The sequence below is a fragment of the Salvia miltiorrhiza genome, chromosome 5, assembly GCF_028751815.1.
Source record: "Salvia miltiorrhiza cultivar Shanhuang (shh) chromosome 5, IMPLAD_Smil_shh, whole genome shotgun sequence".
NCBI lineage: Eukaryota > Viridiplantae > Streptophyta > Magnoliopsida > Lamiales > Lamiaceae > Salvia > Salvia miltiorrhiza.
The window spans coordinates 7,017,931-7,080,072 of record NC_080391.1 but is presented as its reverse complement, the minus strand read 5'-3'; the positions used below and the strand labels follow the sequence as shown (position 1 = coordinate 7,080,072).

Genomic DNA, 62,142 nt, shown 5'->3' with positions numbered 1-62,142 from the left:
AAGAACTTTCTATACGAAATAACATCCCAATTATGCAGCGGGTTGGGCACATCCAATGCAAGGTCTATCCATACAATTATTGACAACTCAAGAGGCTTCATCATTGCAAAAATAAGTGAATTAGAAAATAAGTGGTGATATGAATAGAAGGAAATTGAATTAGTTATGTGGTTGAAATGAAAAGCAGTTTCAAATTGAACGTCTCGTGGAATAAATTCTTTATTTACATGCCACAAAATTGGGCTTTTTTTTCATATGCATTTACAATTAATACAAAGGAACGCATCTGATCCCCGTTTCTAACCCACCCCCAATGTCCGTACCAATATCAACTTTTGGGCTCACCAGTCATCACCTATTTTTTTATTTTATTTTATTGATATCTGTAAAACATTGTTTAATGTCATAAAAATGGGTATGCATATTAGGAGAAATGTTTTTTTTTTCTTCTTTTTCTCAAGAGAGGAACGATCATTCCCCATTTCCCTCCTTGGTGAATATATTGGGAGAAATATTATGCGAACATACTCTATTTGAGCATTTTATATGAGCAACACTCATATTAGTGTTATCTTTTTATACATTTATTTTAACTTTAATACTTCATAAATTATTATTGAAATTATTACATAAAAATCAAAGCTCAATTTGTTCTTTTTGTTATTATTTGAAGTTAAAAGGAAAAACAACTAATTAAATCGAACTTTGATTTTTATTTAATTTAAATAATTAATAATCTCAATAATAACTTATGATGTATTAAAATTAAAATAAATATATAAAATAAAAAATAACGCAAAAGTGGATTAAATTAATTTAAGTGATACCTATATAAAATTTGTAGCATAATATTTCTCAAATATGTGTGCAATGGTAAAATGAATATATGATAGGTGATAAAGTTGCCCGAAATTTCGGGTTAAAGGATGAATAACTATAGAATGGCAATTAATATTTATTGCATACACTGGATGCAGTCATAATTTATCGCATAAAGCAAAGGAATGTGTCTTTATCTTTTGCTAAAACTTATCTAAAATATTTTGAGAATGGAAGGCTAGAAGAATGTGGATTATTCATCTTCCATAAGGAAAAGATTTTGGGTCATTAATTAGTATATATCACCTTTCAAATTTGTGAAAAGAAGAGTAACAAGTCATTATTGCCAGTTAATTCAGCAATACCACTTATCAAATTCTAACCAAGTAAAATAAATCACGCATATTTATAAGTAGATAATGATACGGTGTATCATGAGATTCTTGCTTCTTCCATTTTCCCGTGACCTTCGCTTCTCATTTCTTGCTACAGATTACAGCGCGCCTCTCAAAACCAAACAATTGTTGTTTTTCAACATATAGTTTATGAAAAATGTAATGTAAAAGTTTTGCTTTGTTAATCCATATATCGGTGGCCAATCTTTCAACTTTTGTCACTGTTCAATATTTGAGTATAGTTATTAATTTATATAATTCCATTCACGTACAAGCACACTTCTCTACTACTGAGTTAGCGCACTTAATTTTAATCTGCCACCATACATGACCAGAAGCAGTTTTCACCATCTCAAAAAAAGGAGAAGAAGAAGAAGAAGAAATGTGTGTAGACCAAATGACAGCTAACTGAAATATTTCACATATCCTTAATAAGTATCTCACATTAAATGGTAGTATATATTTTGACTTAATTACGTAAATGGATATTGTAAAAACATGAGGCAAATTTACAATAAAGATATCGGGACCATAAAATCTTTCAGGTATAATATCAATAATATTATATACCGAATCATCACAATATGGACATTGAAACCATGCAATCTTTCTTTCTCGTAAACATAATCAAAAGGAAAGGGGAAAATCTAGCAATAGAACCATCACAATAAGTTTGAAATATCACAAATATTTTGGTTATCCATAAAAGTAAATATTCGGAATCACGCTTTTTGGTGGTTAATTTCAAGCGATCCATTAGGAAAATCATCCTCAGTCACGAATCTGGACCAGAACCAATGCTTCTTCCAGACGAGCGCCATCTCCTCGATAGGAACATTCTTGGTCTCCGGCAGGAAAAAGTATATGAAGAGGGTCATGACCACCACGAAAAAGGCGAAGAACAAGAACAAGCCGAACTTCAAGTGGCAGAGCATAGTCAAGAACACCTGAGCCACAATAAAAGTGAAGATCATGTTGACGGCAACGTTCAAGCTCTGCGCCGCCGACCGAATCTCCAGCGGGAAAATCTCACTGGGCACCAGCCACCCCAGCGGGCCCCACGACCAAGCGAACCCAGCCACATAGATGCATATAAACGTCACCACCACGCTCGCGTACCACTTGGGCAGCTGCCCGGGATTTCCGTCTACCCCGAATTTCAAACCAATGCAAATCGATACAACAATCTGCCATTCACACACACACAAACATCAATTACCTGCATCAATGAATTGAATCAAACTCGAATATATATACAGCGACGTACTTGACAAATAAGCATTTGGATTCCGCCTTCGAGGAAAAGGAAGCGTCTCCCCCACCTATCAACGCCGTAGATGGAGACCATGGTGGCGCCGACATTGACAGCGCCGGTGACGACAGCGGACATCAAGGAGGCGGAGGCGCCGAAGCCGATGGTCTTAAACAAGACGGGGGCGTAGAACATGATGACGTTGATGCCGGTGAACTGCTGGAAGAAAGGAATGAGGACGGCCATGGTGAGGTGCGGCCTGTACTTCCTCCTGAGGAGGTTCCTCCAAGGGTGCTCCACTTTCTGGGAGGCGTCGCTCGCCGCAACCAAGTCCTGGAACTCCTCCTCCACGTCCGACACGCCGCGGATCTTCTTCAACTCGGCGCGCGCTTTGTCCTGCTGCCCGCGCTCGATCAGGGAGTTGGGCGTCTCCGGGAGGATTAGGGAGCCCACGGTGATGATGAGAGCGGGGACCATTGCGCCGCCCAAGCTCAGCCGCCAGCCCCACCCGCCTTTGATCTGCGCGAACCCGTAGTTAAGCACGTTGGCCGCCAGGATGCCGATCGTGATTGATAGCTGGAATCCGATGTTTAGTGCGCCTCTGTATTTGTAGGGAGCCATCTCCGAGAGGTACAGAGGTACGGACTGCATCAACAAACCAACGCAATTACTGTTATGATTTTTTTGACATTTTTACTGTGCATGTTAATTACTACTCCTTTTTTTGGAGAAATAAACATATATGGTGCTCATACACCCACGAAGAAAAACTGAACGTGGCTGGTTCAGATTCCGCGTTTGGGAAAATAAAGTCAAATCTTATTATTATTTCAACTTTCTTTCTTTCTACTACCTAATAAGTGATATACACTATTCAAAGAAATTGTGATTAATATTGATCAAATATGGAATCCAATTAATTATCCAGAAAGGTATTTCGTACACTATTTAAAAACGAATTTGCTTCAGATATCAAAATTTGAAATATATATATTCTTTTAGAAAATAAAATAACAAAAAAAAGTAAATCATAATAGTCGCCGACAGATGGAACAAAGAAGCCAATGGTTTTTTGGGGTTGAGAACCCAATAATTTAAAAATCACAAGAGGAATTTTGAAAGATCTCAAAGCAATAAAACAAATCCCACAAAATGGCATGCTGGAAACACATTTTTGTTGTGTAGCAACAACTTGCAAACGAAACCAAAGAATGTGAATATTGTGGTTGGTGGTGAAAAAAAAAAAAAAAAAGAGTACCTGATTGGCAAAGCCGATTCCAGCTCCGAGAAGAAGACGGCCGAGAATGAGCATCCAAACAGCGTAAGCGAAGCCGTTAATGAGAGCCCCGGCGCAGAATAGGACGCCGCCGAGCAGCATTGACAGTTTCCGCCCCAGTTTCCTGGTGACCGTCCCCGCGAGAATGGAGGAGGCCAGCGCCGCCAAATACAAGGACGACGTGAACAGAGTCAGCGGCACGCTGTCAAATTTGCAGTATTGATTCGTCGATGTATCCGCTTTCTCCTTCCTGAACACGGAGGGGAAGAACTTCTCCAAGAATGAATCCATCGACGTCACTCCACCTATAATATACCAAACACAAATTTTCCATAATCTATCTATATATATTTTCTGAAGAACAAGGGGTACAAAAAATTAATAACATGAGAAAGGAAAAAACAAGTACCGGAAATTCCAATATCGTAACCGAAAATAAGACCGCCCATGGCTGCGACAACGCACGTGACAATCACATGCGCCGTGAGATTGCCGGGATATTCCTTCCCCTTGCCGTTGCCGGGGCCGGGGCCAAAACCACCACCCGCCATTTCTTCCTCTGTAAACTCGGAACAAGAGAAGAATGCGAAATAGCTATATAACTGTAGAGAGAGAAACTGACAACAAGTCCTATATACTCAGAAAATGCGACGCAGAGATGTAGAGACTTGAAAAGAGAATGGGAGGAGAGGACTATATATAGAGGAATCACGACTTTATTTTGAAAAAGATCTCTCTAGCTGTCAAAACAGTTGTAAAATTACTACACGGTAAAATGGATTATTACATTCTCAGATAATGTTACGCTGGATGACCGAAAAATACTAATTGAGCAGGAGAATCATTTATAAAAATTGTCTTAAAATGGAGGTATAAAATTGAACGCAATTTTTACGGATAAAAGATTGGATAAAGATGGGTGGTAGACCAAACGATCGATTTAGCGCATGAAATTAATGCAATTCGGATAATATTATTGACAGTTGGGATGGGAGTCAACGAGTCAAAGTTGGGATCTGCCTCCGTCATGCTGAGACGAAACGTCATCCACTCCTTGTCATTATTCTTTTTAGTCATTATCCAAATTTTAGTAGTATGTAATAACTCGAATTGCTTCCACTCAGTAAATGAGATTAGGTCAGCTTTTAGGTCAATGTAATTTAGGATTTCTTCCCATTAATGCCATTGGGATTAACTTGCTTATGTAAATGTAGACGAGATATGATGCAGAAGTAAATAAATGCATCCAATAACAATTTAGTAAAATCTCAATATTTTCTTAAAATATTCTATTTCTCTTTTGTGATTCGGATCCGAATCAGTCCATAACGAAGTTTGTTGATATATAACCTTCACATGGGTAACTGAAAATAAGAAAGATAGGGCAGATCCGGAGGGCGTCAGGAAGGATCAGATGAAGCATCTTCCAATTAATATTTTATTTTATACTACTCCTTTAGTTCATTAAAAAAAAACTTTTTGTTATTTTTGTTCATATTTAGAAATACAAGATAAGTAATAAAATGAATGGTTACTATATTTAAGATTAATTTATCTCATGAGTGAGGTGAAATTGTCTTTCAAAAGTGAAATAACAGAGGCCCTTGATTTTAATCGGGCCATCTTAAATTAATAATCTGAGATACCAAACACATAAATTTTTTTTTTTTTTTGATCGGACAAAGTAATGTTAGAAGTTAGCAGTTAGTACCCCAAACACTCCAAGAAATCACCAAACCCACCTTATCTCTCCAAACACCAAATTCGCTCCCAATGGGGATCGAACCCGAGTCTTATCACTTAAGTGATACCAAACACATAGATAACTCCATATTATTTGGTTATTTAGGCTTATAAAGCCTACCAAACATGAGTGTGATGTTTTCATTTTGATACACATACTCTTATATTTTTAATCATATTTACACTCAATAATTACGGAAAAAAAAAACTCATCTAATAAACTATTTTAAAAACTATTTAATTCACTTATACACATCTTTCAATCATTTATTAATTATCGTGTCACAATTGTTGATACAAATTAACTTATAAATGACGTCGAAAAATATCTTAGCTAGATTGTTAAAACGTTTTCACTTCAATCATTATATTGGAGATTGGGTAGAAAAAAAAATTACAAAATTCATAAACTAATTGCATTTAGTGAGTTTTATTTTACGCTCACCAATATCTTTTGTAAGATTTTCCAAAATACTTGTAATCTACTACTAGGATAGTTAATGCATTTACCATCCATATATCTCACTGTAAATCTCATGATATTGATTATGGTACGTGCAAAATTAGGAGTTGGATTACATCAACTTGGATAATTGGATCTTGATGAAACGCCAGTTCGACTGCCATGGTGTGGAACACGGCCGAATTGTAGTGGCAACATAGAATTAGGAGTTAGGTCTAACAGAAATTAATGTTATCTATTTTCATTTATTATAATGTCATTTATTGATTATAATGTTTGCTCCAAAAAACTAAATTGATGTTGAGAGGCATTCTTCTTCAAATTAAAGTAACTTGATTATTACGATAGAAGGTTTAAGAAGTGTAAAACATACAATTTTGTCTTTGAAGCCAGCAAAAGAGACACTTTAGTTTGCATTACAGAAGAAAGTTTAGCATATACATGTGAGAAATTTTAGGTTGGTGCACTTTATCATGTATCGTTTATCTTTAATCAGCCGAAATTAATGGAGATCAGAAAATGCGTTTCCACAGAGAATTAATAGGTAACTTCTACTCTCTTTTTTTTTTATTAGGGAGTAACTTCTACTCTTATGCAATAGCAAACATGGTGATTTGACCTATAAAACTATTAGTGGAACTCGAATTCGCAATTTTTGATCTTAGGCATGCTCATTTTACTAATGTCATATTCAACTTTTTTTTCTTTTTTTTTTAAGTAAAAAAAGTGAGAAGAATTTAAGTTGTTTTGTTCTTGAATGGCCACTTCTTCGCCATCCAATTCTTTGAATCAACCTAACTTTCGAGGTTATATGTGCAACGTAAGGAACAAAAAAAAATGACGTCCTTTTGACATTACAAAAAAACGCACGATTACCGACGGCATTTTGCCGTCGGTAATAAGACACGGCCGCCGGTGATAAAGGCTACCGGCGGCAACTCGCCGTCGCTAACCGGCTCGTCGGTAACGCCATTACCGACGGCGATCGACCGCCGCCGGCAATTAACGGCGGCGAAGCCGCCGGCATTTCCGCCGTTAAATACCGCCGTTGAACGCCGTCGTTAAATACCTTACTAAGAATCTTGAATTCTTAGTAATAATCTTGGATTAGTGATGATTGATGAGTGAATCACTAATCAAATTAACATTCTTAAGTTATAATTATAAGATTCTTATTCTTACTACGAATCTTGAATTCTTAGTAATAATCTTAGATTAGTAATAATCAATGTTTAAATTTTCACTTGTATTTCAATATATATTTGATTTTAATGTTTTTGTATTTTTATCTTTGATCAATTTATTAGATGATAAATGAAAAAAAAAATGAAAAAATAAAAATAAATAAAAAAATATAAAAAAAAATAAAATTAATTACCGACGGCAAATGCCGTCGGTAATTAGCGGCGGAAAAATGCCGTCGGTAATTTTGGCCGGACGGCGGTGGTGCTATCGCCGGATGTCACCGGCGGTGGTGATTAGCGGCGGCCGGTTGCCGCCGGTAAATACCGACGGCAATTGCCGTCGGTAATAAATAATATATATTTATATTAATATATATTTAAATTAGCGACGGCGTAACCGCCGCTAATTAGCGGCGGCCCGTTTGCCGTCGGTAATGCGCCGGTAATAGTCAAAAGGCGGGTAGCCTTTTTTGCCGCCGCCGTGCCGTCGGTAATTGCCGGCGGCGGCGCCGCCGTCGATAATGTTCGTCGCTATTTACGCGTTTTTTTGTAGTGTGATAAGTACAAATAATTATCACACATTACTCATTTGACTAATCATATCAGGAGTAAATTAGGTCAAAATCTTAATATCAATATCAAAATCAGATTAAATCAATAATTCAATAATTATCACAATAAATTTTGAGTTGATATGCAAAATTATAATTTATCTAGAATGTTCGTTCCGACCCTAGCTACTCCCAAGACTTCCGAAACAAATATCTCAAGACTTCTGTCTAACTTAGTCGTCAAGCAATTCTTTTTATAGGGTTGAAACTTGAATTGACGAACTTTCGTATCTTTCATATTTAATGCATAAAATTTGGTATATTTATTTAAAAAATAAATACCTTGATGAAATAAAATCTTTGAATAAAGAAAACTTAAAAAGTAAACTTAAAATTTTTAAAATGAATAAATAACTTCCTAATTTAAAATCTGATAATGAAGATCCCTAGAATAATAATCCATCCATTCCATTTGACTTGACATGTATTTTCTTTTGGATTATCCCATTCAATTTGACATGTTTTTTTTTTGTAATTAATTTTCATTATAGTTTTAAGAGGAGTGTTACGAGTTTTAATAAAAGTGATGAAGTATATTACTCCCTCCGTCCCGCGAGTCTTGACATGTTTTTTTTTTTGGGCCGTCCCACGAATCTTGACACGTTTCCTTTTTGGGCAATAATTATTACTTTCTCTCTCCTACTTTATCACCTTTATTATATTCTCTCTCCTACTTTATCACTTTTATTACTTTCTGTCTCCTACTTTATCAATTTTATACTTTATTAATTACACACTTAAAACACTAATCTACAACTCCTTAATTCCCGTGTCGAACCCAAACGTGTCAAGACTCGCGGGACGGAGGGAGTATGAGTTTGAGAAAGAGTTCCACCTTAAAGATGGTGATAAAGATAATTAATTATATTATGAGTGAAAAATGAGACCACCATATATATTGTAAAATAAATTAATATATTGAGGCTAATATGTTGTGGGATAGTGTCCATAAATAGAATATGAGTATTTTTTATGGACACCTCAAAAAATAAAATTAAGGCTATTATTTGAGGGCATAGGGGATAATAAACATAGGCTCACGCATCTTTAGGGGGGTGCATTCATTCAGGATTTTAATAGATTTTTAAAATCTACAGATTTTAAAAATCTACAGATTTTACATAGATTCTTCATGTATTTTGGAATTCTAAACAGATTTTGAACGAATTTTGATTTTTACGGATTTGAAATCAACTATCCTAGCGCTCGTTGGAGTTAACTGAGCGCTGGGACAACTCACAGTGATCACTGGGTTCCAGCGACTGCTGGCTAAGTGAAATATAAATACCCAGCGATCGCTGGGTTCCACATAATAAAGCTTAGAAGCTAGCTAGCTAAAGTCCACTCCAACAACTCATTCAAATCACGTTCCATCAAAAAAAATTAAGTGTTCGCTGGGTATTGAATGAGTACACCTACTCATAGTTGCATTGTAGATCCTGGACGTGAGAAAGTTGTCGCTCCAATTGTTAGATTTAAGAATTTAAAGGAGTTGACTGGACCAGCAGCAGTCCTGGTCTCTGTAGATGAATTTGAAAGCGTGCTGTCAAGGCATGTAATTGTTTCCTTCTTTTCCTAATCGCTAATGAGCGACACCCGCACAGCGCGGCTCTCCTCCTCCTGCCGCCGTAGGTGGTGGTGGCTCTGCAGCGTGGAAAACGCCACAACATGGGGGATTTTAGTCGCTTTATGGTTCGCGGCGGTGGGAATTAGCCTCGGAGGAATGGGCTTCATTTTTGGGGATTAGGAAAAGAATTCGGTGAAAAGGTTTTAACGGGCCCAGCTACCGCTGAGTGCTAACGATCGCTAGCTTCTTGGAGCCGCGATCGCTGGAATCCAGCCGGCGCTGGAATTTGAAGAATTCTGAAATCTCGTGGTCTGAGGTCGGATTTGTTCATGTGTATTTTTTTGAATGAAATCAATGAAAATCAGTCAAATTTTAAAATCCATAGATTTTTAAATACCTCTAGATTTTCATAGATTTTTAAAAGTCTGAAACGAATACCTCTTGATTTTTATAGAATTTTAAAAGTCTTGAACGTATACCTCTAGATTTTCATAGACTTTTAAAAGTATTGAATGAATACACTCAAATTTTAAAAGTCTGCATAAATTTATTAAAATGTTGAACGAATACATCCCCTTAATTTACGCTACGTCGAACTCTCCTAAATAATGCTAAGAAGAATTAGGTGACTATTTGAAAATAAATGTGAAAACAATTTTCTATTTAATAAGTAAATTTTATAATATTTATCGACAAACGTTAGATGAAAGCTCATACGCTACGTCGAACTCTCCTAAATAATGCTAAGAAGAATTAGGTGACTATTTGAAAATAAATGTGAAAACAATTTTCTATTTAATAAGTAAATTTTATAAATATTTATCGACAAACGTTAGATGAAAGCTTAAATAATTTGGAATGTAGTCAATGAAACCTTGCTTTAGTGGCAAAGTTGAGGGATTCAAAGATTCTCATTTGTGAAAGGTCTTGGGTTCAATCACGCTTGCGTGCAGTGATGTTGTATTTCCGCCTGTATGCGGTATTGTATTGTTTGGTGTTGAGGTCCCACATGCAAAGTGTTTCTCGCCTGCGTGCGGTGATGTTTTTCCACTGTTTGGGTGGTGATGAAGTCCCGCCTGCGTGTGGATTGCATAATTGATTATATTCAGAGATGTCTTGTAATTTCAAAAAAAAAAAATGGAACGTAAATTTTAGTTAAAATTTTTTCCCTAAACCATTCTCTCTTTATCTCGTCTCTGGCTTCTCCTTTTTAGTCTCAGACACATACAAGCAGAAATTCTCCTCCTCTCTTTAGAATCCTAACTCATCTTCCTCTTTATCCCTCTAAATTTTGTCGACAACTCCCCTAAACTACCGCTGGCGCTGCCACCGAAACTTCTTTCGACCAACAACAGCCACGATCCAGTAGACAGTAACTAAATAAAGGGAATGTGATAACGAAGCGCAGTTTAATTGGAAAGACGCTTTTTTTCTAACCAATAAGTCGGAGTTTGAGTCACCAAGGAGAAAATGTTGATTCTTTTTTTTTTTTCTAAAAAAATCTATATTTATATATTATACGATATCTTTTTGAAACATATTTATATACTATTATATTTGAAAATACAGTTTTTGCCAATTTAGTGAGAATTTCTATAATTATAAGTATTATTTACGACAATTTATAAGAGAGAGAAGAGTAACACTCTGTGAAAAAAAAATGTGAGGATAGAGGAGAGTAAATCCACTAAATCGAAATAAATGAGAGGGGAGAGGAAATAAGATAGAGAGAAAAAATATTTATTCTGAAAATGTTAGATTATTATATTTATTTATTAAAATATACTCCCTCCGTCCACGAAAGAACTTCCTATCTTTCCTTTTTGGGACGTTCACAAAAGAATTTCCTACCTATTTTTGGACTATACCCCACCACTTATAATCCTCTTACTTTTCACTTTTCACAATTCCCAATATTAATTATAACATTTTTTTACCACTCCCAATACACTCAACTACCATTTATCCACTCTCAATATACTCAACAATATTTTTTCTTAAAACCCGTGCCACTCCCTCCTAAGAAGTTCTTTCATGGACGGAGGGAGTATATTTTACTATTTTCATATTAAATTAAAGAATTTTTTCATGATTTTGAACATTTGATGTATATAGAATGTATTTTTTTATAAATAAAAATATGTGCGACATAAATATTTTTTATACAATACAAATATTGTACATAAGAAAATATTTCTAAATACATAATATATGTCTTTATTTAAAAAAAAACAATAATTTGATTTTTTTTACTTATAAATTATATTTAATATTATATTTATCTTTTAAAAATATTTTTTTCATTTTTATAATTATTATGCATCGCGTGTAAGAGTGTACTAAAATCAGGTTCGATGGGCCACACCAAAGCCCAACTAGCTCGAAGGCCTAGCTGACTGGATCGAAAATCCCAAATACTATACGGGCTGAAAAAAGTCAGCCTTAACCCTTTGCTTTCTAATATCCGAAAGATCCATCTATTTCGAATGTCAGCCTTATATTACATTTTTAGTGGATATCTAAAATCACAAGAATAAATATAGTAATTTTTTTTAGGGATTTTGACAAATAAAATTATAAATTATTTTTTAAAAGTCAAGTTAAAATTGCAATTTCGAAATAATTTATGATTTTATTTGCCAAAACCCCTTTTTTTTATATACTCCGTTTGTTTACAAAAAATAGCTAATTTTTGCCATTTTGGAACGTTCACAAAAATTAGTCTTTTCATTTTTAGAAACTTTATGTTATATGGTGATTCCCTTTCTCTACTCACAATACCATTAATTATCATTATTAACACTATTTTTTGAAAGAGACTCATTTTCTACTCACAATACACTCAATTATTTTTATTAAAATTCGTGTCATCTCCTTGTAGGACTATTTTTTATACACGGATGGAATATATAATTCGGTTACATGTATTTATTACCACAAAAATGATTTGGCTATTTTGCATATCCTAAAAATCATGAGTTTTTTTATCAATAAATCTGTATAGCCACATTGTGACCACCCACAAATTTGTTTAATGGATTTTTTTATTTATTTAATTTATTTTTTTAAATAAAAATTAGATTTAATTATTTTAATATCTTGTCTATATTGTACTTATTTTTTATTTTTTTCATTTTTTATTTTTTATCTTTTACAAATACAATAAAAAATAATTAATCTTATTTTTATTTTAAAAATAAGTTAAATAAATTGTTTTTTTTTTATTTACTTAGGGAAGCACTAGTGAGATCTTAGCACTATCTCATGCGTTTATTTTATCACTCTTATAGCTAATATTGTACCTAGAGGGCGAATTTTTTTCTCAGGGTTCGAATCGTGGAGAGAGCGAAATATTTTAAATTTAATTATTTATCGGTATATACTGCATTGTTCATCAGTATATATATACCTTATTCATTATCAATTTTTTAAATTTTGTTATTCATCAGTATATATTGTTTTGTTCATCAGTATATATGTCTTATTCATTGAAAAATAAGAATCTCAGTGTCTCACGGAAAAATAAGGGTCTCATTGGAGCGCACCCCTATACATATAAGAGTTTGAACCTTAGAAATTGATACATATAAGAGTTCGCACATGTATATATCGTTGGGACTAAAAGTCGTGAGCTGTCCGTGGGTACCAGTTAAATCTGTACCATACTACGTGGTTATTGTTTATTACTCCCTTCGTTCCACCGAAAGTGGTGCATTTCTTTTGGCACGGGATTTAAGGAGAATAAGATTGTAGTGTAAAGGTGTGTAAATGTGTGTGGGGCCACATTGTTTGTAGTGTAAAATTATTACCAAAAAAGGAAATGCACAATTTTCGGTGGGACGGGGGAGTACTACTTTCGTTCCAATTTTTAGTACTTCCTCCGTCCCACTGTATCTGAGACTCTTTCTATTTAAGGCGTCCCACTGTAAGTGAGACTCTTTCATTTTTTGATAAAGATTTTACCCTTTAAACATATTTTCACTTTTTCACCTACAAACAAAATACACTTTTTTTTATTTTTCGTGTTAAAAAAAAAAGGTCTCACATACAGTGGGACGAAGAGAATATTCAATTTTCTTTTTTGAGCATCCATTTCTATTTTTAACAAAAGTAGGTGGAACTCTTGTTTCACTTTAATTATTCTAACACTCATACAAAAGATGAAACTCAGATTCCACTCACAATACACTCAATTATTTTATTAAAATCTGTATTATTTTTAAATAGATACTAAAAGGTGGAACGGAGAAAGTATATGCCCAAATTTGTAGTTTCATATCGCTTTTTATTTAAAATTGGAAAAACAAAGCGAAATGAAAAGAAGAAGAAATTAAAGGGTGCATATTCCCCTATCTGTCAAAATTCAATTTGAAGAAAACAATGGAGAATTGAAAAGATGTGGCGATCCATTTGTAAGAATAAATTGAGTCCACCAAAATATGGCACATCTTCCGCCAACTACTACCTTTTTAGCTATTTATTGCAAATTTATTCTTCTCAGCAATTTATATCATATTCATATCACATATGCATATGGTGGAGTTCCATTTAGGGATGGCAACGGGCCGGATCTGGACCGGGTCTGGCCAATACCAGATCCAGATCCGTTTTCATATACCAGATCCAGATCCGGATCCAGATCCGCGGATCTGAAAATTTTGGATCCAGATCCAGATCCATCAGATTCGCGGATCCACGGGTCCAGATCCATGGATCTACTATTTTCAAATTAAATTCAAAAATAAATTCACAAAATGGAGATATGAATCCACTCAAAACAAACCTAACATCATGAACAAATGTAAAGCAGCAGTAGACTTAAAAGTTAAAACTCAAAGCACACATAAATCATACTTTATAAGATTAGATTTGACTTATACTCAAAGCACACATAAATCATTTCCCCATTCACAGAGATTCGAAAACAGTATGGAACAGAGAGAAATTTGCAGGATACAAGTAGAAGAAAAATAAAATAAAATAAAATAAAATAAAATAAAATAAAAAGGATTCTGCCGAACTGGAGAAGGCGGTGGAGTCTGGCGGCGACCGGACGCAGGCGGCGGCCGGAGATGGAGATGGGCAGCACGTAGAGTCGACCGGCGAACTGGAGAAGGTCTGAAGGTGGCGGATGAACCGGAGAAGGTCCCCGCCTTCGCCGGCTGCGGGCGGGCGAACTGGTGAGGCGATGGGCGGCGAACTGGTAAAGCAGCGGGCGAACTGGTGAGGCGGTGGGCGGCGGGCGTCGGCCGGGCGAGGGATTGAGGGAGAGTGACTGAAGCGGCGGGTGAGGGAGATTGGGAGAGGAACCGAGAGAGGTTAGAGTGAGAATTAGAATTGGAAATTGGAAACTAGGGTTTTAATTTTTAAAGTTATTCTAATTTCTCTATTATTTTTAATTTTTAATATATATAATATTATTAATAAAATAAATATAAAAAATAAATAATATATTTTAAATATAATCGGGTCCACGGGTCGGATCTGGGTCGGATCCGGATCTCAAATTTCAAGATCCAGATCCAGATCCGTTTTATAAAATGAGATCCAGATCCGGATCCAGATCCACGGATCCAAAAAATTGAGATCCAGATCCGTAAAATCGGATCTGGATCCACGGATCTGGACCGGGTCCAGGATCCACTGCCATCCCTAGTTCCATTTATAACTTCGGCGCCTTCCTCAGGAGTCAGGATCTTCTCCCTCTCTCTCTCTCTCTTGATTGCCGGTAGTGAGAGAAAGCGAGGGGATGACTTCGTATCTGCGGCAGAAGTTTCAGTCTCTGACATTCTCCTCGGAGTCCGAAGATGCAAAACAAGGGGAGCTCAACTCTGAGAATAGAGAAGAAATTGAGCGTAGTAGAATTCAAAGTATGAAAGCGCTTGTCCTAAAACAAGATCCCTCTGCTAAGGTCACCTCAATCACTTGATCTTCCACTTATTCAACGCTTTATTTCAGTATTTGAATTTCATCAATCTCCATCTTCGATTAGTTTCGTGGTTTACTTAGTTGCGGTTGTTGATCAATGATATTTTGTAGAAAAAAAAATGAGTTGATTTGAGTAGTGGAACCCTGTAATTTGGTAGATTAGTTTACAGCGGTTGTCGGTGATCGTGGAAACTGGTTAAGTTCTCTGTCGTAATAGACAAGACTCAAAGTGTTCCAAGGATGTAAAAAATTGGTTGCAGTCAGCGAAGATCAAAACTGTCTATTTGCCTCGATGAGCTTTCACAGCTCTAGAAAAGTTACATAGAGTAGTGCAAGTCGGTTGCAGCAATCACTTAGATCTTATGCCTTTCTAAGTGGGTGTTTATTTAAACTCCCATAGCTAATAAGATGTTTTAAGAATAAGATATAATGCCTCGAGAGCTTATACATTGTAATGTCTCAAGAGCTTATAAGTTGTCAAAATGTTTGGATAAGCAAAAACCCCAAATTTCAAAAGCATTTTTTTGAGCTTTTAAGTTAGAGAGAAAATTAAGGAGAGAGAGAAATTGGAAGGATATATGGTGAGGTTATTTTAAATTGATTGTTGCTTATAAGATTATAAAAAATAAGTTGGAATTGATGAACTTAACATTTTTGGTGTTTATAAGCTGTTAAAGCTTATTATTCATAGCTTATAAATTGTTTTAAGAGCTTATTTGCCATTTTTGAAAGATACGCTATTTTAAAGAGCTTATAAGCTCAACCAAACACCCTCTAAGTGCATTAGTGTCTCACACTTGGTAGTTTAGACTTCTATCTTTTCTGTTAAGAGATCCTTAAGAAGGAGGAATGCATCTAAATGGTGATTAATATAGAATATACTGAATTTGAGCTCTGAGGTTATTGAATTTCCAAAATCAGAGTATAACCCCCTTTTGTTGGTTCGAACTTCAATTAGTCCCGGTAGTGGTGTTGATGAGATCAAGCACCCCATCCCTATTATTCTTATCTGGTTTTAATCTAGACTCCAATGTCCCGATTAACTATGCATGTCGCCTGTGTGCAAAATGTTGAAATTATGCTTTTGGGGTTTGCAGGATGTGGATGAGTTGATGTTCCGTAGATTTCTTCGGGCTCGCGATCTTGATGTTGAGAAGGCATCAGCTATGTTTCTGAAGTATTTGAAATGGAGGAGAGAATTTGTTCCAAATGGCTTCATATCTCCATCAGAAATTCCTAATGATCTGGCCCAAAATAAGTTATTTATGCAAGGATATGATAAGGCTGGACGCCCAATTGTCCTCGTTTTCGCTGCCCGGCATAAGCCTGCATCCACTAATGTGGAAGAGTTTAAGCGTAAGCAATACCACACAGTAATCTCTAATCTGAATAAATTCTCTTAGTTGGAATTTTTTAATATAGTTTTCGTCATTTTAACTAAAATATTCTCTAAGGTATGAGATATTCTTAACTCATCTATTTTGACTTTGGATATAATCACAGAGAAATGCAAGGAAAAAGTATAGGCATGTCATGGGTTTGTAGTATAAGTGGTCTTGACAAATTCAAATGTGACATTAGTGTATTTGATGACAATTGACAAGTTGTTACCTCTTGTATCATGTTCTGACTTCTGCATAATGACCCAGTCTTGCGCTAACTACTATTTCCTCATTTATGGCAGGATATGTTACTTTCAGTCTTGACAAAATTTGTGCGAGGTAATCTTGTCGATTTTATATACTACTCAAGTCTTCGTTCTATATCTAGAAGCTGCATATCTTAGGAGCGACCTATGTCTTTGGCCTCTGTGCTATTTTCAATTTTTTTTAATTCATGTATATGTTTGTTTCCCCTCTTTATTCTGTTGTGCCTACCAACAAAAGTAGTAAGATTTTAGTAACCAAATCAATTGTATCAACTCTCGACCTTGTGTTTTTTTAATCATTCTTACACACTGTTATTTCAGAATGCCAAGTGGACATGAGAAGTTCACTTCCATTGCTGATCTAGAGGGATGGGGTTACTCTAACAGTGACATTCGAGGATATCTTGCTGCTCTATCTATTCTGCAAGTAGGACCTCTCTCTCTCTCTCTATGCGCGCATGCACACACACACACATTATTTAATTGAAAAGTAAGAGGATTTTTGTGTGAAAAACTAGCAGTGACACCAGCATATGCTAGTAGGAAACGAATGCCTATGATCGTTCCGTTGTTGAATTTATGACAGGATTGCTACCCCGAGAGGCTGGGCAAGTTGTTGATCATCAACGCGCCCTACATATTTATGACTGCATGGAAGATGGTTTATCCGTTTATTGACAAAAACACAAAGAAAAAGGTCTGTTTGCAAATTGAAGTTACATTGGACTTCCAAATTGTTTTCGCAGACCACACACACAAACTTGGTCATATTTTTTTCAATTGCATTTGTCTATTGTAATGCAGATTGTTTTCGTAGAGGACAAAAAACTGCGAGCTACTCTGCTCCAAGATATCGATGAGAGTCAGCTTCCCAATTGCGTTGGAGGGCCATTGAAGTTGGTACCCATTCAGGAGTGCTGATACGGATCGAGTAGAGAGGCTATTCATATTTGAACATTATTAATTTGTTACAATATAATCTTGTAATTCTATATCAATTATCACACATTGCCTCCCATATAAACACAATCCTGGCACTTGACATACAAAAACTGACAGGATCTATTCATAATGATCCCTTATTACATTTGAGTTAAATAACACGTTTCAGAAACCAAAATCACTACACTTCCACCAGTAAGCAATTGGCAACTTATAAAGAACATCAAGAATCAACAAAGAGCTTCTAATGGATAAACAGTTTACAGCACTATTTATTTCTGGTCATAATCTTAGAAACCAACTATTTAGGTGGAAGAAAGAGAAAGTTGCCAGCATTATTCAAAAAACCTGAGCCCCTGTTCAAGTCAAATGAAGCATGACGGGACAGCCTTAAAGACGAAATTACAACTTACAAACAAGCTTAAAAATATAAACTCCCCCAGGTTTCTGGCTCTTGCTGCAGGAAATCCAGAAAGAAAGTTAATTCTCACCCAATCATTAACTTGTTCTCTTCCATGAAGGAGTATGTGGGAACCTCCAGGTTGTACGGTGCGGGTCCTTTACGGATCCTACCAGATATGTCATAATGAGAGCCATGGCATGGGCAGAACCAACCTCCATAATCACCAGCATTTGGCAAGGGAATGCAGCCCAGATGGGTGCACACCCCAATAACAATAAGCCATTCAGGATTCTTAACCCTAACAGCATCCTCCTGTGGATCACGAAGGGAGCTGATGTCAACACTGTTGGCCAAATTGATATCATCTTCAGTACGGCGCCTTATGAAAACTGGCTTTCCTCTCCACTTCACAGTAACAGTTGTCCCAGGTTCAATGCTGGACAGATCAACTTCCAGAGAAGCGAGAGCAAGGACATCTTTACTGGCAGACATGCTCAAAACAAATTTGAGTACCAGGAGACGGGCCAGTGATGCATACACAAACCTCCCCCCTGTCAAAACAAAATATGCAAATGCACGTTTGCTAGGATCACCTGGTGGGTATCTCTCATGGTTGTGCTCATCGTAGACAATCTTTGAGCTAGGGTTTTTAATAGCTGCCACCGTAGGCAACTCCGAAATCAGACCAATATCATGTCCTGGAGCAATGGCATTAGAAGAAAAGCCTGCAAAGTTTAACAAAAGGTTGATGGATTGAGACCATATGTAACAGACCACAATCGATTTAAGAGGACCTGCTAAAAAATCATGGGGAAACAGCTCTTGACACACAACAAGGAGAAAAGGAGACAGGCTAAAAGTGCATTTAATATAACTGAACATAAATAACTGACTGACTTATAAAGCATATTCACAAATTACCAACCATATGGAACCAAAACATACTCACATCTGACCAGACAATGCAGCTAATGCATTTAGTTGTGCATTCCCTATAAGTATAACTAAGCTACCCATGGAGTTGCAATTACAAGGAGTTCTCTTTGATGGAAAATGGTGGAAAACATATATTTTCACCATTTCTCCACTCTTTTCACATGTTCCATAGGGTGGATAATTTTTCCCCGGGCAGCATGAAAATAATTTTCCACTCCAATTTATGATAATATTATCATGGGGTATTGGTGTCATAATATTTCCCCATGTTTTCCACCCTAGAGAACATGAGAAAAAAAATGGTGTGATCAAATTTTCCATCTTTTCTAGTTCCTCATTTTATCATGATAAATTTGCAACCAAGGAGAACACACCCAAAATAAGTAAACTGGGATATTCAGTATCTAATTAGAAGAGGACATATCCAAATAACATAAAGAGGAATGAATAAATGATTAGCAAAATGACAAATAAATAGCAGTGAAAACAATGAAGTGAATGAAGATAAATGGCAGCTCAGCTTCTCCTAAGATTTCACATAATACTTTTGATCGAAAAATCAATTAGATCGATTTTGTACCTTCGTTCAATGCTCAAATTCTACAAGATCAAACCTATGGGACTTAAGGAATGATAAATGGTACAAAGAAAGAGGGGGGAAACCTCGCCTGTTTTTACCGCCATATGAAATAAGGTGATAAAGCATAAACCGCCTTTGTAAAACTAGAATAGATACCAAAGGGTAAATGCCCGATGTGCAACCCACCCGAGTTTTAGTCCCAAGTCCAATAAGGGGTCATTTCTAACAAGGTTTTGTGTTGTTGATTCCTAGGTCTAGTGCTTATTTCCTTATGTTGTCTATTGGTACTAGTGGAGTAGAATTGCCCCATAATACAGAACCTCTAGGTGTAACCTTTCGCTCAATGCTAGAATCAAAAATTGAAAATTAGCATCTGAGTTCGCATTAATTGTTGATATACGACATAAGGAATTGTTCTATTTCCAAACTTCACCTTCAACAAGTGTAGATTTAAAAAAAAAAATTAACACGTGTCTTTCTCGTAAGACCAAGAGAATTCAATAAAAAATTAAAATCAAATCACATCATTTATATCAGAATACATAACAAGCATAAAGAAATAGAAATGCTTTAATTCAGTAAAATGCATGTTGATTAATGTTCAAAAATGCCATCCATGTACAGAGTGTCCCAACAGGATAATAATGGAAAACTTACAAAAACTTACATTCAATAGAAACCTGAAAGTTTAGTTCATGCCTAAAGTCATTGTGGAATTCCATAGTGCTAAATCAATAGCTTATACATTAATATCTTCTGTGGATGTTACTCCCCGACTGGGTCGTTATTCGACCTCTAACCAGAGCAGTAAAAGGGAAGGTCAAAAAGAAAAAGACCCAATAAACAATTCCTAAGAAAAGACCAGGTGACAGCTGATTGCAGACATCAAGATACAGAATCTCAAAGTAAGCAAAGACCAGGTGACAGCTGATTGCATACATCTACAGAATCTCAAAGAACAGAGTTCAAAGTGCGGATATTTAATACCATACATGATACATCAAGCTGCTATACAGCTATTATTCAATAAGTCAAACAAATATTAACCTTCATCAGTCAAACTAACTAAATAAGTATATTCTCCATGGATGCAACTCGTGCTTGCCATACAACTATCATTGAATAATCTATACGATTATAACAGTTATAATACACATTTCACTTGGAAATGGCTCAGAGTCATATTTATTTTAAAGGAGTTTTCATGAAAGTTGGCTAATTACACCACTCACCAGTCCCACAAAGACCCTAAAAAAGATTGATCAATTCATCCCAGTGAAAATTAATGGCACAAATTTGAAATGGACAGCACATTCACCATAACTAGTCTCAAACGAAATATGAAGTCAAAACTAATATGCTGCTACAAATAACGAATACCGCCTAAATAAGACAGAGTCCCAATCTTAAATTGAATGTCTTGAAACAGATAAAAAAAAATGAGCAATTCAATTAATAATACAACTGAAAAAGGTATCCAAACAAGGTTGTTTTAGATTCCTGATTGAAAAACAGCTAATGTCATCAAGAGCACATAAACCACATCCAATATAACCTCTTCCACTCGAAGGGAGGAACAGCAACAAAAGAATCCAGAAGTTTCAATAATCTAATCTCGCTAAAAGTCTGATCTCCCAAAAAATGTAAGCGAAAATGGGGTGATCAAAGAATTAAGTGCAAAACAATTTAAAAATGAGAAAAACGCCGAACCTCGGATGAGACTGGGAAAGGAGTTGATGCAGGCAAACGAATCCGCAGGTGAAGAAACAGATGCGGTGCGGCCGCTGGAGGATGAATCAGCGAGCGTGAACGGATTCCTGGACGCTAGCGCGGCGGACGAAGGCTGAGCAGACAGCCATGAGAGAGAAGACAGCCTCCTCCCTGCTACTCTCAGCATCTCCAATCAATCGAAAATCTTCAACTTCTTTGCAGGGATACCGATTCGGAAATTGTAATGGATTTGGGAGGGGAGCTTGCACCTAGGGTTGTCTCTGGCAGAAGAGTAGCCTAATTAAGAGAAGAGGAAAAGAAGAGAGGGGCAAATGTAAGAGTCGGTCGTTGAAATAAATTTATAAAATTGTTTTTAAGGCAAATAAGAAAACAAAGCCGTCTTAGCTCAGCTGGTAGAGCGCATGGCTTTTAACCATGTGGTCGTGGGTTCGATTCCCACAGACGGCGAGAAATTATATTTTTATTATTTCTAAAGTTTAAGGATATTTTTAATAAAAGGGGTATAGTTGAGAGGGTTCGATTCCCTTTATTTTTTGTCTAATCCTCAAATTATAGTAGGCACATTTACGGTTTGGGGCGGCATTGATACCAATCTTCTTAAATTGTGATCCTTCAAGCTAGAGTTTTAATTCAAAGATTTTCTTATTCATTTTTAATTTCATTGCTTAGTTGCGAAGGCGATGGCTTCTCCTCAGTCCTCACCACTATCGTGGCAGCCAAAATGACCAGCCTTTGGTTACGCAAGAGAAGTATGTCTGTGTCTTATCAAGTTAGTTAACATCTGCTTCAATTCGTTATTTGTATCTAATCGAAATGACTTACAGTTGGCATTACGTTGTACAGAAATAGCAAACCCTATTAAGTAAAAATGAGAAATCAAACTGGAAATGCAGAGACCCACAAAATACAAAATACTTGAATGTAGAACTTACTTTTATCATATAACATAAGGGGCTTGGGGAGTGTGGCAAAACAGAGAGATTTGGGAGAGATAATCAGAAAACAAAAGTGTGATCTTTGTTTTATTCAGGAAACAAAAATGGAATTGTTTCTCGACAGAATCGGGGATTCTTGGTGGGGGCAGAACAATATGGAGTTCGCCGTGAGAAACTCCGATGGCAGATCAGGAGGACTTTTATGCGCATGGAATAAAGAAAAGTTCTTGGCTTCCAGCAGTTGGGATCTACCGGGAGCAGTGGTGGTACAGGGAACGTGGATTTCAGGTAATATTTCCTGTTGTTTTATCAATGTTTATGCCCCAAATGATTCAAACGGCAAGGACATTTTATGGGATACTCTTACTTTAATCGTGGAGCAGAATAGAGATTTGTGTCTGTGTATGTTGGGAGATTTTAATGCAGTTAGAGAAGCAGGAGAAAGGGTTGGAATTGGAGGAGGATACGGAATTTCGGACTCAAGAAAATTCGATTTTTTCATCCGGGAAAGTGATCTAACGGAGGTTAACATTCAAGGTCGGAAATTCACATGGTACCAACCAAACGGGAAAAGCAAGAGCAAATTAGATCGATTCTTGGTTAATGATTGTTGGTTGGAGAAGTGGCCGACTTCGACAGCCAGAGGATTACCGAGAGCAATGTCCGATCATTGCCCGATTATCCTTGATACAAAGAAGATGGACTGGGGACCAAAGCCATTCCGATTCATTAATGCCTGGATTAAACATCCGGAATTTAAGCAGGTCATTCAGAAAGCGTGGAATAAGGCGAACATCCAGGGATGGAGTTATTTTGTCTTCAAGGAAAAATTAAAGCTTGTGAAGGCGGAGTTGAAAGTGTGGAATAAGAATTCCTTTGGACATATTGAACAGAAGATAAACTCATTGAAGGAAGAACTACAGGAATGGGACATGGTCGATGACGTCTTCGGTTTAGAAGAGAGCGAGGTGATTCGGAGAAACGAGATCAGAGCAAATATCATCCTCCAATCAAAGGCCAAAATCAGTTTACTACAACAGAAATCGAATGTCAGGTGGCTAAGGGAGGGTGACATCAATTCAAGCTTCTATCATAAAGCAATCACGGGTAGAAGAAAAAAGAATGAACTGACTGGACTTCATTTCAACCAGCAGTGGATTGATGAGCCGACAGCCCTTAAGGAGAAAGTGAAGAAGTTCTTCGAGAGTTTTTACAAGAGAAGAAACAGAGTGATGCCGATCATACCCCAAGATTTTGTTGCAAGAAAAATCAACGATGAGGATAAGAGGTGGTTGGTCAGACATTTCACCGAAGAGGAGATTAAGGAAGCAGTTTGGAGCTGCGATGGGAACAAAAGTCCAGGCCCAGATGGATTCAACATCAACTTCTGGAAAACATCTTGGGAGACCATCAAACAAGATATCCTTCAGGTGATGAGGGAATTCCATTCAAATGGGAAGATCCCCAGAGGAGGCAACTCCTCATTCATTGTCCTAATTCCCAAGAAAGAAGAAGCAGGTACCTTGGATGAATTTCGCCCAATTTCACTCATCAATAGCTTATACAAGATCATTGCAAAGATACTCGCAAACAGAATGAGAGCTGTCATGGACGGAATCATTTCAGAAAATCAAAGTGCATTCATCTGCGGACGGAACATTCTTGATGGCGTGGTGGTTCTTAACGAGGCAGTGATTGAAGCAAAGAGAAGAAGGAAGGGGAGATTGTTTTTCAAAATTGATTTTGCAAAAGCATACGACTCGGTCGAATGGGACTATTTGGATACGATGTTGGATCGCTTCAACTTTGATCCCTTATGGAGGAGATGGATGCCTAACCTCTGCCTCGGCCAACGTTTTGATCAATGGCGCACCTTCAGGCGAATTCCAGCTTAAACGGGGCCTCAGACAAGGAGATCCGTTGTCACCTTTTCTTTTCCTCGTGGCAGCCGAAGGTCTTGAATCTTTGATGAACAGAGCAGTTGACAAACAGTTTGTCAAACCAGCAGAAATGGGGAACGACAGAATAAAGGTCTCACATCTCCAATATACCGACGACACAATCTTTATTCTGGAGGATCAAGAAAGCAACGCGGAATCAATGAAGTACATTCTGAAACTTTTCCAATTGCTGTCGGGGCTGCAAGTGAATTTTGATAAAAGTAGCCTTTTTGGAGTTCAGATGGAGGCCCAGAAACTTGAGAGAATGGCGGACGTGATATCTTGTAAGGTTGGATCCTTCCCTTTTACTTATCTTGGGCTCAAAATTGGGGGTAGTTGTAAAAGTGTTGTAGAATGGAATTCGATTGTGGAAAAGGTAAAAAGAAGGGTGGCTGGATGGAAGAAAAAAAAACTCTCTTTAGCTGGACGGATCACTTTAGTGAAGGCAGTTTTGCAGGCAATCCCGGTATTTCAACTATCTTTTTCCATCATACCAAAGGCCACTATCAAATCCCTTAATTCAGTTTTTTGTAGTTTCCTTTGGGGGGGAGTGCGAGTCATGGATCAATTGCTTGGGTGAAGTGGATGGACCTGTGTTGTGACAAGAATGAAGGGGGGTTGGGGTTCAGAAACATTGAGTGGTTCAATCGAGCTCTGGTGCTTAAATGGGTTTGGTGTTATCTGACCGGGAAAGGTAAACTGTGGGTTAGAATTATGAGGTCGATCTATGGGGAGATTGAGTGGGAGGAAGAAGGGTCGTCACTGGCAGGAGAAGGTAGACATAGGTCAGGATGGTGGCCAAGAGTTATTTCCTTGAGTAGGGGAACTCAGAACAGGTGGTTTTGGAACAATATTAAGCGCAAGATTGGAGACGGGAGTGACACAAAATTCTGGGAGCATAGGTGGATGGGCACACGACCTCTTAAACACGAATTCCCAAGGCTTTTTCACTTAAGTGCAAATACGGATGCAACAATTAGTGAGGCTGGCAAGTAGGTCAATGGAGCTTGGGTGTGGGAGTTGAAGTGGAGGCGAGATCTCTTCCAGCGTGAGATCGAGGCTACTAACGAGCTGCTATCTCTTATCTCTTCTGTCAATCTTATTGCAGGAATTGAAGATGGGTGGTGTTGGAGTGCAGCCAAGAACGAAAACTTCACAACAAAATCGGCATACGAACTTATCAAGGCCACGAGGATCCAAAATATGACACCGCATCCAAACAAGAATTTAATTGCCAAAGTGTGGGATACACCTGCACCACAGAAAGCGAGAGTCATGGCATGGAGGGCGCTCAGGAACAGATTGCCGACCTGTGACAATCTTATGAAGAGGAGAATACAACTGGAAGCCGAGGAGGTTATGTGTAATGCGTGTTTCCACCAAGTTGAATCTGCAAACCACTGCTTCTTGACATGTCCAAAAGCGGAGACAATTTGGAACAGAATTTCACAATGGTTGGGCATCAATGAAGTTAGACAGCAATGTCTCACGGCACACCTGGAATCGTTCATTCAGTTGGGCAAGAGTAGAAGGAGTCGGAAGTTCCTTACGGCACTGTGGATTTGCAACATTTGGCTGATGTGGAAGTGGCGCAATTTGAGCAGATTTGATGGCAAGACAGGAGACATTAACAGCTTCATTGGAGAACTCAAAGTAAGAATGTGGAGTTGGATTAAATCGTTTGGTTTGATTGATATTGATTTTAGTTTCTCCTCTTGGTTTATAGGAGAAATTCATAATGTCATTTGTTAAACTTTTGGTACCTCTGGTACCTTGATTTATATATTCAAGCTTTTTCTGACCAAAAAAAAAAGTTGTATTTAAAAAATTCCACATAGACAGCTGAAAAGTATTAATTTCTAACTCCAAACGGGTGTGTAGTTGCGGGAAGGGAGTGTTTGTGGGACCTGTCGCGAAAAGAGTAGTAAATTAAGCTATGAGCACAAATATATCTTATTTTATTATTACTATATTTCCTTTGTTCGTATAAAAAAAAATTCGAATGGTGAAACCGTGAAAATATAAAAAAGTGTTGTAAATGGAGTATTATTAATGATGAGGTATAATTTAAAAATAAAAAAGAAAATTTAATTTTTGTGAACATTCAGAAAAAAAAATAAAAAAATCATGAAGTTTTATTATGGATGGAGAGGGAGTGGTAATATTTACGAGGTGTGAGTGGTGATAGCTTGTGATAATATCTTCCAATTATGCGGAATTAAAGTGAAGCACATGCAGTCTGTTAGAAACCACAAAAGATAAGCATCTTCCAAAATTAAAATGGGTGAAGAAAACAGCGAAGCTATTCTGGTGATTTCTTCACTGATTTCTGCGTCCCATTCCATCAAAGTGTTCTCCGCCAAATGGCAATCCATCCGACACAAACTGGAGGAGCTCTTCTCCAACCTCGCCGCCATCCACAACTGGGAATCCGCACTCCCCGCAGTTTCACACTCCATCTTAGCCACTCTCAACCACTGCCACCAGCTCGCCAAGCAGTGCTTGGACCTCTCATACAGCGGGAAGCTGCTTATGCAGAGCGATCTTGATATCGTTTCCGCCAAAATCGACGCTCATATCAACAACATTTTCGATGTCTATGCCGCGGGATTGCTCACGCGCACCGACGCCATCGTCGTGTCGCGCCCCACCGCCGCCGCGTCCAGGGACGACGTCCGATTCTACGTCGTCGATTTGCTCTCAAGATTCAAGATTGGGAGCACCGATATGAAGAAACAAGCGCTCCTCGCTTTCAATCAAGTGATTCAAGAAGATGAGAGATACATAACGGTCGCTCTGCGCCTCGACAATTTCGTTGGCTTTCTCGTGAACTTTCTTGATTTTAAAGACGGTGAAATCCAACAAGAAGCTGCGAAATGTGTGTGTCTGATTGCGGGGTCTGAGTCTTGGAAGAGCGCATTGATCGGTGCAGGGGCGATTGCTCCTTTGATTAGGGTTGTTGAATCCGGGAACGAAGCGAGTAAAGAGTTGGCGGCGACATGTTTGCTTTTACTGACGGAGAATTCAGACAATGCTTGGTTGGTCTCTGCTCACGGCGGGGTCACCGCCCTCCTGAAGATCTGCGGCGGCGGCGACGGCGGCGAATTGGTGGCGTTGGCCTGTGCGGTGTTGAAGAATCTAGTCGGAGTGGAAGAAATCAAAAGGTTCGTGGTGGAGGAAGGCGGGATTCCTCAATTTGTTAATCTTGCGAAGTCGAAAGACGAAATGATCAAAATTAGGTCAGTTGATTTGCTACAGACAATGGCTTGCAACGATGAATCGATAAAAGAGATGATAATCGAAGAAGGTGGGGTTCGAGCATTAGTGCGAGCGTTGAGCCCAAAATGGAGCTTGGCAACGAAAACAAGAGAGATGGCATTGAGAGGGATCGTGAACATATGCTGTTCATCGGAAACTTCGCTGCATTTGCTGGTAAATTATGGTTTCATGGATCACATACTCTACTTCCTCCGACACGGCGAGGCGTCTGTGCAAGAATTGTCGTTGAAGACAGCGTTTTGGCTATCCGGGACGTCGGAGGAAGGGAGGAAGGCGATGGGGGAAGCAGGGTTCATGCCTGTCCTAGTCAGATTTCTCGATTCCAAATCAATAGAAACTCGAGAGATGGCGGCGGAGACCATCTCCAGCATGATCGTGCTTCCCAAGAATCGGAAGAAGTTCGTGCACAGTGATCAGAATCTGGGATTGCTGCTGCGGATGCTCGAGGTAAACAACTCAGGTAACAAGAAGCTCCTGCTTTCGATATTGATGTCGTTGACCGCCACCAGCGCTACTGCCAGGAAGAAGATAGCCACTTCGGCCTACCTTAAACACATCGAGAAGCTTGCAGAGGCTCAGGTTTCGGATGCTAAGAAAATTCTCAGAAAGATATCTTCCAATAGATTAGGCAGCTTTCTCAATGGAATCTGGCATTCTTGAATCTCTAGACTTTTTTTTTTTTTTGTTTTGTTATATCTAGAAACAGTTTCTTTCCATCAATGTAGTTTGGTAGACCGTAGTACGTACAAACTGTGTGCAGCAGGAGAAGGTGATGATGATAAGTGTTTCTATGTTTTCTCTGCATTTTGAATCTTGCACATGGTGTGGAATCAAGTGGAGATTGAGCATGTTGACATCAGTGTTGTTTGGCAGCATTCCTTCTTTTGATGAACAAAGATTGTGATAGACTATCTACCTCCTCTGATTTGCCTATGTTTTTCATATAAGCATCAATCCAGTTCTTTTTTATTGGATTAACATGAATTTTAGAGGCCACGATGGACTCGAACATGAGACCTTTAGTCTAAAACATGAACCATTCTATCACTACTCACTAGGCCAAGACACGCACGCCTGAATTCAATTTTCACTGCTGCACAAACATAGTCTACAATTTATTGGTAAGACCTTCTCCTCTAACCATTAAATGTGGGGTTTGAGTCACCTAAAGTAAAATGTGTGTGTGTGTGTGTGTTTTATTTTTTATTTTTATGGTAATAACAATTTTTTAAAAAAAAAATATTGTAAAAGACAATTCCTACTTATTTTTATTAACCCAAAGTACATTACATGTGTATCATACAGATTACATTGATAAAGGGTAACAAATGAAATTTGGAAGTGAAGTACTGGAGTGTTACTTAATGCATATGCCAGTTAAGGGTGGGGGACTGGTGGCCTTACATGAAAATATGTGATCCAATTCTTGGATCAATAAAATCGATATGTGCATTGAATGATTATGGACAATGGTTTTTCATCTTTTAGATCAACAGTTGCTGGCCCCCATGCCTTTATCAACCTAAATTTCTTGCATACTATAGATATAGTGTTTTCATTTCATGTATACAGTAATTTAGGTTCAGTTATAGTGTCCTTTACTTATAAACTGTAACAACTTTTCTCTCTCCTCGAACGACCCATTAATAATCTTGAAGAATTCAACAATATTTTATTGAGTTAATGGCATATAAATTACTAAATTTTTAATAAATTCTTATTTTATATATGAACTTTAAAATCTTTATTAAAATTACTCAACTATTAATTTATTCTCATTTTACATATTTGTCCATATACTTTAGGTCTGAAATAACGTCGTTTCCATCCAACTACTACATTACAACGTCAGTTCTATTTTTTCACGCGGTCATATTTATACTACACAAGCATATTCAAGCCAAGAGAGTAAATTTATGTCGTGTCACCACAATAAAAAATGGGTAAATATATAAAATGAGAAAAAAAAAATAGTTGAATAATTTTAATAAAGATTTTAAAGTTCATATGCAAAATGAGAATTTGTTGAAAGTTCAGTAATTTATATGCAATTAACCCTATTTTATTTTGCATGAAATAAAAGTATGAATAGACTCCTCCTTTAAAAAACTTAAATAAAAATTGTACTCCCTCCGTCCGGACCGTCCTATTACAAATGTCTCATAACTTTTGGCCACACAGATTAAGAAATGTGTAGAAAGTAGATAAAATGGATTGGTGAAAATTATTTAAATATTAGGTATAGAGAGACATTTGTAATGAGACATCCCATTATGGAAAGTGGGACATTTATCTAAGGGACTCTCTATTGAACCACTCTGTATAGAGCCACTCCTACAGCAGGGGCTTTATAAGGTGACTCTATAAATTTTTTATCTAATTTAAAAAAATAAAATTTTAAATAAAATTTAAAATCAAATTTTTTATTAAATTTAGAAATTATAATAATCCTAAAATAATTATATTAAAAAGAAATTTAAAATTACATTAATTTAAAGAATATCCTAAAAATTGAGGGTCGGATCGGCCCATTGGGTACAAATGAGTTCGGTTTTCGAAGTGATGTAGCTGGCACGCCTCATCGTCTTTGGGGCTCAAAAGTTTTGGCGACTTCATCATCTCTGTTGAATTGTGTTTCGTTCAAGTTTATACCCTCAAGCCCTTGAAAATTAAACGAGTTGACGAAGAAAACGGCAAAAAATCGAGAAGTGAAGAATTTGGGGTTGGTGATGATTGCCCCGCTTGGTTTGGCATACCAATTTTGGAAATCACGATCTATTTTGTTAGGGGTTTTGGCAAATAAAATCACGAACTATTTTGAGTTTGCAATTTTAACATGACTTTTGAAGCGTGACGAATTAAATCACCGTCTTTTGAATTTTTGCAATTTCGTACCCTTAATTTTTTTCGGTCACCGAAGTGTTGAATTGGAGCTTACGTGGATTAGTAAAGACGATGCCGTTTTTGTGAGACCTAAATGACATCGTTTCGTACAATTTCAATTAAAATTTCTCCAAATTATAAAGAGATTGTATCATGTGTTTTGCACCATAATTTCAATATTCAGCAATTTTATGGAAAAAAACGTCGTAACATGAATATTATGTGACGAACTAATCCACGTAAACTCCAACTTAACAATCCGACAATTGAAAAAAATTGGAGGACGAAATTACAAAAATTGAAAAGGTGGTGATTTAATTTACCACAATTCAAAAGTCTCATAAAAATTACAAATTCAAAATAGTTACTGATTTTATTTGCTAAAACCCCCTTTTTTTTTAAAAGCAAAAACAAGAATTTAATTAAAATTAGAGAAGTAGAGGAAAGATATATAAATTTTATGTAAAAAATGAATGAAAGTGAGATGCATCTATAACATAAATTGGGTAAAAGATATAAAAAAAATAATCAAAAATTATCCATTAACAATGGCTAGTTTATTACTCCCTCCGTCCCAACTTTTAGTATCTATCTTTTATTTTTTTGGTCATCTCACATTTTGATATTTATTTCTATTTTTAGTAAAAGTAAGTGGAGTCATTGCTCTATTTTAATTATTTTAACACTCACATAAAAGATATGACCTTTAATCCACTGTTGACACACTCAACTATATTATTAAAACTCTTGCAGACCATTTTACTTGTTAGACTGCTAATACTAAAATGGATGGTTGAACATGATAGGGTAGAAGAATGTGTACAAGTGTTGATCTTTTTATTAGTATTATTATTATTATTGAAAATAGTTCTTGAATTAATGGAGGAGAGTACTAAAACAGTGTCTTGTTTGGTGGTTGTCCCATATTAGGTACAGAAACAAAAGTTGCGCTCATTATAATTCCGATTTGTCTACAATAATTGAACACCTTTTGAGTGCAGAACAAGGTTAGCCTAAAATCAGGACCAGCCTAAATTAATTAATATTTCGCCAATTTTATGATAGTTTTTTGCCGGGCATTATGTTCTCTTCTCTCCCAAATTCCATTTTCTCACTACCTAATTTCATAGTTTATGTGATTAACACAATTCGATAAATTTCAAAGCCTGAAACTGGCATTCCTCACAAAATTCATGCATGTACAGAAGAAAAGATGTTGATGATGAGAGTCAAAGGAGAAACATCACAGTAACAATTACCTAAAACAACATGTACCTCATTATCCATCCTTAATCCCAGATTAGTGAACATCCCATGCACTTACACAAATGATGTTAAAACTAACACCATAAATAACTACCATTCAACTTCCAATCAGCTCCACCTTTCTGATATATGATCTTTCAGATACAGCTGACACTCGCCACGAACGCGTAGCGCCACCTCATCACCGTTAATCGTTCGTTGGCTACCAATTCTAACAGCCTTAAGCCATTGACAACAATACAACAAGAAACATAGGAAAAAAAATCAACTAAGGGGGCAGAGATCTTCTCGTGGAATTTGATTCTCTACTAATTTTTCAAGAATTGACAAAGAAAATGCCCCCCCTACAAATTCACATACTGGAGGCCTCATATCCATGTAAACTTCACTACTTACCTCCTCTCTTATTTATATTTTCTTTGAAAAACTTCAATTTTCCAATACAAGTATCTCTGCACAAAACCACTTCACTTTTCATTACTTCTGACCCCCAAGCATATAGAAGTGTTGTTCTGCAAGCATGACAGTTAGTTATTGGAGAAGGATCTAGAAACTTCTTTAGGAAAGGGAAGAGCTAAATGGCAGAGCAGAGAACAAACACTGACCAAGAATGGTTTTGGTTTTCCCTTCACTGTCAAACTGTGAGAACAAATGGCGGGGCATCCCGTCTTGGCCCTGCTACAGAACGATAGACGTACACTTTGTGAGCTTGATCTTCATCACCTCCCTCCTCTCTAATCACTTCTACATTGAGTCTTGGAAACTCCCTTGCGAGTAGTCTGCAGCCTTTCATGGTCACACTGCACGTGGACATCCATAATGATCGCATCATCTCATATTTCTCTCGTCCAGACAGCAGAGCAGCATCTCCAAAGGGGCAATCTCTAATCTCGAGCTTCCTCAGCTTAGGACAGCCTTCCATGATACACTGCATTCCCCAATCGCTGCTGCCAGCAAAAGCCACAGACAGTGTCTCAAGATCTTTCGCATACTTGCCAATATACTCAAATGTTCGATCAGTTAGAAGGCCCGAAACTGAAAGCCTCTTAATTTTCATGCAGGTTTTGACAACAGCGCCAAAGGCCTCATCCATGGGGTCGTTTGTGAGGTAATCTGGTTGGCCTGGGGTCATAATGCATAGACGGAAGTGGGTAAAATCAGGGCAGTTCTGCACTATGGTCACGACAGCAGCATTAGTCATCCTCCTGCAGAAGTAGAGAACATAGTGGAGTTTGGGGCATCCACGAGACACTGCCAAGAAACCTAATTCAGTCACCCCATCACGATGATGCCGGTCATATGGATCAGCAGGGTAGACTCGTAGCTCTTCAAGCAAGGGACAGCTCGAACCAACAGCCTCGAGCCCCTTGTCTTCTACTGTATCAATTACCTACGTATGGATGGAACTTTGAGATATAGACTAGAGGTAAGGAAACATTAGACATAACTATAGTAGAAGAGATTAGTCCATTCATGGAGAAAACGCCAGATGCTTACCAATATAAGGGTGATTAGTGTCTTACAGAAAAAATAAGAATCGCAACCAAAAATATCTCATATTGTTTAGGACTCATGCAGTGTGTGTTCGCTGATTTTGGACTATCCTGATAGTCTCTATGATGGAGCTGCTTTTTATGTTGTTTTCTTATTTTATGATCATGTTTCTCCATCATAAAACCTTGTGAAGTAAAGTAAAGTAAGAAGAAATTCTTACCCAAAGGCATCGTAAATTGGGGCAGTAAGCAAGAAGCTTTGCAAATTCACCACTTTGAAGGGGCGCATCGCTCAAGTTCAAGAAAGTCAGGCTGGCACAAGCTCCATAAAGAAGAGGGAGATATAAGGAAGTTGCTTCCCACAAACCTGAAAGAACCTGGAGATTTCTACAATTACAAAATGCAGTTTCAATCTCTTCATATTGGCGAGGCGTGAGTTCTTGCTGGAAGGAACCGGTGCCAAGCTCTGTTAATCTAGGAGCGTGCACAAGCAGCCGTTGCAATTGATCCAAGGTAATACTCTCATTGACCTTCAGAACTCTTAATAGTTTGCACCGACTCACAAGTCTCTCCAAGTCATCAAAATTGACATCACCATTGAGACTAGAAAAGTTTAGTATTTCCAGTGAAGCAAAGTTTTCCGGGAAGCAACTCAACCAACCTCCACCAACTTCCTCTGTTATACTGTCCTGTATGTTGAGCTCAGTCAAGTGCCTAGAAACAGATGTACAGATTAAATTATCTCCTTCATTGATGTTAACAAGAAATGCTTCACATTTATAAATCATATAAAATCAAAATGTAGATGAAATCATGTAAGGCCACTCCAGTTCTCGAGTGGAGTAACATACATTGTGAGAATGCAAAATACCTATTTAGTTTATTCGAGAAACAAGGCTTTTGAGAGCAACTTCTAACGATGTATAGACTTAGAAATTGGTTTCTCTTCAAGTCATATAGTTTATTCTTCCCCCAAAGGGTAAAATAGAAAAGAAAAAGATAGTATGAATAGGGTGTATTGGGTCTTCTGTTCAGCAACCGAATCTTTTTTAGCCACCTTTCTTAGATACTAATTTGTATGTCTTCTTTTCAGCCATTCGAACTCAGAACAAATCTATGTATAGTCACTTCAAGCTGGCAAAAATAGTCAAGCACGTCATATTTCAGTGCCATTTTATTGGCTTCCATTTTACAAAAATATTTTCCGTGAGTGCTTATTCATCAATCTGCTGGCAACACTTTTCTCTATTATGTCGAATAAGAGATTTTGGTAATACTAAGTTTCCTTTTGCATCAACTTAGCCAACTACATCATTTTTGGCCAGCATATGATTACCTAAAGCAAAAATGAAAAGGAAAAGGAGAGGTCTCCTAAAATCCCATAAATGTATCTATATCAAATTGCTCTTGGACATGAAGAGGTAGATTTGCTGAAACTCTGTCACACCAAGGGCATGGTATCAATTAAATGCAAAGTAACACCGGAAAATCCATAACAAGAAAGTGGCAGCAAAAAATACTCGAGATAAATTCCCCATTCGAAGCTGCTTTATTTAGTACTCAGCTACATACACAAATACAACTTATCCATAAATTAAGCATACAAAGACAGCAAGCTATCTTCTTCTTTCCTAATTGAGAAGCCACACACTTCATTTAATGTTAATTAGAAATGCAGTTAAATAAGATGCTACAGACAAAATCAAATCCAAGTACTATTAGTACGACTATTCATCTCTATGGAACATACAAACACGAGCAAATCGTAGTTTATTTTTCTTCAGTAAAAATAACTCTCAGAACGTAAACAGATTATACAATCTAGTTTAGAATACCACAGCTGACTTTTTCCAGAAAACCTAAATTCTAAACAACCCTCTTCAAGTTAATAATTTATAACTCCAGTAGATAAAGTAGTATTAGCTTCCAGAAAACCAGAACTGGAGCTACACGTGTAAGATTCACGCAAGGGAACGAAATAGACAGCAATCAACACATACATACACACACAAATGAACTAATGAAAGATAAAAGCAGTAGGCACCTGCAATGACTGGCAATTGCTTTGAGCCCATTTTCAGTGAATCCATCACAACTGGACAAAGATAAAGCCTTGAAGCCAGGGAATGACTTCGCCAAGAGCTCCAGACCCTCATCAGTGATGGTCATCCTCTTAAGTCTCAGCTCCTCCAAGAACGGGTAAACTTTGGCAAACATAACCAACCAAGAATGCACATTAGCACCCCAATCCAGTGGCAACATATTAAAATCCGAAAATCTTGGCTTCCCTTTAAGTGTAACACTCTTAATTCTTCGGAACCTTCTAGCCACTATTTCTGGTGACACTGCATAGCAGTTTCCAATAAAAAGCTTTGATCTTGTCCATCTCTCAGCATTATACCAATCTTTGCGCACAAGGGAGATTGAGCTCCTGTCTTTATGTGAATCTACGAATGAGAGGACTTTCTCTAGCACTTCATCTGGGAATGGTGATTGAGGGTGAACTGGCCCATGGGAATTTTCAGAGTTTGATGGCAAATCCTCAGCTTTCTTCGGCTCTGGATCCATTTCGCTTTCGGAGGATGGATTCATTTAGGCCTCAACAAGATCTCACACCCCCGCCTAAGCTGCGCATCTTACACAAGGGGAGAGAGAGAGAGAGAGAGATCAGCAACCACTATATTTATCTTTGTTTTTATCCACAGGTGCAGCAATTGTAAACAATATTGAATAAAAAAGTATCTTCTTGCCTTAAGAAAGGGATAAATTGGGGGGATTATACATTTTAATAACTTCACAGGCTCTCCCTAGTTAAGTATCAGAATCCAATTTATTTGAATGTAATATATTCATATGGGTGAGCAGATAATCCAAGAATTATGGATAAAAATTCATATTAGTAGAGAAATCTTGACAAAGAAGAGTTCTTTCTTTCCAACCCAAAAAGAAAGTATTAAGCTGAAAGCACTAAAGCAGTTCAACATAGCGGCTTAAAATTTGAGATCACCAAGTAGTTACGCATTTTGGTTCAATTTTACCTTTCAACTGCACTCGCCAACACCCTTTTGCCAGAAAAATCGAAAACCATTCCGCCAAAGAAAAGAGAGAAAATAGTCACGGAAATGTGAAATCAATCACAACATTCCCCTTCATAAACAATCAACTACCCAATTCCCACAACACAAAACAGAGATCCGTCGAGCAATATTCAACAGAATCTATAGATCCAGAGGCGTTTCCAGATCATTACAATGATATAAACAGAATCCGAAATAGCAACATCAACATGTGTGCAACAGTGATTGGATCAGACAATGAAGTGAAGCAGCTAAAAATAGAAAGAAGAGAAAAGCTGTAGAAAGAACTGTGGAGATTTACCTCTCTGTGATTGAATGCTTGGATGAACCCAAGAGCCAAAGAAAAGCTCAGACAACCCACTTGCATATTTTATTACACCAAAGATATAAAAAATTAATAATTAATAACAAATAATTACTGTTACTACTTACGACTGGCTACTGCTGCATAAAAGGAGCTAAAAAAGAAATGATTTTTTTTCATATTTATAACGAAGCGAACCCAGCCAGGTACGTAGATTCAATGAGAAATACGAACAATAAATCAATAATGTATGTATATTTGTACGTAAAGCTTTAAATTATTAGGCAGTGGTGGTGGCTTAGGTGAAGTCGACAGAAAATGGAGGCGAAGCACCTAAACCTCCACCGTGGGGTGATGTGCGCACGCCCTCTCGCCTGCTGACACGTTGCGTGCGCCTGTTGGCCACCGGCGCATGTTAGGTTGATTAGCGGTAAAGTGGTTTTTCTTTTTCTTTTTTAAGGTTTTAACTGCGGAGTTAATTTTTTCTTAAACGGGGTTTCTGCAAAACGGCCAACGGCTTTTATGTTTTTTACCGGTTTTGTCCCTACCCCTCGGAATAATGAAATTTTCAATTATTTACATTCACGCTCCCTCGACTTCTTTAATTCGCGTTTTGCACCCAAGAATTTCACTTTTTCGCGGTCACAGGTCTCAGCCTTTTCTTGTCCACTTGACCGTTTGACTGCACTTCGTATCCTAGTAAAGGGATTATTTTTTCTGGATAAAGTCCTTTGTTTTTTGGTCATGATCGGTTGGTACGAGTGATTACTGTATACTCCCTCCTATCCTTTTTGTTTGTCATTTTAGCATTCTCAATTATTTATGTTTTAATTGTCGTTTTGAAAATTTATCTCAATTTTAACCTTATTTAATATCTTGCATTAATCACAAGTAAAATGACTATTCCTATTTCTTCTAGTTTTTGTGATGGATGATCGGCTCTTTTTTCACCAAATAAATATTGGATTAATTAATACTCCACTAAAATAAGTGATGTTTAATGAGGTTATGTTGGGTATAATATTTTTTTATTAAAAAATGTGCTTGAGCTTAGGATGACAAACAAAAAGGATAGGAGGGAGTATAATATAATCATAACATTTTATTGTTTTATTGTGTAAAAAATTATACGAAATATACGATTTTTATAAATTCAAAAATCTGATAAAATTATACATACTTATGTGATGATACATACCACATCTGAAATAATATATGTAATATCAATCTTAATTATAATAAATATAATATATTATTAACTAAATTGTCATAATATTAATTAAAATCAACCCAAAATAGTTTAGTTATAAGGTCATTCTTTGAATTGAAGTTTTATATACATAATATTAATATGACATGTGATAAAAGATATCAAGTCAAACATCACATAATAAGTAACAAATGAACCCTTGTAGTACAATTCGAATCCAATATCTTTTAGTCTTGAACATTAATCACTCTATCGTTAGGCAACACACACATAAGCTTCACATAAACTTCATAACTTTAAAATAAATATTAAATATTTTAAAATAAATATTAAATAGGAAAATGAATCTGAATAAAAGCTACCAAATTCGAAGGAAAGAATATAGTGGATTTCATAGTGGCCAGTGAGCAGGGGAAATAGGATAATGATTTAAAAAGATAAGAAAAAAATAGGGGGGCCCTTGTGGTTACGTGATTGGTTATTTTGGTAAAAATGGTGGGCTTTAGGAAAAAGTGTGCTAGTTAGTTTTGCAGTATCAAAACTCAAAAGCCATTCCTTTTTTTCCAACTTTAATGGTGGTGCTGTCTTCAATAAAATTCTGGATTTGATTTTAGCGTTGAAAGTTGAAACACTGTTTACTCCACAGTTACACGTAGGACGTCAGTATACTTTTCTTTTTTAGAGTTGCAATTTTGACACATACCATAATTGTTTTTGTATGATTTGGGAGAGCTTCGGTAATATCCATATATGCATCTTATTAATGTCTTATACACAAGTAAATATTTGATATCAATTTGAAAATGATAGCTTAAATTATCTTTTTATGTCCGAAATATATTAACCGTCCATTTCATTTTGATTCAATTAATTAAAATACTTAGGAAAGAATATTCTCTAGGAGCTAGAAGTTAATGTTTATCACAAATAAATAAATAATAAAATTTGAAAGCAATGATTGGGAGCCCATCATGGAAAACAAGTCCATGAGAACCGGTTTGCAGGCTTCATCTTAGTCCACTAGTGGGGCCTTCATCAACATGGTTAGTGGCTCTTAATTTAATATATGGCGCTACCTAAACATTAAAATAAAATAAAAATTTAATAGCTGATTCAAATCCATTCCCCCGAAATGTAGGAACAACCAAGCTAAAATTAATTTTAATTGATATTGCAGACTTGATAAAATAACATTTGCTAGATTATAAAAATTTAAAGGGATTAGGGTTTGTGCAAAGTTGTTTTAATTGCTATAATTCCACTGTGGGCGTATAGTTATTATTATTTCATACTGTCCTGATATGCTTTTCGCTTTATAATTATGGTGCATAATTATACCTAAAGTCTTGATAATCTTTTCATAGTATTTAAACAACTATCGCCTATTGGCCTAAGTTTTGTTGAAGAATGACAATTTAAAAAGAAAAGATGATTAAAGTCAGTAAACCGACCCATTCAAAAAAAACAAAAACAAAACAGTAAACCAAAAACCCTTTTTCTGTGAGGAATGTCACTTCCCTTCTCTCATCATTTTATATACTAATACTAGTGACAATAAAGAAATTAAAAAGTTAACACACTTTTAATAGTAAATGTGCTTTTGAAAGGCAGCAGCAAAGCAAGCACCTTTCCCGACTCTCTGCAAAAATTACTGGGCTAGTCTTCTTTGTCTTGGTGTTTGTTTTCAGAAACAGGCATTCAATGAAAATTATCAACTGCTGAAAATTAGTGGAATTAGGAAAATTAGAGCTCATTATTGGAAGGGGCAGTATTCCTAACGCTAAAATACAACTGAACGCCTCATAATTATGATGATATTATCTATAGAAGAAATGATTGGCTGTACTAGAATTGGGGAAGTTAGATAAAGATAAAGATGGAGGAGATAATGTTGTACAAGGCCAAGAATTCAGAAATGAATAGACATCACCACCAAATAAAATGGCCCTTCTCTTTTGTTTGTGGTATAATAAAATAAGATGAAGGATTTGGATTTGTATGGAATGTAAAAGAGTGGGTGATTTCAATCAGAAATGACAACCTAAAATGTTGTCTCCCCTCCTTTGAGAAGCCCATGTTACCAACAATCATCCTTTTTCTCCTCCCTATGTCTCCATTCTTATCCAATCCTCCCACCCCTTTTCCTTTTCCCATTTCACTTTCTAAAAGCCTTCGGGGGGGCGTGCCACGTGGCACTCCTGGCCCATTTCCTTTCTGGGCCTCGGCCCATCAGACCCACATCTCGACAGCGCCAACCGGCCGCAGCTGCTCTGGAAGAGCTGTGAAGGCATGCATCGTCATCTACGACAAACTACGCCCAAAATTTAGCTCACTTTTCAGATTTCAATTACATTTTCGACTTTGGTATTATTAATGAATATATTCCTTTTTTTCAAATCCAAATTTGGTTGCTTTTTCTGGTAACGAAATGTCACATCGACAGCCCGAATTCCATGCAAAATTTTCGAATACAGTTGCAGCATTATCGATCAATCTGGGAGACGTAGTTAAAGATTAACGCAAACATCAAAATTATTTATTTTGTATATATTAAAAAATCTATGAAACTCAGGTCGCCAAGCTCAGTGTTATAAATTTGAAAATTGAGTTTAAGTGTAATCTTCCTAATAATTTAGAGCTCAGAGAAAGTAGTTGATTCTCAAAGCTTAATGGTCTTAAGTCGTAGCTATATTACTCAACATCAAGTAACTTAAATTGAGAAAGGGCATCGTAGCCACGTCTATGTATCCCTTCTTGCCATGAAGAGGAAGCTAAGTTGGTGCATTGAAGAGGATGTTTGGTTGTACACCAAATGAAATCAAAGTTTCGAAAATGGGAACGCTGTCGAAACGATCAAAAGAGATTATTGTGGTTTCCAATATGAGGGAAAAGATGTTCGCAAGATACAGCAACACCAAGAAAATCAAACTAGGCATGGAAAACAAGATCAGTTCAAAACAGATGCAACCTAAATACAATGTCACAAACAGCAAAATTTGGGGATATGAGATACCTGTCATGTATTTTTTGCCTCTTGAAGAAGAAATGATGGAGCGCCATTGCTACTGTACGCTACCCTCGATGCTAGTATACACCAGCTCACTTGCTAGACTAGATAGATACAGACGCAATAACCAATCACTTCGCTTCCTCCTATCTTAGATTTTGACGCATTACATTGTTATTTCGATCCAGAGGATATACCACTATTACCTTGCTTATACACCTCTAATGGGTGCTCGTGTGCTACCACGATGCCTTCTTTATGCCTATCAATTGACCTTGATTTGCCAGTGTTCGGAAAACGATACGAGACATTCTGAACTTCTTGTACACGCCACGAGGGCGACCAGAGAAGATGCATCGGTTTCTCACACGTGTAAAGGAGCTATTTCTTGGCAGATTGGACAACTTACAACGGTACTTGACCCGCATAGCACTAGGAAGGTTGGGATCACGACAAAGGGCCTTGTAAAGATTTCGCCTCAATTCATATTTAGCAGCAAGTAATCTACGTCTGTGATCGAGTTTATTTCGATTCCTGTCTGGGTGCGTCCTGGGTGGCTTTTCATCACGGCGGTAGAATCTCCTATATATTGAGACGGCAATGTTTCACTGCACTTGCATTTGTTTATAGCAGACTTAGTTCAGATAATCAAGTAAAGTGAGAGCTCACCTCGCCACAGACCCTGAAAGTTGATCAACTGCTTGCTCTGCTCTCAAAGGTGCAAATAGTCCAAAATGGTTATACCTTCAGGATCGTCATAATGTTAGTAATTTATTTAGTAAATAAGTATAGGGTCTATCCTGTAGCACAAAATGACACACTTTTCAAGTTCAGTCTTTCTATGTTTTTGAAAGTTTTGATTATGTTACTACACTTCAGTTCTGTCTAGTTAGCTTGTATTACAGAGTACTGGGACAGGGTCAGAGGAAAAGCAGAAAAGCTTGAACGAGCGATGTTCGATTTATACCTGAAATTATGGAAACAACGACGCCCTTCACCTCTGAAGCACAGAGGACCTTCTGGATGTTTTGCACAATTCGCAAGATAGGAACCTTGCTGTGTTGTTGCCTGCAAGACCATACACAAAGCATTAAAGTAAATCAAATTGGATCGAGAACAAATGTTCTTATTGATAAATGAATTCTGAAACACTTCGGTACCAAGTAATGAACATCTATGTTTTTCTTCTAGAAATGAAAACCACAAAATGATCAAGAATAGAGTTAATTCTGTCAAACAATTGATTCACTTAAAGCTGTGCAGGTGTATATTCTGCACATGAGATGCACAAATGGTCAGCAAAGCTTGAGTAAAAGCAGCATTAGTTGAAGATCAGAACAAACTTGAACACAGAGTACAATGACAGATTGAAGATCAGCCAATATTTTTTTTTTTTTGCAAACTGGAGAACAGCCAACTTTGTAATTAGCTAAAGGAAGAAAAGTTTGGCCATAAAGGATTCTGGTAATATGATCAATTCTTGAGTTAAAAGAAGAGTAACATGCATGTCCTATGAATACAACTAATTGAAAGTGACTTTCAGCAGCTTAAAATTAAAGCAGTGAAACTTAAACTGCTCCGTCACAATACTTACATTTCTGACAATGTTGCGAACTGTCTCAACAGTGCTGTGAGGTCCCACAGTTCCACATGTAACACTTGGTCGTATTTGATTGAACAGAAAATAGTTACTTGGTGATATCACCTGAACATCAGACGGGAATATTTCAGGTTCTTGAAGAAATTAGTTGAGGCCAGCCAGTTCAAGTTACTACCTTCATCTTATTCTTGCCATCAGCTGCTGTTGCATTGAAAATGTTCATTCCATTACCTGACTTAGCCTGAGGAGATGCCATAAGATCTCCGCCACTGCAATTGGTATATAATATATTAGATGTCAGGGAAAAAAGGGGGGATAAAATAAAATTATATTGAGAAAACATTAATTCAAATGATTAGTATATTTTATCTAGGATGAGCTTGAGAGAACCATGCCAGAATATATGGACAATGGTTCAAGCAAACAACAACTTTCTTGAAACACATGAATCATGATGCAAACGGAAACAAATTCATGTAATCAGAAAGAAGCAACAAAGAATGTAGAACTTGCAGCATTCTCAAACAAAGAACCAAAACTGAATTGCTCTCTATGCTCAAATAACAATCTTTCTATAACAGCAGAATGAATTGTTATCTATATGCATTGAACACATATTTCAAATCTAATCTCTAAAGATTCATTTTACCCCTAATTTTTTATTGTTCCTCTATAACAGAGAGCATCAGCATTGTTCAAAAATCACACACTCATTTAATGAGGGCAATAGAAAACCGTCTAGATTAACAGGATTGGGTCTCACGCGATTCTATTTCCAAGCCAATTGCTTATTCAAATCTAACAACTAACAAGTGAACTCCCTTTCTCCGATTATAAATCTATGCCATCTTATCAAGGTTATTTCTAGAGTATTCATATCTAACTCAAATCGTAGGAAGATTTCACTAATAAGGTCCAATAACGAAAACAAAACTTTCAGATTCAAACTACATTTCCTGATCAAACAGGATCACAAAATAGAAAAATCGCGAAGCAGTACAAGAATTCCTATCATAACTACGCAAACAACAGAGGCATCCATACCCTATGGTGAAAACGTTTGTTGCTTTAGCAAGCGCAGAATTCTCGCGGAAAGTTCTAGAAAACCTCTGGAAAATCGCCATTTTCTGCATTTTTAGACTTGGATCACCTGAGACTACAACAGGACCAATAAAGTCAAACAACGCTCATAAATTGTACATGGATTCAAGGAAATCGGTTGTACATTTAAGAGGGAGCTAGTTCAGAGAGGGTGAGGGACAGTCTCTTTTAGCTGGAACGACGAATCGATGAGGGCTTGAAGCGGCGCATAAGGGCAATTGTAAAACCCGTTCAGGGTTTCCTCCACGGCCCAATTTAGCCATATGATTACTAGTGTCTAGTGTAAGGGTGTGTTTTTTATCGCATTAAATTGAAGGTAATATAAATAAATTTATAATTTAAAGCGAAAATTGTATAATTTTATATTTTAAATAATAATATATTTATTTCGTTTTTTCAATGTGGTACAAAATTATAATACTTTTTAAAGTATAAAATTATATTTTGCACAAAGAAAAAATATGTCGTTCAAAATTTTATAATGAACGAATTTTATAGTATTAAGTTAAAGGAAACGAGACATAAAATGTAAATGGAGTTTATCCTTCTTTTATATCTCAAAGTAAATGCACACTAAGATATATGAACTCATATTTAATATAATATGAATTAATTAATTAAAAATAAGACAAATTAAGTTAAATGGAATAATTAAAGACAATACAAATCAAATTAAATAAGATGGAGAGAGTATAACTTTTCCCATAAAATTCTCTCTATTACGTGGGTAAAACTTCTTTGGTCTTTTATGTATGCGCACTATTTTTATTTAAATAAATGTCACCTTAAATTTTGATTATTTTCACATTATCAAGTATTAAAAAATCTATTTTAGTCCTACATTATCGATTATATATTAATTATACCCTCTATCGATCTTTTGCTCCAAAAAATTAATGTGGCACGTCAGATAGATGTGACAGATATATTTCTTAAAACTTACATGCCATTTTTTGCTGTACTAATTGATTAACTCACCTGTATTCTTCATAAATTTTTAATAATTAATTATAATTTATAGCTTTGAACTCATTTATAAAAATAAGGGTTAATTACACCAAAAACCATGAACTTTTTGGGCCCATTTTCAATTTTTTCATGAACATTTTTTTTTATCAAATTTTCCATGAACTTAAGGGCGTGAACAATTTTGCCATGATTTTTAGCTACCCCCAATTTGAGTGCTGACTTGGCACCATTTAAGTCATCTGAAAGCTGACATGGCACCGGCGACGATGTGAAGAAACGACGTCGTCCGATACTTGTAATACTACGTCGTTTCCTTATTTTTTTTCCCCAAAACTGGTATTTAGGTATACATTTGGGGAAATTAAGAAATTGCATCCCCATTTCGTCGCTTAGGGTTTCAGAAGAGAGAAATGAAGTTCACGCCATCTTCCTCTTCTTATGGCGCCTCGTCCATGACTACACCGGATTCCTTCCTGAATGCACGTGCAAACTTCAAGTGGAGATGAAAACGTCGCGAACACAGCTCAATCCTGGGCGAAGATTCTTGAGATGCTCCAACAAAGAGGTGATTTTGACGTTATTTCCGTTTGAGTTTATTTATGTGCTGTCATTTTCCTTAAAGCAGCAATCCTTGTTGTTGCAGAAACAATGTGGCTTCTTAATTTGAGTGGGTAGATCCTGAAGTAAAGCCTAAAATTGAAGATGACGAAGATGAAAAATTGAACTTCTGGATTGGAGAATGCTATCGCCTACAATCATGATGACAATGAATTTCTATGGATTTCAATGGATATATGCAAAGTATTCTTCAATTCCAGAGCTGACTTTCGTTTGCCAGAGCTGATTTTCGTTAGCCAGAGCTGCCTACGTCTCCAGAGCCAGCCTTGCCAGAGTGCATCGCTGCCAGAGGCAGCTCTGCCAACTCTGCCCGACTCAGCTCTTCCCGACTCTGCATGACTCAGCTCTGTCGACTCAGCTTTGCCCGACTCTGCCAGAGTTAGCTCTGCCTTGCCAGAGTGCAGCACTGCCAGAGGCAGCTTTGCTGACTCTGCCCGACTCTGCTCTGCCGACTCAGCTCTTCTCGGAAGTATAACCAAGCTTCTGGATTTCTTCCTCTAAGTCCAAATACCCGAACCTATCCTTATCTAGCCCGAATCTACTCTGCACTTCGCCACCAGAATACAACCTTCTTGCGCCTAAATTGACGAACTTACCTCCATGGTGTATGTACAACCCAAATTCGTCGCTGCAAACGAAATTAACCCAAATTCAATGCAATGTTCAATGAAAATGAAAGTTTTAGGCGCAAAAGAACTACCAATGTCTGAAACCTAAAAAATCAATTTTTCATGAAGCTTAGGGCCCCAAAAAGCCATGGGCGAAAACTTGAAAACAGTGGTACGTAAAGCAAGATACATGTACCCCATGTTGCAAAATCTCGTCGTCAATATCTCGTGGCTTCTTCGCGCGTAATATGTTGTCTTCTCCGATGGTCAACTTCTCTCCACAGATTCAGTCAATAGAGTGAAAATGGTGAGTCTGAAAATGGTAGTGTAATTTGGGACGTTGAACTGTTGTTTAACCCTAACATTAAAACAACGTAGTTTCAGTTACTGCCACGTAGGAGCCAGCTCAGACCGGAGTATTACCGGAGCTCAAAATCATGGTAAAATTGTTCACGCCCTTAAGTTCATGGAAAATTTGATTAAAAAAAAGTTCATGGAAAATTTAGAAATTGGCCCAAAGTTCATGGTTTTTGGCGTAATTAACCCTAAAAATAATGTCGTGATATGGTTAATATTATGCTCTAATTGTTGGGCGTAACTAAGCCAATAGAACGAAATTGAGACTGGAAAGCCCAAAACACCCTTAGAATACGAGTTGTAGAAACATAGGTTGCAATAAATTACTTAATAATAGGTTGTGATTCTAGCTAAAGTATTGATCACAAGTATTTCAAAGGAAACACAGACTTGTTGAAATATTGATTTTGTCCAAATGAAAACAAAATATTGAAAAATGAGAAATTGTCCAAACCTTAAGAAGAACTATTTCGGTCTCAAAAGAGTAAGGAGATACACCGAGAAAATAAATATAATTAGTTGAAAAATGCGGCGCATGATTTTGTGATCAGAAGTGAAGTATCTGTAAGTGTGGGTTGGAGCTTTAAGATGGATTAGTGTGGTTAGATGCAGCTGGAGTCCCTTCCAAAAATAAAACAATCTGATATACTACCAAAGCTCTTGTACGCCAGCTAACCAGCTTGCTGAAAGCAAAAAACATCAAACCATTTATTAATTCTCAAATCCAAACCAACTGGGTTTGTTTTTCAAACAAACAAACAATTATAGCTCATCATAAGGAGCAAATTGTCCTAAATGCTTGTACCTTCACCAACATCATAGCCTATCATAAGCTCCAAGCTTTTTCATCGATTATAGCTTATTCTCAGGCTAGAAGAAAAGCTTTATAAGAAAGCATATTGAACCTAAAAGATGGCGACCTCCACCCCTGAAGCGTATTCTCACACTTTTCCATTCGATTGAAACAATCAGCAAGATAGGTGCCTTGCTGCGGCGCTACCTGCAATGCCATGATCATGATCAGTGAAGCATCAGAATGTCATTCATAAACCTTTTACCACCCTCATGCATGTATCAATAACCTGAGCTGTTGCTGGAAGGTTCTTCATTTGAGAACCCACCTGGGAGAGAGCTTTCAAGATTCACTTCAGCTGAGTCCTTAACAGCATTGCCATTTGAATCTTTCAACAGATCAACCAGACTACGCATCTGTTTGTTCTTCAAATACACTCCAACTTTCACATATATTCAGGACTTGTTGAAATTCCTTAACGGTAAGCGTTCCAGAGTTATCTTTATCTGCTTTGCCAAATATCGCCCAGATATCTTCCTGGGGAAACATGCAAGTTGGGTTTGAAATGATTGTGCCCATAATTAGAACATACTAGCCTTGATTATAGACATCAGTCATTAATAGTATATGCTTGCTACCATGACTTTGCGCTGATTTGTAGTGGCGCAATCTCCAAGAGCATAAATGCTGTCGCATCCTTCTACTCTGAGCCACTCGTCAGTAGCTATTGCACGTCTATTAGCCTGAGTGAAGGAAAATTGATTTTTAAGCAATTTTGACAGTTTATTTGGGATCAACTTAGCAAAGCATCATACCCATGCGAAGATTAGAATATCATAAACCTATGACGATTTCAAATGCCTCACATTTCCTTGATGAAATTCAATATAACTGGGCGGGTTCCGATACCAGTTGACCAGATACTAACCCACCATTCTTAACTTCTTTAGTCGAAATTTCTGTATCTGACAGTTTTCACGTCAATGCCATCCCTCTGAAATTTCTCCTCGGCAAAAGCTGTAATTCTTTTGTCAAACCTGAACCATATTGCATAAGTTAATATAATAAAATACTAGTATTGGACAACTTTTGCAATGGACAAGTTTTTTCCTTGAAACAATATGAATAGAAGACGAAGAAATGAGGGACATCCAAACGGTGCAAAATATATGTATATTTTTTTAGTATTTGTAATTATATCGATATATTGTGTCCTTAAAGGAGCGAGTATCCAAATGATGCAGACTTCAACCCTCTTGCCCTAATAATAATAATAATAATTGGCATTGTTATTTTTAAGTTATAGTTACTTATTTGAGATGTTTGCAGGGTTTTTTTTTTGTTTTCTTGTCGAGATTTAATATAATGGAAGTGGAAATTCCCACTGCTGGTGCTGGCTACTCCAAGATTCCATCGTTATGGGAAAAAAAGTAATTGCGGATTTTCTGAGGAACTAAAAAATAATTGAATGATGATTTCGTTTGGCCATATGATCAGTGGGGGATCTAGAAATTTTAAATTGGGTCAAAAAAAATTTCATAAACATTAAAGTTAAAGATATTTAATGTTAAAAATAGTATATCCCAAAATATTATTAAAAATTTGAACACGTTGTAGAGTTGTGATGTGCAATGTTGTTCAGATTTTTTTTTTTCCCCCAAACTTTCACTGCATTCCAAACCCCATGTTCAAATTTATGCAAATTCTTTTGATTAATTGAGAATTGTGTTGATGGTGGGCTTCGGATAAAAATAAGAAATAATGTGATGATGGACTTGTTTTAAATTGGGCCAATAGAATTTAAGATTTTCAAATTAGATTTCTATTTTTATTTGGATTTTACATTTAACTAGTATGCCCATTCGTGCGATGCACGACGAACATAAAAATAAACTACATGTTTAAATAAATAAGTATAAATATTAAATAGAATTAAAAATATAAATAAATACAAAATATATTTTTAAAATAAATAAAATAATTCATATCAATTACTCAATAAAATCTCGAATTTAAAAACATAAATTTTCAACTTTGTATAAAATGTAATGATAATTATACTTATTAATTTGATAATGAAAATTAACATTACACATTATTATTATTATTATTATAGAATATTACACGTCATAATAAATAAATAAATAAATATTTTCATACAAAAAATAAAATAAAAAAGTTGTAAAATTTTAACGAAGAGAGAAAATAAAATATTTTAAAGTTTTCATAATTTATTCGTTTTAAATTCATTTTTGATGATTTTTTATATCTTATTAAATAATTTGTCACAAATTTAAGATACATATTAAATATTTTTTTCATTAATCAAATTTGATTATCTTTAGAAACGAATTAAATTATATAAAAAATAGAGATAAAAGTAGTGAAGAAAAAAAACGGGAGAAGAGAAAAAAAAGAGGGAAAAAACTCCTCTTTTATTTGATATAAATCAATATGACTAAATATATACCAAACAAAATCCTTCTAAAGCAGACCACATGCTTATAAACATAATGACTCATACCAATGGTATCACTTAACAATAACTTTCTCCTAAATTATAGTACTATATATTTTAAAATTGCAAGTTCTCATACACCTATTTATATTAGTTGCTAGTATTAAGTTAACTGATTGTAGTCCATGAATTATTAACAAAACTAGTATTTTCCCTCGTGCAATGCACGAAAATAATTTTGTATATACTATATATATATATATATATATATATATATATATATATATATTAAATAGTAAATCAATTATAATAGTTATAAATATTATAATTGATTTACTATACTCAATTGATTTACTATACTCAATTGATCGTATATTATAATCATAATATTATCTATGCATTGTTTATATAATTGATCGTTAGTTTTTATAATATATTAGTGGATTTATTTGAATTTTTTGAATGGGTTAATGTGTAAGTGAGATAGTGGGGTGAGTGGGATATAATTTATTTGTAACCTTCATATTGAATATATTTTCAAAATTGCCATTCAAATCAATTTCAAATTGATTTGAAATCAATTTCTAATTGAAAACTGATGTTTTAATATAGTATAGATTGGGGGTGCATATTTTAAATTTAAAATAATTTATATATGAATATTAATACTATTTATTTATTTTTTATTTTTTTGGGGGGATGCAGTTGCACCCCCTTGTTCTACATTGGATCCACTACTGCATATGATGTTGTCTGATTGTTGATTGAGCGCGGATAATTGTAATTGAGATGGCAGAAAATGGGTGAAATTTGATGGATGATAGTCAGAAGAAATTGCCGTGAGTTGCACGTGTCGCCAAGTCAAATTCACCGAGAAAGAGAAGTCAGATCCAAATTATTGAAGGAAGGAGTGTTACCGTTGGACCATAAAGAAAGAAGAAGATGGGTTTTTGTCGAGAATTGCTGATAAATTGGTCGAAACTCGCGTCTTACCTCATATTTATCCACGAACGGCTAATTGTTGAGTCGAGTTTGATTTTCAATAACAAATTTATAAAAATAGAGAAAATGGAGCTAAGGAATGAAAGGATAAATTGAGTTTGGATTCTATGAATTTAGTGAGAATATGTAGAGTTTATATTATGAGTAAGAGAATTATGAATGATTTATAATTGAACATAATGTCCCTACTTAAAAGTTAATTTATAAACTAAACATAATATCAAGGCCCATTAATAAGGCACCTTAGCTCACCTTTCTGACGAAAATTTAATGAAAAATAAAGGGCGATTCTATTCGTAGCCCCCATTTTATTCCTCATAGCCATTTTTAAAAAATATTAATAAAAGTTATTTTTGAATTTACATTAATATCCTTCCCTCTCCCCCCTCCCAAATTTGATTCCACTCAACAGCAAATGGATGAATTTCAAGGCTGGGAGCTTCTCCAAATCAACTCGGACACCGACTCGGCGCCGGTGACCTCCGCCGATTCCTGCGCCTCCTTCGACGAGATTGATTCTGGCATCTTAATTCAGGCCAATTATTTCTCATCGGACCCTCGCGATCGTTGCGAGGAGCTTGTGGATAATGGTAAATTGGTTGGGTCCGATAACCCAGGCTGGATTGATCCCGAGTTGGGGGGGGACCCGCCCCACCGCCCTAACAAGGAGCCATGCGAGTTTTCGCTGGCTTCTAGCAAGGAGAGGTCCGAAGATCAATTCATTGAATTGGAGGGGGGTTTCGTGAAAATGAGTAGGAACGCGCAAAATCTCCGGTGATTGAGTGAAATGGTGTGGACCCTACTACTAAAAATAGATGTGACATATTTTTTGTGGACGGACGAAAAAGGAAATTGTGGCATATCTTTGGTGGACGGAGGGAGTATATTTTTTTTCTTCATTTTTTCATAATCTTGCGATTATATATTAAGTATAAAAAGTAAATTTCTGCTCATGTATAAGTTTCAGTCGTTCAGACAAAGTAGCTTTACTGACCAAAAAACGAAGAAGAAATGATGCATGTATGGAAAAATTGGTTTAACGCGCGGGTTTGCGGGTACCCTAATACCCGCATCGGGTACCCACGTCGGATATTAGGGTACCCAACAGTGTCGTCGGGGTCGGGACCGGATAGGAAAATTTAGGAAATTGCGGGGTTGGGTACCTGCAAAAATCGGGTAGGGTACCTGACCCGCCCCATTTAGCCACCCCTAGCTGCTATCTATTTATCAAGTCTGAGGTGGGGCTTCAAGTTTGCTAAGCATCTTCATTGAGTTTTGCTCACTCTGTCGCGACTTGTTCCTGGTGTTGGTTTCAACTTTGATTGTAGAGCATTCGCGGCCCTCTTCATATATGATTTTGTCATTTTATGTATGTTATATATAAAGAGAAAATTTTCGATAATAATAAAATATTAGAATAATTTAAAGGGAAAGTGAATAACATCACTTGGGCCCTCACGGGCTTGAATTTTATCACAAGCTTTTCTCTAAAGAAAAAAAAGGACCATTAATAATTTAAAGGTTATGTATTGTAAGCTTTATTATTATTATTATTATTATTATTATTATTATTATTATTATTATTATTATTATTATTATTATTATTATTATTATTATTTGTAAAGAAGATCATTAGTGATTGTTCATTTTTTTTCATGATGATTTAAACCTCTTACTTAATAGTAGAGCGCAAAAGTGTCTTATTAACTGAGTTCGTTTCATTATAACAGAATGTCTTCATGGTGGTTCAATCACGTTAACCGAACATCTATTATTTAAATTTATTTTTTGTTATTTATTCAAAATCCAATTATCTTACCATGATCGATTATATCCTAAAATTTTAAAAATAATTTTTAAAATCATGAATTATCGATTTTGCATCAATTGTACTATTCGTTCATTTTCAGCTCTGAAAAATTGACATAGCTCATCTTCACAATGTATTTAAGATTATTCTTTTTTTTTTAATTTACATGACCAAAACGACATCGTTTTGTGTCTTACTAATAAATATTTGTTTTTTTTTCGTGAGGGGAATTTTTAATTAGTAAGGTCATTTTGTGCCATGGTCGGTTGAAAAATACTTCATTCGTCCACGAAATGTTGTCCTAATTTGTTATTTTGATCCATTCACCAAAAGTTATCCTAATCTATTTTTAGTAAATTTGTGGGTCTCTTTCTCCACTAACTAACATGCGGGCCTTTTTCTCGGAATTGTCTATGCTGAACAGTGTTCACGTGAACACTGCCGTTAGGATTTTGACACGTATATCTCATTATAAACCAGTAGAGTTCTTTTTTTACTAAACCAGACCGGTTCTTCACATTAAATACCGCCGATTCATGGAGAACACGGTTTTCGGTTTCTACCTATCCTTGTTTTCAACTTTTTCAAATTTGTGTTTTAAAACATTTGTCCTTAATATTCGTATCTGATATGTAAGATTTCCCCTTTTTTTTCTTTATCTTTTCAAACATTAATTATATAAAAATATCAAAATGTCATTATTTATAAGATAGATTAATCGGTACAAAAAAAATATGTTAATCTAAATATTAATATTTTATTTAAAATAATGTATATAATAATAATATTAATTATCAACTTAATGTATAATAACCATCATTTAATATAAATATTTTGGGCTCTTAAAAGTCCAAATTATATTACTTTTATTTAAAAGTTCATATTTAAATAGCCCAAAGTTAATTAAAAAAATCAAGAAAAATACGAATAATATAAAAAGAAAAATATGACAACAAATATATTTATATAAATCGTACACATAATTAAATAAATTTATATAATATATTAGATGGTTACACGGTATAATAGACCATGCACAGTAACACGGTTACACTAGTACGCAGTAAACGATATAATTTGTTTTTTTTATACATTAAAATCATGGTTAATTACATGGTTTAATAGATCGGGCACGGTAACACAGTTATACTAGTGCACGGTACACGGTATAATAGTGATGATATTAAAAAAGCTATGATTTTAATGTACACACATTTACACACAAGTGCACGGAAAAATCTCTAATCGTGTACCCTAAACCCTAACCGTGAGCCCTAACCGTGACTTGTAAGGGAATGACCATTGATTTGATGATTTGATAATTTTGTTGCATTTCCTTTATGGGTTTTGACGAAAATATATATGTGATAACCTTATGGTAATGTATGATTTTGAACTAATAGTCATTTGTTATTCATCACATAACATGATTACTTTTTAATAGGTGGAACTGTTAAGTAGTACTTACTACTAAGTAGAACTAAGTATTTCAATCAATTCGTGAAATGAACATCGTTTTGAAATAACAAGTGAATCATTTACTAACATTATAAATATAAGTAAGTTAAAAAATTATACTTATAATTTGTGTAATGGCCAAAATTCGTATAAGCCTAATTAACAATAACTATGCGGCCCAACGGGCTAGTCCGATAAAACGATCCATACGACACTCATAGCACAAAGCCCAAAGTCAAGCCTATATGCGGGAGATACATAAATTCGCCCAAGAAAACCCTAAATGCGGCAGTTGCTTGGCGATCAAGTCGGACGAGAGTCGCGGGAGATCGTTTCCTAAGAAGTCGGAACTGCTAGGGTTGCAACGGGTATTCTAGCAAAACCCTAACCCTAGCCGCCTGCCCGTAGGTTCGTCACCTATATATCCTAACTCACTAATGAAATTGAAGGAGGAGAAAATCACTCGTATCCACTCTAGCACCCGCACACTTTTTGTTATTCACGCTCTCTCCGCTTTTCTGTTCCGCCTCCACGCTCACAACACTCTAGGGTTCCGATCGTCCGGCTGACCCCGCTAGCCCCGACGTCCGTCGCCCCTTGATCCATACCGCTCATTAGCTCTACCTCTGACTACTGGATCAACCGGATCAGTCGGAGAACTCCCTCATTACTATCCTTTTTCTATCTTCTCTCCATCGTTTAATTATTGTCATTACGTTACTTACGTTATTATTCATATCAATTAACTGACTTGAGCGTCGGAGGCCCTTCCATAGACACCCCCACCGGTGCTCTTCGGAGGGCTCTAACGTTACTTGTGGTTTCAGGTTGCTAGTGCCCATCGATCCAGACGTTACTGACGTCACTTCCGTAATTGTTGGATTCACCCCCTACAATTTGGCGCCCACCGTGGGGTCCTAGCAATCAAGCAATTCCGATAAACCGTGCCCAAGTCACACCATGAGTACTCCGAATGATGCTCACGACCCGAACAATGCCTCAAACCAATCAGGTTCAACCCAGTCGGAACTACTTGCCCAAGTGGAGGTGAATGCCCGGATCTCCGCCTTGGCTGACCAAATTGTGCAAGAACGGGAGAGTAGGCTCTTGTTGGAAAAGCAAAATGCGGAGCTACTCGCCCGGTTGAATGCATTTAACCAGATCCAGACGCCTCCTCAAATCCAAACACTCCGTGCTAACCGGTTCCGAGTTCCCGTCAACCCCATGGTGGACATAGAGGATGTCCCGCTCACACCCCATGGAACTGAGATCGACCCGGATGACCCTTCATCATCGGTAAGGAACAATAGATCGGAAACTATCCATCCTAATCTGGGCACCCTTCTTGTGAATGCAGATGAAACGCGTACCCCAGATCAGACGCCCGGAGCAACCGGGGCAAACGTCACAGGTACCCTCCCCCAGGCCAACCTGACGACCGGGGGAATGGGTCAAACAACCCTGACGGGCCGGACCGATGTCGCCCATGAAAATGACTTCGTGCGAGACGCCCCAACGGGTCAACCAGATGGGCCAAGGCGAGCAGGCCCAATGGGCCAGAATGGCGGAACTCATGATCAACCACCTCTGGTCGAACAGGGCCGACACGACATGCTGAGCATCCAACAGAGTATGGACCCCATCTTGGCCAGAAGATTAGCGGACATGGAGGCCATCATCCAACGAATCCCTGGAGTCCCGGCCCCGATCAAAAAGAGTGCAGAGAGTTGCTACGCTGACTCTCCGTTCGTGGATGAGATAGCCTTGGTGGAAATGCCCAGAAAATTTAGCTTTCCACATATGAAGATGTTTGACGGCGCATCCGATCCAGACGACCATATAGCTCAATACCGCCAAAGAATGTTCACCAACAAAGCAAATATCCGACTAGCTTCCTACCAACAAAGCATCGCCAGACATTACAACAAACATATCCGCACCCGCACATTTAAGCCCGACGACTGGGTATTACGAAAAGTATTCCAGAACACCAAGGAAACAGGTGCGGATAAATTAGCCCCGAATTGGGAAGGACCATACCTGATCACCAAAGTGGTTGGACATGGAGCATACAAGTTGCAATCGACAGACGGACGTGACATCAACAACAGTTGGAACGCCATCCATCTCAAACAGTATCACGCTTGATCCCTACGCTTCTACTTTATTTCAAAAGGTCTTCCGAGACCAACTCAATTTAAAACACGTTTACTGACCTTTGCATGCAGGTCAGAACTACATTCGGGCTTGATCCCTTAATTGGGTATGTAGGCAGCTCTAAGGAGCGCAGCCCCCCTCCCCCTCCACACCCGTGGGGAAAAAATTTTATGTCTAAGGCGCACGCCCGTCTTACCCCGCACATCATGAATTTAGCCTTAAGTTTAAACAACTAAGTCTAAATGGGGGAGAAAATTTTCATGAAAAAGGCTCATGCCCGTCTCACCTCGAACGTCCTGAATTAGCCTTAAAGTTGAAACAACTAAGTCTAAATGGGGGAGAAAATTTTCATGAAAAAGGCTCATGCTCGTCTCACCCCGAACGTCCTGAATTAGCCTTAAGTTTAAACAACTAAGTCTAAATGGGGGAGAAAATTTTCATGTAAAAGACGCAAGACCGTCTCACCCCTAATGTCCTGAATTTAGCCTTAAGTTCAAACAACTAAAGTCTAAATGGGGGGAAAAATTTTCACATACAAGGCGCAAGCCCCGTATCGCCCCGAACACCCTGAATTTAGCCTTAAGTTTATCAACTAAGTCTAAATGGGGGGAAAAAATTTCACATACAAGGCGCAAGCCCCGTATCGCCCCGAACACCCTGAATTTAGCCTTAAGTTTATCAACTAAGTATAAATGGGGGAAAAAATTTTCACATACAAGGCGCAAGCCCTGTCTCGCCCCGAACACCCTGAATTTAGCCTTAAGTTCATCAACTAAGTCTAAATGGGGGGAAAAAATTTCACATACAAGGCGCAAGCCCCGTCTCGCCCCGCATATCCTGAATTTAGCCTTAAGTTCAACAACTAAGTCTAAATGGGGGTATAAATTTTCGTGTAAAAGGCGCAAGCCCGTCCCAACCCGCATATCCTGAATTTAGCCTTAAGTTCAACAACTAAGTCTAAATGGGGGGATAAATTTTCGTGTAAAAGGCGCAAGCCCGTTCCAACCGGCATATCCTGAATTTAGCCTTAGGTTTAACAACTAAGTCTAAATGGGGGGAAAATGCTCATGCTCAAGGCGCAAGCCCGTCTTACCCCGAATATCGTATATTTAGCCTTAGTTTAACAACTAAGTCTAAATGAGGGGAAAATTTTTCATGTAAAAGGCGCAAGCCCGTCTCAACCCGAATAATGTAAATTCAGCCTTAGTTCATATAACTAAGTCTAAATGGGGAGAAAATTTGAGTCATATAGGACGTAAACCCTGCAGCTCCGTCTTTTATTTTCCTGGGAAAACGACACACAAACTCAAAACTTGAGATGAAGACCCGTCGTGTCCATCAAAGCAAAGTGCGCCTCTCCCAACTGGAAAATTTTCGCTTATCCTAATAGTCTCGGCAGACACCGAACATCTTGTTTATCCTGCTCGATTGAGCGTGAGTCCAAAAAATGTAAAGCCAAAGAGGCGTATCTCCCGTAAGCGGAGCCTTGATCACTTTTATCTTGTAAAGCCAAAGAGGCGTATCTCCCGTAAGTGGAGCCTAGATCACTTTTATCTTGTAAAGCCAAAGAGGCGTATCTCCCGTAAGCGGAGCCTTGATCACTTTTATCTTGTAAAGCCAAAGAGGCGTATCTCCCGTAAGTGGAGCCTAGATCACTTTTATCTTGTAAAGCCAAAGAGGCGTGTCACCCGTAAGCGGAGCCTTGATCACTTTTATCTTGTAAAGCCAAAGAGGCGTATCACCCGTAAGCGGAGCCTTGATCACTTTTATCTTGTAAAGCTAAATAGGCGTATCACCCGTAAGTGGAGTCTTGATCACTTTTATCTTATAAAGCCAAAGAGGCGTATCTCCCGTAAGCGGAGCCTAGATCACTTTTATCTTGTAAAGCCAAAGAGGCGTATCTCCCGTAAGCGGAGCCTAGATCACTTTTATCCCGTATCAGGCGGAAGAAGCGCAAAAGATGTAAATCAAGGAGAGAGAAAGAAGACCCAACAACTTCCACTCTAGTTCACTCTGGAAGAGCCGTCAGTCTCGTAAGACCCAACAACTTCCACTCTACTTCACTATGGAAGAGCCGTCGGTCCCGTAGAACCCGACGACTCCCACCTTGCTTCAATATGGAAGAGCCGTCGGTCCCTTAGAACCCGACGACTCCCACCTTGCTTCAATATGGAAGAGCCGTCGGTCCCTTAGAACCCGACGACTCCCACCTTGCTTCAATATGGAAGAGCCGTCGGTCCCTTAGAACCCAACGACTCCCACCTTGCTTCAATATGGAAGAGTCGTCGGTCCCGTAGAACCCGACGACTCCCACCTTGCTTCAATATGGAAGAGCCGTCGGTCCCGTAGAACCCGACGGCTCCCATCTTGCTTCACTAAAGGAAGAACCGTCGGTCTCGTAAGACCCGACGACTCCCGTTCTCTTCCACTTTAGAAGAACCGTTAGTCCCGTAGGGGCCAACACTCTGCAACTTTCTTCCACTTTAGAAGAGCCGTTAGTCCCGTAGGGGCCAACACTCTTCAACTCTCTTCCACTTTAGAAGAGTCGTTAGTCCCGTAGAGCCCAACACTCTTCAACTCTTTTCCACTTTAGAAGAGCCGTTGGTCCCGTAGAATCCAAGAACTCCCACTCTACCTAGTTACAAAAGAACTGTAAGCACCGCATATAACTTCTTAACCCCCCATCCGCGAAAGATACAAGGGTCGATGCTCCGTAGGAGACGTGAGCTCCTGGAGACTACGATACAAAAAAAAAAAAAAAACGTAAGAGACGTCTTTACAAGTTAAATTGCACTCCATAGTTGAAAAAATCTCAACTATGGAGTGGGGGACAAACTGTAATGGCCAAAATTCGTATAAGCCTAATTAACAATAACTATGCGGCCCAACGGGCTAGTCCGATAAAACGGTCCATACGACACTCATAGCACAAAGCCCAAAGTCAAGCCTATATGCGGGAGATACATAAATTCGCCCAAGAAAACCCTAAATGCGGCAGTTGCTTGGCGATCAAGTCGGACGAGAGTCGCGGGAGATCGTTTCCTAAGAAGTCGGAACTGCTAGGGTTGCAACGGGTATTCTAGCAAAACCCTAGCCGCCTGCCCGTAGGTTCGTCACCTATATATCCTAACTCACTAATGAAATTGAAGGAGGAGAAAATCACTCGTATCCACTCTAGCACCCGCACACTTTTTGTTATTCACGCTCTCTCCGTTTTTCTGTTCCGCCTCCATGCTCACAACACTCTAGGGTTCCGATCGTCCGGCTGACCCCGCTAGCCCCGACGTCCGTCGCCCCTTGATCCATACCGCTCATTAGCTCTACCTCTGACTACTGGATCAACCGGATCAGTCGGAGAACTCCCTCATTACTATCCTTTTTCTATCTTCTCTCCATCGTTTAATTATTGTCATTACGTTACTTACGTTATTATTCATATCAATTAACTGACTTGAGCGTCGGAGGCCCTTCCATCGACACCCCCACCGGTGCTCTTCGGAGGGCTCTAACGTTACTTGTGGTTTCAGGTTGCTAGTGCCCATCGATCCAGACGTTACTGACGTCACTTCCGTAATTGTTGGATTCACCCCCTACAATTTGATATTAATGAAATAACAAGTGAATCATTTACTTACATCTCAAATATAAGTTTAAAACTTATACTTATAATTTGATATTTTTTTAAATAACAAGTGAATCATTTACTAACATTATAAATATAAGTTTAAAACTTATACTTATAATTTGATATTCATGAAATTACAAGTGAATCATTTACTAACATTATAAATGTAAGTTTTAAAATATATGCTTATAATTTGATATTTATGAAACAACAAGTGAACCATTTATTAACATTTTGATATGCAGGTTCTCAAAAAAAAAAAAAACATTATGATATTCATGAAATAACAAGTAAATCATTTAATTACAAAAATATCACCAAAATTATACATATACTATGTAACCGTGTAACCATGTAACCATGTACATTCTTTCCTATACTACACCATGTAACCATGTAACTATGTAACCGGAATCTCAAGGGCATATCATTCTTTCCTATACTACACCGTGTAACCGTGTAACCATGTACATATACTTGTGTAACCCTTCTTTCCTATTTAATTTCAATTATTTATATTTGTGTAACCGTGTAACCGTGTACATATACTATGTAATCGTGTACATATATTGTGTAAATATATCATCACTAACATGTTTTTTTATATCCTTTATTATATATGCAGACAATTGAATGTATTTAAAATAATCTGCATCCACCACTTAAAAATATAAAAAGAGACTGTTAATTTATATATATATATATATATATATATATTAATTGAATAATAAATTATTATATATATTATAACAAAATAAATCTTATCCTACATGGCGTCGTATAAGCAATCCATTCTAATTTTTCTCAATTTTTATTCATTCTTATTTTTTTTCAAATCTATAACTAATCTCCATCTCTAATCAAACTCCACCCATTAATTTTTTTTTTTCAAAAAGAGACAACATAAGGATTTTAATATTTTATGATATATATTTCCTTTTTTAAGTCATCAATATTATACTACTACTTATATAGAGAGGGGGAATGAAAATTAGACCAAAATTTTGCTAGTAAATTGATGGCTAACATAACGTGTGCCGTGCACTCGTGTAACTGTGTGAACATTAAAATCATAATTCTTTTAATATTTTTATAATTAGATTTGAAATATATCATCACTATTATGTTTTATTTGTTTCCCTAAATATATACTGACACAATATTCAGTGCGAATGATTGCTATAGTGTCATCTATGGATCAAATTGCACCAATTGAGTGAAAAACATAGTTGTACTTAGTAGTAGTCTGCACTACTTAATAGTTCAACCTACTAAAGAGTAATCAAGTTATGTGATGAATAACAAATGACTATTAGTTAAAAATCATTCATTACAATAAAGTTATCACATATTTTCATCAAAATCCGTAAGGCAAATGCTACAAAATTGTCAAAACATCAAATCAATGGTCATTCCCTAACAAGTCACGGTTAGGGTTCACGGTTAGGGTTTAGGGCACACGGTCATATATTTTTGTCACGGTTATATAAAAATCGTGCACGATTACACGGTCTATTATAACTTGTAAATAGCTATAATATTGTGTATACGAAAATAGGGTGAAGCGTGCAGCCGTGTATATTGTTACAATTGAATGTGGGGTGAAGAGTGCGGCGATTGTGGGGTGAATCGGAGGTCGCCGACAATTGAAGAGAGAGCCGAGGGAGGTTGCAGACTTATTGGTAGATCTAGGGTTCCAGGCGGCGCCCGCCAATAATTCTGAGCGACAGTGATCGGAGTTGAGAATCCAGACGGAGACGACAACATCCTCTCTGCCACGTGTAGCGGCGTCGTCTGGCCGTGGTTCCTCCTCTATTTGAATTCAAAAATTAGCTTCCAATTTCAGAGATTGATGAAATTGAAAATCGGCTTCCAATTTTAGAGATAGGCTTCCAATTTCAAAGATAGGTGAATCTGATTGTTGATTTTGCTGGTAGTTGGTGGGATTTGAAGGTTTCTGGGATTGGGGAAGGAAGAACGGCGGTCGTGGAGGGAAGAAAGACCGACGACTGTTGTTGGTGGAGGAAGACCGGCGACGGCGATTGTGGAAGAAGGAAGACCGGCGGCGGAGGATTCTCTGGTGGTGGTAGGGATTGGTGGGGGAGGGGGAAGAAGACGGAGGTGGACGAAGGGTTTTCTGGTAGGGATGGGAGAGGGAGGGGACGGGCTTGGGGTGGTGGTGGGGGGGGGGGGGTGTTTTTGAATTAATTTTTTTTTTCAGATTTAATTACTTTAAATTTTATATTAAAAAATAATTTAATTAAAAATCATGTAAATAAAAAACACAAAATTAAACACAAAAAATATGAAAATGAAAACAAAGAAAAAAAAACGTGGATGTGGGGAGAATGGAAATCAATTTTTTTAGGTAACAATTTAAATACTATAACATTTTTTTTAAATTAATTTGTTATGATTTTTTCGAGACATGTATAAAAAAAAGTTAAAAATAATTTTGAATTATGAGTGTCAAATCAAATACAGGATATGTAAGAACCGATGGTATTTTTACATTAAAAACCGGTCTGAGTTTCTAAAATGAAAAGTTGAGTGGTTTTTACTCAATAACTACGTGTCATGATCTCAAGGGCAGTGTTCACGTGAACACTGTTCAGCATAGACGCTTCCCTTTTTCTCCACGCACTAACTTAATTAACTTTTTTCCATTCTTCTTTATTTATGTGCCTATTTCTCCACTAACTAAATAAACAATA

General features: G+C 37.0%; 6 protein-coding genes and 1 non-coding gene across 8 annotated transcripts; 3 read left to right on the top strand and 4 right to left on the bottom strand.

The window, feature by feature from the left end:
• Positions 1 to 1,753: 1,753 nt before the first annotated feature.
• Positions 1,754 to 4,648, bottom strand: LOC130985608 (sugar carrier protein C-like). The gene is made up of 4 exons (XM_057908672.1): positions 4,152 to 4,648; positions 3,725 to 4,047; positions 2,482 to 3,111; positions 1,754 to 2,401 (listed from the first exon to the last, which is right to left on the bottom strand). Exons 1-4 carry the CDS (start codon positions 4,291 to 4,293, stop codon positions 1,937 to 1,939), a joined length of 1,560 nt encoding a protein of 519 aa, XP_057764655.1. The 5' UTR covers positions 4,294 to 4,648; the 3' UTR covers positions 1,754 to 1,936.
• A 10,317-nt stretch (positions 4,649 to 14,965) lies between these two features.
• On the top strand, positions 14,966 to 18,009 carry LOC130985607 (uncharacterized). The gene is made up of 6 exons (XM_057908671.1): positions 14,966 to 15,221; positions 16,336 to 16,594; positions 16,923 to 16,959; positions 17,208 to 17,313; positions 17,473 to 17,583; positions 17,691 to 18,009. Exons 1-6 carry the CDS (start codon positions 15,060 to 15,062, stop codon positions 17,805 to 17,807), a joined length of 792 nt encoding a protein of 263 aa, XP_057764654.1. The 5' UTR covers positions 14,966 to 15,059; the 3' UTR covers positions 17,808 to 18,009.
• Positions 18,010 to 18,039: 30 nt separating this feature from the next.
• LOC130985606 (cytochrome b-c1 complex subunit Rieske-4, mitochondrial-like) lies at positions 18,040 to 21,855 on the bottom strand. Its single transcript, XM_057908670.1, has 2 exons — positions 21,458 to 21,855; positions 18,040 to 18,956 (listed from the first exon to the last, which is right to left on the bottom strand). Exons 1-2 carry the CDS (start codon positions 21,642 to 21,644, stop codon positions 18,316 to 18,318), a joined length of 828 nt encoding a protein of 275 aa, XP_057764653.1. The 5' UTR covers positions 21,645 to 21,855; the 3' UTR covers positions 18,040 to 18,315.
• TRNAK-UUU (transfer RNA lysine (anticodon UUU)) lies at positions 21,853 to 21,925 on the top strand. The gene has a single exon. It is a non-coding gene; the product is annotated as a tRNA-Lys (tRNA).
• A 4,596-nt stretch (positions 21,926 to 26,521) lies between these two features.
• Positions 26,522 to 28,552, top strand: LOC130985604 (vacuolar protein 8-like). Its single transcript, XM_057908669.1, has one exon. The coding sequence runs from the start codon at positions 26,634 to 26,636 to the stop codon at positions 28,290 to 28,292; it is 1,659 nt and encodes a 552-aa protein (XP_057764652.1). The 5' UTR covers positions 26,522 to 26,633; the 3' UTR covers positions 28,293 to 28,552.
• A 3,183-nt stretch (positions 28,553 to 31,735) lies between these two features.
• On the bottom strand, positions 31,736 to 36,902 carry LOC130985603 (protein TRANSPORT INHIBITOR RESPONSE 1-like). Of its 2 annotated transcripts, none has more exons than XM_057908667.1 (5): positions 36,653 to 36,902; positions 35,319 to 35,901; positions 33,496 to 33,988; positions 32,387 to 33,171; positions 31,736 to 32,293 (listed from the first exon to the last, which is right to left on the bottom strand). In XM_057908667.1, exons 2-4 carry the CDS (start codon positions 35,864 to 35,866, stop codon positions 32,416 to 32,418), a joined length of 1,797 nt encoding a protein of 598 aa, XP_057764650.1. In that variant the 5' UTR covers positions 35,867 to 35,901; positions 36,653 to 36,902; the 3' UTR covers positions 31,736 to 32,293; positions 32,387 to 32,415. The 2 variants fall into 2 exon arrangements, with proteins under 2 accessions (XP_057764650.1, XP_057764651.1); XM_057908668.1 differs by having other exon boundaries at positions 36,313 to 36,819.
• Positions 36,903 to 40,712: 3,810 nt separating this feature from the next.
• LOC130985602 (external alternative NAD(P)H-ubiquinone oxidoreductase B2, mitochondrial-like) lies at positions 40,713 to 43,866 on the bottom strand. Its single transcript, XM_057908666.1, has 7 exons — positions 43,698 to 43,866; positions 43,517 to 43,628; positions 42,648 to 42,741; positions 42,467 to 42,577; positions 41,840 to 41,940; positions 41,542 to 41,616; positions 40,713 to 41,454 (listed from the first exon to the last, which is right to left on the bottom strand). Exons 2-7 carry the CDS (start codon positions 43,603 to 43,605, stop codon positions 41,112 to 41,114), a joined length of 813 nt encoding a protein of 270 aa, XP_057764649.1. The 5' UTR covers positions 43,606 to 43,628; positions 43,698 to 43,866; the 3' UTR covers positions 40,713 to 41,111.
• Between the last annotated feature and the right edge of the window lie 18,276 nt (positions 43,867 to 62,142).

Bases quoted from the DNA above. Each gene is read 5' to 3' on its own strand.
- LOC130985606 (XM_057908670.1), bottom strand. From the start codon at position 21,644: ATGCTGAGAGTAGCAGGGAGGAGGCTGTCTTCTCTCTCATGGCTGTCT. The intron at 18,957-21,457 runs GTTCGGCGTTTT...TAAACTTTGCAG, and splicing joins CTTTCCCAGTCTCATCCGAG to GCTTTTCTTCTAATGCCATT.
- LOC130985603 (XM_057908667.1), bottom strand. From the start codon at position 35,866: ATGAATCCATCCTCCGAAAGCGAAATGGATCCAGAGCCGAAGAAAGCT. The intron at 33,989-35,318 runs GTGCCTACTGCT...ATCTGTTTCTAG, and splicing joins GCAATTGCCAGTCATTGCAG to GCACTTGACTGAGCTCAACA. The intron at 33,172-33,495 runs GTAAGAATTTCT...ATCCATACGTAG, and splicing joins CCAATTTACGATGCCTTTGG to GTAATTGATACAGTAGAAGA.
- LOC130985602 (XM_057908666.1), bottom strand. From the start codon at position 43,605: ATGCAGAAAATGGCGATTTTCCAGAGGTTTTCTAGAACTTTCCGCGAG. The intron at 41,941-42,466 runs GTAAGTATTGTG...ATGGTCTTGCAG, and splicing joins TTCGCAACATTGTCAGAAAT to GCAACAACACAGCAAGGTTC. The intron at 41,617-41,839 runs GTATAAATCGAA...ACGATCCTGAAG, and splicing joins CGTTGTTTCCATAATTTCAG to GTATAACCATTTTGGACTAT.
- LOC130985604 (XM_057908669.1), top strand. From the start codon at position 26,634: ATGGGTGAAGAAAACAGCGAAGCTATTCTGGTGATTTCTTCACTGATT.
- LOC130985607 (XM_057908671.1), top strand. From the start codon at position 15,060: ATGACTTCGTATCTGCGGCAGAAGTTTCAGTCTCTGACATTCTCCTCG. The intron at 16,960-17,207 runs GTAATCTTGTCG...CTGTTATTTCAG, and splicing joins CTTGACAAAATTTGTGCGAG to AATGCCAAGTGGACATGAGA. The intron at 17,314-17,472 runs GTAGGACCTCTC...AATTTATGACAG, and splicing joins CTGCTCTATCTATTCTGCAA to GATTGCTACCCCGAGAGGCT.
- LOC130985608 (XM_057908672.1), bottom strand. From the start codon at position 4,293: ATGGCGGGTGGTGGTTTTGGCCCCGGCCCCGGCAACGGCAAGGGGAAG. The intron at 4,048-4,151 runs GTACTTGTTTTT...GGTATATTATAG, and splicing joins TTACGATATTGGAATTTCCG to GTGGAGTGACGTCGATGGAT. The intron at 3,112-3,724 runs GTACTCTTTTTT...TTGTTGATGCAG, and splicing joins GAATCGGCTTTGCCAATCAG to TCCGTACCTCTGTACCTCTC.